This window comes from Drosophila innubila (assembly GCF_004354385.1).
Source record: "Drosophila innubila isolate TH190305 chromosome 2L unlocalized genomic scaffold, UK_Dinn_1.0 4_B_2L, whole genome shotgun sequence".
In the NCBI taxonomy this organism is placed as follows: Eukaryota; Metazoa; Arthropoda; class Insecta; order Diptera; family Drosophilidae; genus Drosophila; species Drosophila innubila.
In genome coordinates, this window is record NW_022995372.1 from 1,172,472 (window position 1) to 1,244,560 (window position 72,089).

At 35.3% G+C, this 72,089-nt stretch overlaps 5 protein-coding genes across 5 annotated transcripts; 4 read left to right on the forward strand and 1 right to left on the reverse strand.

Moving 5' to 3' along the window:
- Positions 1-13,939: 13,939 nt before the first annotated feature.
- On the forward strand, positions 13,940-15,265 carry LOC117781889 (techylectin-5A-like). Its single transcript, XM_034618771.1, has 3 exons — positions 13,940-14,092; positions 14,141-15,043; positions 15,105-15,265. The coding sequence occupies exons 1-3, from the start codon at positions 13,962-13,964 to the stop codon at positions 15,172-15,174; spliced, it is 1,104 nt and encodes a 367-aa protein (XP_034474662.1). The 5' UTR covers positions 13,940-13,961; the 3' UTR covers positions 15,175-15,265.
- A 10,778-nt stretch (positions 15,266-26,043) lies between these two features.
- On the forward strand, positions 26,044-27,801 carry LOC117781888 (damage-control phosphatase ARMT1). Its single transcript, XM_034618770.1, has one exon. The coding sequence runs from the start codon at positions 26,142-26,144 to the stop codon at positions 27,567-27,569; it is 1,428 nt and encodes a 475-aa protein (XP_034474661.1). The 5' UTR covers positions 26,044-26,141; the 3' UTR covers positions 27,570-27,801.
- An 8,581-nt stretch (positions 27,802-36,382) lies between these two features.
- On the forward strand, positions 36,383-37,679 carry LOC117780571 (ficolin-1-like). The gene is made up of 2 exons (XM_034617148.1): positions 36,383-37,406; positions 37,464-37,679. Exons 1-2 carry the CDS (start codon positions 36,409-36,411, stop codon positions 37,585-37,587), a joined length of 1,122 nt encoding a protein of 373 aa, XP_034473039.1. The 5' UTR covers positions 36,383-36,408; the 3' UTR covers positions 37,588-37,679.
- Positions 37,680-46,672: 8,993 nt separating this feature from the next.
- Positions 46,673-48,812, forward strand: LOC117779579 (zinc finger and BTB domain-containing protein 17). The gene is made up of 2 exons (XM_034615808.1): positions 46,673-46,760; positions 47,209-48,812. The coding sequence occupies exons 1-2, from the start codon at positions 46,673-46,675 to the stop codon at positions 48,810-48,812; spliced, it is 1,692 nt and encodes a 563-aa protein (XP_034471699.1).
- A 4,079-nt stretch (positions 48,813-52,891) lies between these two features.
- Positions 52,892-54,108, reverse strand: LOC117780782 (ficolin-1-like). The gene is made up of 3 exons (XM_034617438.1): positions 53,952-54,108; positions 53,183-53,878; positions 52,892-53,125 (listed from the first exon to the last, which is right to left on the reverse strand). The coding sequence occupies exons 1-3, from the start codon at positions 54,080-54,082 to the stop codon at positions 53,002-53,004; spliced, it is 951 nt and encodes a 316-aa protein (XP_034473329.1). The 5' UTR covers positions 54,083-54,108; the 3' UTR covers positions 52,892-53,001.
- Between the last annotated feature and the right edge of the window lie 17,981 nt (positions 54,109-72,089).

The window sequence follows — 72,089 nt, forward strand, 5'->3', positions numbered from 1 at the left end:
TCTCTCCGTTCGTCAGTCGGTCGCCCAGTTGCAGTTGCTGTTGTTGTTGCTGTTGCTGTTGCTGTGGCAGGACATGTGCAATGTGCCGTTTGTCAGTGGCGCATAAAAGAAAGGAGTTTTGCTTGGGTTTATCAAGACTGCTGGTGGTGCTGTTGTTGTTGTTGTTGATGTTGGTGGTGGTGTTGCTGTTGCTGCTGCTGCTGCTGGTGCCGCTGGTGCCTTCTACAGAAATCTGATACCTTCGAGCGCTGCTCGTAATTGTGCAGATGCATTGGTTAAAGGTGTCACTTGAGTTGTTATTGCTTTTGTTGCTGTTGTTGTTCTCCTTGTTGTTGTTGTTGTTGCTGTCTTGTCGCCTATGCTATTTTTGACTAACGACAAACGGCACAAGTTGGACACGCGTTTGAGATTTGAGCTGGCGTTTTCAGGAATTCATAGAGACCGAGTGAGAAAGAGCGAGAGAGAAATAGTGAGAGAAAGAGAGAAGTAGAGACTCTTCGCTCAACTCACACCTGTTTTTGGAACAGTGGAGAGGAAGTGTTTAGAGACTTAAAGGAAGGAAGGAAGCAAAGCAAAGGAGGAAAGGGATTCAAGCAGCTGTAAAACTGATTTCTGTAAATATAAAGAAATAATTATTAAGTGTGGTAGTGAATTATATGAGACACTAAATAGTTTCAGACGTATTGATAAAAGAAAGCAATAAGAAGTTTAAAAAAAGTAAAGTAAAAAAATGGAACACTATTTGAAAAGATAAAAAGCTTACTCAGAGAACTCATTTTAAAACTTAAACTTCTAAAGCCCGAAAAAAACAACATTTTATTGAGTGTCTTTTGAGCTGACAATATTCCTAAGCGTAAATTAAAATATATAAAATATATAATAATATAAAAAATATTTTAAAAATACAAATATTTTTAAGCTGAATGTTTTCTTAAAACCAAAAAAATTGTTCGAAGCTGGTTAAATAACAATTCTTTAGAAAGTTTGTTTTGAAATCTTAATTAATTTAAATAAGAATTAACTAAACTAAACTAAACTAGCCTCTTCATATAACTGTATGATCTGATCCGTTTTGCCTTTCAGTAAACTAACAAACAAAAAAAAAAAACAAAGTCAAATCGATTCTCACGTTGGCCAAGGCAAAGAGGGCAATTAAAATGAACGAATCAAATCGGAATAATCAATAATCGATTGCATTTAGTAGCAGCCACAAAACGTGCATTTAATTGAGGCTAGAAGCAACAGCAGCCACCACAGCCAGCCCCACTTCATGATTACATAAAATTATAATTTAAATCAAATAGCGCAAATAGCAAACAGCAAATAATAAATAAGAAAACCAGCCAAAAATCAGAGGGAAAACAACAAAAAATTAAACTAAGCAGCCACCCACTCGATGCGAAGGACGTGGCTGCAACTGCGGCGCCTCCAGCCAAGTTATAACGATCTCTTTGGAGTCTCAATGTTCCCCCAGTTCCATTCAGACAGTTGGCATACAGAGGAAAAAACAAAACAAGACAATGCCCAAATGATCGCGAGCCGATCAAAAGCCAGGCAAGCAACCCGACAACTGCCTCACTGCGACAATCGACAATCGATAGTCGACAGTCGACAGTCGACATAACCCGCGGGCGCCTCAATATTAAATGAAATTGAAATGGCCTCACAATTAAAAACAAAAACTTGCGAGAACCACTAAATTCAGTTATGCTATAGATTTAATACTCTAGCAGTCATAATCGATTAAATAATGATTAAATCTGTCGAAAAAGGTTTCTTAAATAAGATTTATGAGATACAAAATTATGAAAATAAATTTTCTGAGTGACTGAAAAAAACTTAGACAAAGTTGTATCCTAAAAACAGAAAAAAATGTATCCTACATTTTCAAGTTTTAATACTATTTTTTTTTTTAACTTACATATTTAAATTACAGTAAAAAAATTATGAATTATATTATTTTATAAATTACTTGAACTTATAGTACTTATATAGTAGTTAATTTCAATTATTATTAAGAAAATTTAAAACAATAGTTTTCTTTTTGGGCTTATAATAAAGATGAATTATTTATTTATTTGTAATATATTTTTTATTCAGATTAAAAATTTAGACTTTATAATTATATATATTTTTTTAAAGGAAAACAAATTATGTTAGTTTTATTTATTTTAGTTTTTGAAAATTATAATCGTTAGGATCTTTGCTCATCATTAATTCACTTTCGAAATTTTTTCTACTTTTGTAAAAGTAGACTAAATTGCAGTTTTTATTCTTTATGAAATTCCCTGTGTTTATATTATCGAATTTGTCCATAATCAACTCCATTAATTAATTTTTGAATAAAACAAATCTGTATAAAATTTCTGCAGCAAAGCCTTCAATTTGAATGAGTTCACATGGACAGCATATAAGGAAATCAATTTAAATATCAGTCTTAACACTCTAATCTGTAAGACATCTCTTAAGAAACGGCGATAACCATTTTTAGGGTATTTATTATATTACATTAATACATAAGTTTATCTAGAATATTGAAATCAAAGAGTTATCTCTCTAAAAGATGGAGGTTGTTGTATTTGCAAATGTTTTGGCACATTAGAATTTCCTCAAACTCCTTGATTTTGATTTGATTTGTCGCCCCATTGAGGCAAATGTCGGATTATGCAACCGCAACTGCAACTGCAGAGTACACAATGGAACCGCAACTTGAAGCACGTGCAGACCTTGCCACAGAGAAGCAAAATTATAAGATACTATTAAAAATGAAAATAAAAAACTATCGATGAACGCTTGGAAACTCTTTGAAACGCTTTTCATATCTCGTCTGCAGCATCTGCGTTAAATTTTAAGCTTTTTATTTGTGATTATTATTATTATTATTTTTATGCAGTTTACAGTTTACAGTTTTCGAGACGTGGTCAGACATTTAGCCGACTGTCGGCCTGTCGTTTGGGGTCAAAGTTCAATCAAATGAATGGCACCCACAACGTTTAATGTCTTTGATGGTTTTATTAGTCGAATGCCGACAGACACAGACCAATAGATTCGTATCCGACTATTTGAATACCTATTCGAATATGGTATGAATAAGTGAGTACTCGTACTCGTATCTCTTCTCCACTGACTCATTAGCCATTGTTGTGTTTGCTGATGAAGTTGTTTTGTTTCGATTTGGCTTTTTCTTCTCGGCCTGGCCAACAACCAGCTGGTTGCTGATTTCGGCCGCTGATTACAGATATTTGCAACGAGACTTTATTTTTTATTACGAGTATTTTTGATTATTTTTATTGGTATGCAATTTTGCAATGCAAAAGGAAAAGAAACCAAAAAAAAAATTCAAGGTTTCGAAATTAAAAAGTAGCGCAACCAGAGAAACAACTCAATATCGACGTTGCTGATGCAGATGATGATCATGATAATGATAATGATAATGACAGAGTGCTCTGGTCAAGGCTAGAAAACATCCTGAGGCCTATACTAAAGTTAGTGGGTGGAAATTAAATTGGAAAATTGCAGTGTGCAAAAGTTGTCTTATTATCTTGTGGAATTCCAAATGAATAGCATCTTTTAACACTATTAAAGTGTTTGAACTGACTTCCGTTTCTTTTTAAATTAATTACTATTTTATTATTCATTAGAAATTTTCATTTTGTGACTTAACTGTCTAAAAAATTAACAGAATTCTGGTAAATGGTTACTTTTCAACACTATAAAATCATGGTTGTTTCTGGGATTTGTCGAATACTGAAATCAGAATTTATTTATTTAATTAATTTACTGGTAGGTTCTTAAATTTCATGCATCCCAAAGTTAGCATATTAATTATTTGTAAACTTCTCAGATTTATGCAATTATTAACACTGTAAAATCAAAGTTGTAGCGGTGGTCTATCGAAATATATGAATTAAAATGACATATCGTTTACTTTCGAAAAAGTTCTTATATATTCTTGAGATATCCTAACTTTCATATTCCCTTTCATTTGGGCATATTTTTTAATTTCTTTCAGCTATCATTAGAATAGTTTTCAGTTCTCTCTCCTTTCTTAATTTCCCATCTCTCGCATCTGTTTTGGCTGCACTCTAGAAAAAAAAGAAAAAGAAACGAAAAACACTGACAGGCTCATTTGTAGCTGGTGAGCCTTGTCTTCAGACTCCCCAACAAATTCTGGAGCATAACTAGCCCCATCAGTGTTGTTTATTCTCCAGTTCTCCCCTCTCTCTTTTCAGACCATATATCATTAGCTTGGCCCTGGCAATGATCGCTGGCAACAAGTGTTACGCCCAGCCAGATGACAATAGCTTTCAAATGTTTTTAATTAAAAAACCAAGAAAAGACAAAAGGTACAAAAACTAAAAAAAAATATGCTGAGGTCTCAACTATATTTAGATGACATTGTCTCTTCTCAAATACTAGACATTTCCACAGCTGCCTCTTAACTCGCTGTGCAGTGTAATGTGACCGACAACAACACAACAACGAGAGGAACGACTACAACAACTACAACAACAACAGCTGAACCCGCATAAAGTGAGCGTGTCGAGGCAATGGAACATAAGCTATAGTAATCATATTGTAAGCATTTGCCGATGATTTAGTGTCGCCAGCCTGAGACACGTGTGTGTTCCTGTCTCTCTCTCTCTCTCTCTCCTGCTCCTAAGCTCCCTCTTTCTCTCACCCTCTCTCTCTCTCTCAGTCTGTAACACCCTCTCTATCTGGAACGTCGGCATCCTTTTAAGCTGATTTTTCACACGCCGCACTCCGTTTTATACCACGTGAAATATTCCAATGAGCCGCACACAACTCACAAAAAGTGATTACAAGCCCCCCCCGCCCCACATAACTTACCCCTACTTCTAAATGGGGGTTGTCAGTTTTTATTTAACGCTACCGCTCAACTTGCAGTTAACAGGCGCGTCATTAATTAACGTCCTGTTGTCTGAGCCGAGTTGAGCATTTAATGCTATTTGCTTTTGACGGCGCCGCTCCACAATTGTGCAACCAGACAACCACCCACTCCACCCACCACCCTGTAGAGTAAATAGATATACCCCTTTTTTAGTGCAACTCATTTTTTGGCTTTTCTCTTTTACTCTGTTTCTCTCTTGGCATTTTGGTTTTCAATATTCCCAATTTCCATTACTTGCACTCTTAATTACCATTGCACTTTCAATTTACACAATTTAGTTGCACCCCTCACCCCACCCCTTATATTTAGCTCTACTCCCTCCTTTGCTTCTGGCAAGGGTTATGTACTCTCAACTATTTATTGTTTCCATTTGGCTGCAAGCGGGCTTATTACTAAATTGCCTCCTACTCGCTCCTCTCTCCACTCACCCCCACTTCCCTTTGCTGTTGCTGTTGTTGTTGATTTTGGCAACTTTAATGACGTTTAACACGTTCGCTAAAGGGTTGAAGTTGACAAAGTCGTCAGACCTCAACAGTTGCCAGTTCCATAAATAAGTTAACAACAGATGTTTACATCATTATTTTATGATGATGTTTATCAATGTGCTGAACCCGTAGAAACTAACTGTTTATAAAAATACATGTCTATTAAAATTTCAATTTTAAATTTTAATAACAAATGAACAAAGCCATAAATCCTTTTGATATTTTTTATTAGTTATTTTAATTAGTTAGTTGATTTAATTAATTAAGTGAGTAAAAAAAAAATAGAAAATTAAAAAAATATGAATTCAATTTAAAAATTAAGAGTTAAAAGTTATTAAGTTAAGTTACCAAGCAAGAAATTTGTTTAAAATAAAATTTTGTTTAAATTAAATAAATCGTAAGTTTGATATAATCTATATAAACTTGGCAGACCATTTTATAATTCTATTGATAAGCCTTATACAACTTATAATTTTAAACGGCATCTATGGAATTTATTGTCTGTCTCTCTTTAGTTATGCTTCCTTTTATTTCTGTTTCTTTTAATCGCTCTTTTCTCTTTCAAAGCGTTTTTACACAGACTGCATTTACATTTATCCGTAAGTTAATGTCATATTTGTCGGTTCTTGCGTAGCTTAAATCTACATATAAGCCAAGCTGTCATTAGACAGACTCTTATTTCTCCCGACCTGTGTTTGATTGTCTATCTGTAATGTTTTGTTGGCTGCAAACACACCGATGATGGCTCGTAATCGCCGAAATTGGCTTAGTTTCACATTAAACATGACACTCAGTCAATATGCTCATTCAATTCCCTCAGTCGATTCAATTCTCTGGCTCCCCAAGTCGGTGCACATACATAATAAAACAATAAAAACAACTTTTACGATAGCCGACGGATTCTTTCCTCGTATTCAAGTGCAATAAATGTTGCAGTAGACAATTCGTCACTGCAACCTTCCTGCTTTCATCTCTCTTTCACCTACAAATTGACAATGCCCCAAATGAAAAAAGTATAAAAATCAATGTGGCATTTTAGAGGAATCAATTTAATCGCATTTAATGCCTTGAGATAATACCCAATGGCTTGTGCATACGATCTTAAGTTTAGATCTTCTTTCAGCGTTCATATAAAAATTTCAATAATTTTCTATGACCAGCCCAAAAATACTCTATATGGCTTGTAATGTGTGTCAAAGTGGGGAGCGAGTTAAGTGCGACGCCAGGGAATTGATTTAACATTGTTCATCTGCCTTGATATAATACACATTGTTGTTGTTGCTGTTGCTGCTGTCAATGGGGCGACACCTTGCCCGGCAGCAACATCAGCAACGTCAGCCACATCAGCAACATCAGCAATAGCAGCAGCATCATCTGCAGATACATTTGTATCTTTACCCCATTCAGTTTGTATCTTTACCCCATTCGGTTGCCAGTTGAGATATTCACTAATTAGTTGTTGCCTGCCAGATATTTATGCGTCGTTGGTGTCACTTGGCACATAAAACTTGAGGAGAGGTAACCGCGGTGTGGAGGGGAGGAGTCTTTAGAAGGGGGGAAGCCGCTGCAGCTGCGTGTGATAAAAAGGCCCAAAATTAGGCAAAAGGCGTGTAAAGTGCAACGTGGAACGATTAACTGCCTGCATTAGCTGGGCGGCCTGACTAATACCAAGAATTAAACTGCAGTATATTCTATAAGAGATCTAGAGATGAGCACGTGTCGTGAAACACATGTGTGTGTAAAATTTACGATGGACATAACACAGAAAAGCCTTATCTCCCTCTTTCTTAGATTTAAGCTCTTAACAGAGCACCAGATTTATCAATTCTGCTTTTATTATTTATATTATTTCGGAAACATTTTCATTTAATTATTTTAATCTTTAAAATAAAGCAGGTTTCTTGCCTTTTCCCATCGTTGTCAATACGATTTCTTAACATTCAGGTGTCTATGCCTCAACTAACTTACGCTTGGCACAGCGAAAACAAATTCTTTTACGTATTTCATCAAATTAGAATGCATAATACTTTTAAATGCCAAACCATGATCAAAATGACATTCCGCTTAAAAATCGGCGGAGTTTTGACAATTTTGTGAATTTTTGAAACTGGGCAAGCTAATGATCTAGCCACTTAACAAGACAAAATTTTTGTTAAATTTTACATGATTTTTTACAAAAAAATGAAAGGTCTCAGAATCAAGTTTAAAGTGTTGTTTTATACTAATTACGATATTAGGAGTTGATTAAAAGCGAAAACTTGAGATTTAAAATTTTGAATTTTGAAAATTTCAAAGGGGGGAGTCTATGCTCTGAAATCGAATCCGAGGGCAAATATATTTTTTTTACAAAGTTATTTCATTTTGAATGCAGAATGAATTTAGAAGCCAAACCATGATCAAAATGATATTCCGTTTGAAAATCGGCTAAGTTTTGACAAAATTATGAAAGTTCGAAGTTGGTCAAACCCCTGACCTAGCCACTTTACAAGTCAAAATTTTTGTCCAATTTTGGTTGATTTTTTACAGAAAAATAAAAGGTCTCAGAATCAAGTTTAAAGTGTTGTTTTATACTAACTACGATACAAGGGGTTGATTAAAAGCGAAAACTTGAGATTTAAAATTTTGAATTTTGAAAATTTCAAAGGGGGGACCCTTTGCATTGAAAATCGCAGCCAAGATTTTGAAGGGAAATATTTTTTTTTACCAATTTAATTAAATTTGAATGCAGAACAAATCTAGAGGCCAAACAATGATCAAAATGATGTTCCGCTTATAAATCGGTTCAGTTTTGATAAAGTTATGACAGATTGAAGTTGATCAAACCTTTGATAAAGCGACTTTACGAGACAAAATTTTTGTTGAATTTCACATGATTTTTTACAAAAAATGAAAGGTCTCAGAATCAAGTTTAAAGTGTTGTTTTATACTAAATACGATATTAGGAGTTGATTAAAAGTCAAAACTTGAGAATTTAATCAAATTTAAATGCAGAACGAATTTAGAGGCCAAACAAAAAAAAAACAAAATGACATTCCACTAAACCAAGATCAAAATGGCATATGCCAACATTCCTTCGGAACTAGTTCTATAGTTAGTATTGACAGTGGGAAAATCTTCTGGTAGTATAAAGATCATTGGACTTAGACTTCTGCTTGATTCTAATTGTGCCAAAAAATAGAAGATTCACGCCCATTTCAAGACTCTTTGTATGCACTGCTAATATGAAAATGAGACTCCGCTGGCGACGGAACTGAGAAAATCTGTTGCAAATGCAAAATAAAAAAAATAAAACAACGAATAGGTAAACGCGAACGCGATGTTTGCGACGTAGCCTCGCCTGATCGCCCCAATGTATCACGATGGATTTATAGTTTAGTATGCACGATCAATCAAAAATCGTGAAGAAAAAGAAAGAGAGAGAGAGAGAGTGCGAGAGAAGAACTAACAGTAAACGATGTGCGGGGCATATTAAAAGAAAGTCGACGTCTCGACTTCCACTTGGAGTTGCAACTAAGTTTGAAGCGTTGCCAATAAGAATTATTACACCTGATTGGAATCTGCAGCCGCAGAAATGAACTTGACCACAACAACAACAACAGCAACAAGGAGAACAAAATATAGAAAAGGAAAAACGCCCACGTACTTGTGGGTGGGTCGACTCTTAAGAAAATTCCGAATCCAGAAAATCTGCGCCAAGAAGCGTTACAGCCGACTGCATTTATTAACATTTTGACTTTGTGACCAATATACCGAGAGAAGACTGAAGACAGTAGACCGAAGACCGAAGACAGAAGACTGTAGACTGAAGAGCTGTTGGCCTGGTAGGCGTACTTAATCGATCGCTTGTTGATAGGCAAATTGGCAAAATGCAAAATGCAAAAAGGCAACAACATTCGAGGAAAACCTGTTTCCACCTGAGAATGGGGAATGGGAGATGATGAAAGGGGGCTGGTGGTGGGTGGCTTTTCCTTTGAACCAACTTCCTTGGCTGCAACTGCTGGAAAATTCGTGATGCGCAGCATTCATTTGACTTTAGTTTGGTTTAGTTCTTGTGGTCCTCAATCCTAGTCGTCCACTGTGTGATCTTTATCTGGTCTCAGAAATTTTTAGGGCTCCATCGATGTCCGCTACACTAAAAAAAATTACCAACTTCTAAAACTCCATTCTAAAAATTTTGTTCAAAAAATAAGATCATTTTAGGACAAATTACTAAAATAATACTAAGAATATTAATCCAAACATTGCAGTTTACAAATTTGAAAGCACGGGTTCGAGCTCCACTCTGACCAAGTAAAAAGAAATATTTATTAAGACTCCAAGCCGGAAAAAATTCATATACTATATCGAAATAAAACAGCTTTAAAAATATTATAAATTTTAAAACCTGCTTTATAATTTTTAATTATTCATTGTCTTGAGTATTTAATAACAATTATAATACTTATTGTGGTCTTAAGAATTTAAGAGTTTTGTATATTATTATTAAGAGCTTGGTCTTATTTGAAATGTTACCAAAATCAGGACGTGTTTTCTAACTTTAAGAATTTTATGTTCTCCACACGTTTTTTCGACCAAAATTCTTAGCTCTGAGAACAAAACCTCGATTTTGTTAGTACCTCTTTAATTTTAGTGTAGTCATTTACATTTGGCTAAAATGCGAATTTTGAGTCTCGAACTTTGTAGTTTTTTTTTTTTGCCTTTTCTTATTTTTGGGGGGATTTGGCGACCGCCGTCGTAGTCGTCGTCGTCGTCGTCGTCTGACAGTTGGAGCATTGCAAAGTGATCGTTAAATCACGAATATTTAATTGTCTTCATCACCTGAGGGTGGTTGAAATTAGTTTGGACTTGGCTTTAAACATTTCTTCCTCTTCTTTTACTGCTTTAAGCCCATTGCCTTGTTTCTTAGTTGCTCCATTTGCAGTTGTTGTTGTTGCTGTTGTTGTAGTTGTACTCTGCTCGTAATGGGCTTGTAATGGTTTCAACTTTCAGATGGACCCATTTAGCTTGGACAGGCTTTTAAGGTTTTCCCGTTGCCAATTGCATGCAAAGATTTGGCCTCTAATGAGTCCTCAACCCTGTGACATTAAGTGCTAATCTTATGCCGATTTATTTTAAGTCCATCTAAGGTCAAGGAATGCTAAATAAAATAAAACGAGGCGTGAAAAATCTAATGGCAGCACTTAGAGATTAATGCATCGATAAATTCAATTGAGTGAACACCTTAGAAGAAACAGATTTTCTATTTTAAATTTTCTAACTGTTTTTAAATTATCTATTTCTGGCAGATCACGAAAAATATGTGTGCAAGAGAAAGAATTTGTGTGCTTTTTTAATAAGTTTTTAATCTGATATTAAAAGAAATTAAATCAATGGTTTTTTAGTTAAAGATTTTTAATTATTTTTATTTTTTAACTTGTCCTATAAATTTTGCAAACATTATTAACATTCACTTTATCTACCAAAAAGTGTCTTTTGCTTTTTTCGGCTTGACTTATTAATATTTCGGCTTGAGTAAATATTAAAAATTTCCCATGTTTTGATCACACCTTTCAAAGTTCTCATCCATAACTCATAATTGATAAACTGTTATGGAAGAACAATTCAATAAACTTCCCACGATCGGAAGCAAAATGATTTGTTCTAGTTGCTGTGCATTAACCATAAAAACACTTCACTAACAAAACAGATTAAATACAGACAGGAAGAAAGATAGAGGAGAGAGAGAGAGAAAGAGGACTGTAAAACAATTAACGATACTGGAGTGCCATTAGGAATGACCCCTCATTCTCTCTTGGTGGGTGGGTCGAGAATCAGACAGTGACTAAACAGTTATCAATAATTGTGAGTCGTCAATAGTTGAATGTCAACAATTGAGAAATGTTGCGGGTTGACTGCCAAATGCAAACAGAGAGATAGAGAGCCAGATAGATAGTTAGTATTAGAGAAAGAGGGAGAAAGATTGATAGACCTTTTCTTTCCCAAGGCAACGCATCATTGCACATGTTTCACATGACCAAAAGGGAGGTGTTCAGAATGGGATGGGATAAATGGATGACATCAAGCATATTGCAACAACAAAGATTCCCACAATTGTCTAATCACAATACTGCTCGTGAATTTGCCAACACTCGAGAGAGGGAAACAGAAAGAGAGAGAGAAAGAGCTACCAGTCGATGAAATTAAATTAGACCAAATTTAATGGTAACATTGAGTCATTGGCAATTTGCAGAAGCTCTAAGGGTGCTTCCAGATCAGTGCTCGACTTTTAAAAGCCCAGCAAATAAATTCGATTCAGTTAGTCATTTAGTCATTGAATTAAATTTCTATAAAATTGATAGCAGAAATAAAAAAAATTAAAAACACAAAAAGAATTAATAATTATAGTATAAAATGAACAAAAAAAAAAAAGAAAGGAGTCAATTATTATGGCAGGAATAATTATTATTTGAATTGTTCAAATTAAATTTAACTTCCTTTTTTGCTAAAATTAAGTAATAAAAATTAAGTTCCAATGTGCACTAAAAATCATATAATAACTTTTATTTTAAATTTTTAATAAAAATCCAAAATAAAAATTATCTTTCAATTTGTGTATGAAAACATATTAAAATTTTTGTTATTATTATTAATTATTAAACTTGATGAATATTTTAAATAAAAATTTTGTCAATATGTATAAAATTAAATTATAAAAATGAAAACTAAATGTATTCGTAAAGAGATAGTAAGATACAAATTATTTTAGCCAGCTTTGTCTGCAGTCAAGTAATTCTTCAGCCTTTGATAGTTTTTATAGTCTCTATTCACAGTCGGACATTATGAGAATTGCATAAGTCTGTGTTTCCTTTAGATACTGGGCTCAATAGAACGCCGATCCATTAATGAGCGACAAACGCTGATGATATTATTTACTTTGCTCGAACTTGTCCCAAGTCGCGTAATTTGCTGCCTGGCCACACTGGTCGAAAGTCAATGAGACTGGAGTTTGTGGCATGGGGTGAGACTGCCACGAGAGAGGGTTGCATGTGGAAAGCAGCGTCACGGCTGTCTGCACACCCTCATCCTCATCCTCGCCCTAGTCCTGGTCTTATTCCTATTCCTGACCCTTCTCTGCTGCCATTTGACATACGTTTTGAGCAGCATTCAATGCTTAATATGTGACACGTGACCCACACTTTGCAAGTTGCACGTTGCACGTTCCCTTCCTGCCACCTTCCTGCTTCAGAGTGTGCACTGTACAGTGCACTCCTGTTTAGATGCAGGTCCTTCCCGCTGGTTTGTTAACTCCTCTTCTTTCCGCCTTTTGACTTGTTGTTCTCTGACACGCGTTTCCTATCGCATTTCCCGAATCTCTTGGCTTCCATTCTTCATTCCTCTTTTTTGTGGGCTGACCAACGCCACGCGACATGCGATTGCGATTGGAATAGGAACAGGGAAAGGAATAGGAATAGGAATTGGGATTGGGATTAAAATGTGGGTGAGGGTGAAGGGTGGAGCGTAGTGTGTGAGCTTAAATGTGTATGTGTGCGTGTGTGTGTGTGACGTCATGTGGCCAACTGGTGGTGATCTTTCATCTGAATATTGTGGTGCTAACCAAGATATTTTCTATGCTTTTATTTAACAGTTTTTTAATACGTCAATGTTTTCTTTGTGTTGTGGGTACATTGACCATAAGTCTTTCATAAATAAATTTTAGCAGAATAATTATTTGTAAGATTTTAATTTAAATAATACAAAATGCAATTGGTTTTTAAGTATTTATTTTATCCTATCTAACCCATTTAATTTTTAGACTAAGTTTCCAGATCAGTGGTGTCCAGAAGCACTCACAAAAATAATTTTTCTATCTCTTGATATCTTAATTTATCGTGATACAAGCATTTACTTATTTAAAAAATATATTTTTTAAAAACTTTACTAAGCGAGTTCTTGAATTTAATTGAATAAAAAAAATTTCTTTATAAATTTTAGCACAATTTCAAAAAATATTGTTACTGAATATTTTATTAATAATCTAATTGGTTCTAAATTTTAATTTAATGTAAAGAAAAATAAGACCTGTGACAACAACCGAGACAATTTCCGTGACATCTATAATATCTAATAATCATGTTGTTAGCACGAATATAAATAAGCAGTATCTATGTATATAAGCTAATTATAGAATTTGGCACGCTCTCATCCGAGGCAGCAAATATCCATGAACTTGGCACACTTAATGAGTATCGCATCTGGATGTGTGGCAAAGATTTATTTCGATCGGATAATGAACTCAAAATATATATAGAAAAAAATATTTTACTTAGGAAGAAAAATAAAAAAAATCGTTTTTATTCGCTTATGTATAAGTGAGACTATACAATGTGTGAAAAGTAAAAGCAGATATAATTCATGAATTCTCAATTCTCATACGGCTGCCAAGTTTTAAGTATTTATAGAGATAAACACGAGCATAAATACAAGTATGTCTGGATACGATCAGTTTTTAGAATTCACTTCTTCGCCTCTTGTCAGTTTTCGACGTAGTCAGTCTTCTCTGGCATTTAAAAAAGATTGGATGCAAAATGTTGTTCAAAATATTTGGCCTTTTCTTTATAATAAATACATTATTTTCTTTATCTGAGGCAATTCACCTATCCGAACATAATGAAACGAATTTATTTGTTTCAATTAGTTCCCAATTATCGAAGCTGAGGTAAAATCCTTAAGACTAAAATCTTTTAAAACTAATTAAATTTCTTAGGACGGAGCTGGAACATCAGGGAAACTTTATGGATGGACTTGTTAAGGCGATGGATCTTGCACTTCTCAAGGCGGAGCAGGACAGACAGGGGAAGTTGATAGATGAACTTGTTAAGGATCGCCAAGGAAAGTTAATAGATGGATTAGTTAAGGCGACAGACATTCAGTTTATTAGGGAGGAGCTGGAACAACTGAAAAAAGATACAGCTGTTAAAGATTCGGATATGAAATCCCTTAGAGCAGAGCTAGAACGACAAAATAATGATCTACTTAAGAAAGAATTGGATTTTCAGTCGCTTAGAACTGAAATTCAATCACTCAGAGTGGAGCTAGAAGATCAGAAGAAAGGAGGCATTGATAAGGAATCAGATAAATACAATTTAAGCCCTATACCACGCATTTGTTCCGAGGCCAAGACAAGTGGGATCTACAACATACTTCTCTCAAATATAAACAGTCAACCATTTAAAGTTGCCTGCGATGCGGAAACTCGGGGAGGGGGATGGACTATCATCTTGAGAAGAATGGACGGGACTGTGGAGTTCAATCGCAACTGGACTGAATACCAAAAGGGATTTGGGGAAGTGAGTGGAGAATTCTTTTTGGGGTTAGACAAAATCCATGAGTTGACGGCGGAGAGAAAACAAGAGTTGCTTGTGATTCTCGAGGACTTCGAAGGAGTTGAGAAATTTGAGACATACGATGAATTTGCAATTGGCGACGAGAATCAGCAATATATCTTACACACTTTGGGTGTAGCCAATGGAACTGCTGGAGATTCCTTTTCAAAACATATGGGCAAGAAGTTCAGCACATTTGATCGGGATAATGATCTCCACCCAGAGGTACACTGTGCCAACTTACTCACTGGCGGATGGTGGTACCACGATGGCTGTCACTGGAGGTAGAAATAAATGTTAATTGATTTCTTACATTTTTTTTTTCAAAAATTTAAATTTTTTCAGCAAGTTGACGGGAATTTACAAGGACTACATATGGCAAAGGCATCAATTGGTACGATTTTCATGGTTTTAGTTATTCCCTTAAGAGAGCGGTTATGATGATACGGCCAAAAAAGTGAATACTGAACATTCACTACATGGAAAACTATTCCATTCTTTAATTTGCTAAGATGACTTTATCATTACTTAAATCTGCATATTCATAGAGATTTTAAATAAAAACAATTATCATTCTTTATATATATCTCTCATGTTCACTTTATCCTCTCTCTATTTTTCTTTACCTCTATCCTCATTTCAATGAACTTGTCTTTTTCTTTGCCTTATTTATCATTAATTTAATTTCCGATACTATTTTTAATACATTTAAAAATGATATTTCCTTTCAATGATCCTAATAAAATTAGTAACTCAATGACTTTCTTTATATCCTCTCCTATTAACATTTATATCAAGCAGAAACTATATAATTTTATTGATTTATTTCCTCAGTATATCCGTAATTAATTCACTAAGTGCAGGTCATTTCTCACTCGCCTCGAGTATGTGCCTTTCTATGTGCTTCTCATAAATCTGTGCGGTTTGAAGCTTGCAGCAATTGCAGCACTTTATTGACCCGATTGACCCAAAGCACGAAGCATTCGTCCCCGCGGGCAATCAACAAAATAATCACAGCCAAAAGTACAAGTACAAGTACGAATACCGACTAAGGATAATGTTTCTACATTATTTGACCAAATTTGCCCAAGTGAAGTCCAAGTTGAAGGCATCGTGATCGCTTTTTTCTTATTTCTTCTTCTTCTCTAACAACTACACTTTTCTACACGTTTCTTGAATTGCTGCTTATGTTTTTTTGTTGTTGTTTCTCTAGAGATCTGTTTGGGGCGAAAATTGCCATACAAATTAAGTGATTTGCTATTGACATTTCCGCGAGCCTTGAACGAAGCACGCGCGTGAATAATGAAGTGCCAAGATCGCTTATACTCCAGGGACCCAAGAGACAGAGAGAGACAGAGAAAAAAGACCATGGATAAGTTCATAGAGAGACCACAGGCTGGTGGAGTCGTCAAGTCGTGGTCAATTGATCTTCTACTGACCGCGGTCATTTTCACACAATTCACATTGACCCCGCGCACTGGAACTGACCCTGGTTAAGGCTGGGTCTCACTGATCTTTACACTCAGAGAAAAGACAAGGTTTCCATTCTTCAACATGGAATAGTCAAGTACAAATGATCTCAAAAACTGACTAGTTTTGCTGTTCGCAATGCTGTACATCCTAAAATGATATTTTTTTTTTTATTGTATTGTGTAATTAAAGATCAAAACATACTAGTTTATGTACACCAAATTTATTAACTAATCCCAAAAATTTACTCTTTTCAAGTACAAGACATTCTTACATTTAATTTCATATAAAATTTGATAGAATCTTTTTTAGGTGCGAAACAAAACTTAAATAGTTTTGTATAAAGAACTCGGTTCTTTCCGGAGTTATCTCAACAAAACTCAAAAATTTTATATTGCACATGTTCTTATATATTCCGACTATGTTTTTTTGAAATCCGATTATAATATCAAATGGCTGTCATAGAAATCAGTTCAGTCAGAATTTTTAACTTCCGATCGGTTCATATTTAGTTTAAGAACTTTAGTACAGAGCAATCTTCATATTTTCAGAGCAAAAAGGTATAACTTTAGGTATTTTAAAATGACATATTTTTCAGAGTGTACTTTTCTCTCTTTCTTATTCTCCTTGTCTCTGTTTGTCTCAGGTTCACAGTTATGGTCGAGTGTTGTTTGAGCCGACAATCGATTTTAATTTGTTTAACTTGTGCATCAATTTCTGCGCTTGTTTGTTGCGGTCATCCCCCCTTTTCCCCCTGCCCCTGCTCACTGTTCCATCCCCCTCTTACGACGTCACTGAGCAACCCCTCTTGTTGGTAACTCAGCTGCCTTTGTGCATAAATTACTGACACTTGTCTCCATTAAAAATGAAGGTGATTCAACTGTCATTCGCAGCATCAGAAACTCAGCTCTGACTTTGACTCCAACATGGACTTGGACAGTTGTTGTTGTTCTGGTTGTAACTATTGTTGTTGTTGTTGTTGTTGCTGAGGCAGTCACGGCTTGCATTTCACTTGGAATTCGACTTGGATGTGGATGTGGATACAAACTGAAATGATGACGGCCTATTGCGAATGCCAATGAACATCAATCGCTGGCAATTTTCATGTAATTGTTTGTAGTTGTTGTGGTTGTTGTGGCTGTTGTTGTTGCTATTGAAGAGCAATTGACAAGCGATCCTCTGCCTGGCTGCCTGTGAGTACATTTTAATGGCCATCTGCCTGCCCTGTTGCTGAATCATGTTCAAAATTAATGTAAACACATTGTCACATACAAAGAAAAACTAAGCGAACTACAGCCACAACATTTTGCTTCGCATAAACATTTATCAGATTATTAAAATACTGAATGTTAAAGTTAATATCAATAGTTTAAGCTTAAGAATATTTTAATGGCTCAGTGTATAAATTTAGGATGTGTAGTAAAAATAGATTCAGAAAGACCTCAGAGAGTTAATGACTAAAAATGATTAACAAATCGGAGATGAAGAGAAGTTTTCTATTTAAATAGTTAAAAGTTACAGTGCATTATGTGTGGTAGTTTTTTCATAACCCTTTCCCTAATCTTTAAACTGTCATTACTTTGTCAAAACTTAACCGATTTCCGAATATTTTTCCAGCACTCTTAATTTTATTAAATTCCCATCTCTCACTTTTTATGCAAATAATTACCTACTTATGAACACATTTGATAGTCTGGCACTTCTAGTTGATAATTATAATCGATAGATCAACTTTCGTTTTAGTCAACTGCCTGATCAAGTCAGCAGACATCGACACACACACACACACACATGCAGCTCGTGGTGGTCCAATTCGCTTTAAAATGTGTCCTATAAATTAACTTTGACGCGTTTTAAAATATTTTAGCACTTTTTTGTTATCGCAGCGACAAAATCTATTACTTAATTTTTTATTTGCAGCCCCAATCGCACATGTTTTGCAAATAACACTTGAAATGAAATATGAAATGCAACCTGGCCAACAGTTTTGACCACATCCACAAAGCGTTAAGAGCTCGAGAGGTCTCCAGCATTTAACTGGCCATTTATGTGCGTGATTATTACGTGATATCGCGCACATTGGGCTCATAAATAATATTAAGCCAGTTTCAGGCAGGGGGAATCCAGTCACATATAAATGCAGTCACAGTTCCATTTCGAATATGAATTTCGGTGCCCAATTGCCTACACCCTCTCTATAAAGACAGACAGTCATATATTTAAATGGTCGACTGCGGATTTGGATTTGGATTTGGCTTAAGATTTAGCTTTGACTCTGGCTTTTGCTTGCTTCAATTGATTTCTGTTTGTGTTGGCGCATTGGCAAGCTTTTAAATCATTTAATATACCAATTATAACAAGTCAAGTAGTTAACATAAATCTGCAATGGACTCAAAGCAAACTTAAGTGATTTTTTGCACTTTACTTTGGCTCGTATACCCAGTAAGTTGACTGGAAAAAGGTTATATGGACTATAATTATATAGCAGCAATAGATGTGTCGATTGTAGTAACATTTGATGAAAATACTTATTATAATAAAATTTTCCCTGAGCTGGCATACATTTTTTAAAATGATATAAAGGTATTTATTTTGAAAATAAAATACAAAATAATTAATATATGCAGTTTTTAAAATATCTTCAACATATTCTGAAAGTTTCAGAACAATCTGTTGTTATTCTTAAATGTATGATCGAAATTGTGATAAGTTAGAAAAGCACGTATCATCGAAAATTCGGATACCCTGAAAATGTAGTACAAAAAGCTAAATAGCAGCGACAGCTGTGTCAATTGTAGTAAATTTTTTTTGAAAATTATTATTATTGTTTAATTTTTCTCTGAGCTGGCAAGCATTTTTTAAAATTATATAAAATTAAATTTTAAATAAATAATAAACGTAAATGATAGAATAACTACTAGGTATTCTAAAAATTTGAGAATAATCTGTTAAAATTCTTTAAAGTTATGCAAGAAAATGTTATGAGCTAAAGCACGATACATCATTTTTTTTTCGTTTTGAAGAATGTGATAGGTTTTATTTTTAAACACCTTTTTTGAAATTTATATATATATATATACAGAGTATCGTCCAGTTTAATCCATAGCCTATTCTTAGCTATATTTTCTTTTTTGTTAACTTTTGACGTCGCTAAGAAATCAAAACTCATGCATTATGAATGCCAAAATTTTCTGACGTAGTCAATTTCAATTTTTATTTATTTTATTGCCTTTAATGCATTGAGCGCGGCACTCGCAAATAAATAAATATTGAGACCAGCAACAACAACAACAACAAATTCATGACATTTTGCCAGTCTTCGCAAAAGGAACCCACATATCTATCTATGTATTTGTTATATCTGCATATGAGTCTTGTTGCCGGCTAAATCGAAGGCTTTTCATATGTTGGGCTGACAGGTAGGTTAGTTGCCTCATTCGTACCGCTAGGTGGCGTCTCGGCGGTGGCTGCCTGTCATTGGTAATGCAGTAATAACCAACAACAACAACAACAACAGCAACAACAGCCTCCTGAGCGTCAGAGTCTGGTCAGTTATATACGAGTCTCTCAATGTATTTCCTCTTTTTATTTTCATACTTTTTGTTGGCTAGTTTTCCACTGAATCATGGCAAAATCCCCCTTCAAGCCTTCAAGCCACCCTCTGTCCATTTGACTGTCTGCCCCAGTGTCTCATATTTTATCAGTCGGCAGTCGGCGTCTCGAGTGGCCAAGTGTCGCTTTTTGGCCAAGAGGTTTCGGTTTTCGGTTTTGGGCCTGGTCTATGGCACATGCTGCACAGTCGCTTTTGTTGTTAAGCAGCCGAGTTGAGACTTGACTTGGCCGAAATGGTTTTTTTTTGGCACAGATTTACGACTTTTAATGCTGTTTTGATTTGTTTTGCATAAGGGTGTTCACGTGGCCAAAAATGAAAAGGAAAACAACAACAACGACCGCAACTGTTTGGCCGTTTGTCTTGTTGGCCATTGTAATTGGGCTTTCAGAATATGACTGAAAGAGTGTTGCTAATCAGCAAATCGCACTCTGGCGTTGAGTAGACGAATTACATCGCACTTTTGTCTTTGGCACGAGTTTGTATCTGTCTCATTTAAAAAGAAAAAAAAAACAATTACTATATGAGATTATTCATAGGACAAATAAAGGAAAGATTTTGTTTTTAAATAGAAGCCTTGTCTCAAAATTCAATAGTTTATCACTTGCTGAAACAGGTTTATTATTCAGTTGCACTCACTTTTAATAATCTTGCGATGAAAGTCAAATTTAAACAAATGGCCTAAACAAATTCACAACTTGTGCACTTAATCTGACCAAATAGGTGTCGATTTGTTTATTAGTTTTTATTGCACATCGAATATTTATTTGTGTTCATTTATTAGCAATCCAAACATCAATTAAAAGTCCATAAATGCTCTTCGTTTTTAGGTATATGACTAATAAACCTCAATCTATTGCATTTCCTTTTGCACTTTTATTGCACTTTGCAACTCCTTGGTATAATGTTTATCCACAAGATCATAGACCCATATTTCATATCTTTATGGCGTTATTTAATAACTAGCAAAATTAAAAACCACTCAAGTGTATTTCATGGGACTCGCGAAGCACTTGCCACATCACAGTGCAGACACAACAGCATAAACAACTAAAATTAACTGCAAATATAAAATAAGTTTTATATCCTTAGAAGTGGAGGCTATTGAAAGCTTTCGTTTTAAGGTGAGCCAATGAACAAGTTAATAAATATACAGAAAATATTTAAGAATACATTAGTTATAATTTTTAGAAGATTGTTAGATTTATAAATGATAAAATGCGCAATGTAAGTTAGGGTTTAACAATTCTAAATATTGAGAACAAGCCGGAATAATCAAATAAATAAATAAATAATATTGATAATGATATATAATTTATTGAAATAAAACATATAGATTTCAAAAAGAATATTCGTTTCAAATGTTATATAAATCTAAGAATTAAAATGCATACAGAACTGTTCTAGTATTCACTTTCGGCTAGATTTATAGTGACAAAGTGATAAAATATAATTTGTAAATACTGTCTGCACCTTGAAGTAGCATGAAACATACTAATGATAATAATTTTGTGTACATAGGTTAAAATTAAAAAAATAAAGAATGTAAATATAAATTTAAAAATAATTTAATGGAAAATTGCATTTATTTGGTCAGTGCTGTCACGTTTATATTTATGTTAAATCTAACCAGATTTTCATAATGAATGTAATTTTAATCATTATTTGGTCTCATTATAGATTCTGCATATAAAGATTATTAGCTTAACAAATTTACACTCCTAGCGCCAAAAATAGAAAAAACAACACTTTAAATAATTCGATTCTATGAATGTAATGTTTTCGGAAAACAAAAATTGAACTTGTTAAGGTCAAAACTTTACCGAATTTAAAACTCTCCATATAAAAGTTATTAGCCTTTGACATTTCGAAAAAAAATATGCATCGAAATAAATTGTGTACCTAAAAAACTAAATTACACATAAGTTTCAGTATTTAAAAACGTTTAAATACATTTTAGTTAAAAGATAAGATATTAGAAAGCAAATTGTAAAAATAAATATTAAATATATTTAAGCTAAATGATGTGCAACGAACGCATTTTCACTAAGAACAAATATGTAAGTGCGACTGGGATTGGGATGGGGACTGGGATTGTACAGGGTAGGGCAGGAACAGGGACAGAGACAGAGACAGGACAGGCAGCTGGTTGGGCAGGGGCAATACTTGGTTGCTGTTGTTGTTTAGTTGCAAGTCGTAAGTTGGGCAGTTGGCCAGGTGCGGGTGCCACAAACTGGTTGGTCAGCGATGGCCAAACGACCGTCTATCTGTCTGTCTGTCTCTTGGTCCGACTGTGCCCAAGCTGACCAGACGGTGCCTAGGTCTATAGTGTTGACTGTGGTGTGGTGTGGTGTGGCATGGACTGTGTCTGTGTCTGGGCTGGGGCAGGCTGCGTTTTGTGGAACACACCCGCATCGTGGCAGCGGTTGCCTGGTCGCAGTTTAAAACCAGATTAGCGCCCAAGTCGATGGCTAATTTTTGTGGTCGTTCAGTGGTTCAGTGGTTCGATGGTGTGGGGTTTTAAGCAAATTTGAATTTGAATTTTAGCGGGTGATAGTCGTTTGAATATACATATCTAATACAACTGCTATAACTACTACTTCTCCTTGTTGTTGTTGTTGCTGTTGCTTGTTGTTGGCCACTTGGTCAGTTGGCGAATGTGTTGCATTGTTGTTGCTGTTGTTGTGCCACAAATGTGGCTGGCCAGTTGACAGTGCCATTCGCCTGCCTCACCCAGCCTCAGCCTTCCAGTCTTCCAGTCTCCTGGTGTCTTGCTGAAGTATAGGATGACATGCTTATGGTTACGTGTGCACACTTACACACACACACACACACTCGCACAACATAAACTGATTACGAAATGTTGACCTTTTTGCCGTTAGCTCTTGGCCACTTGTCAGCGCCTTTGGCGGCATTTTCAGCGAAAGGTTTATGTCAACTGCCAATTGGCAAATTCACCCAAAGTTACTCAGTTACTTAGATACTCCTACTACAAACTCGATACTCAGCTCATTTAATTTGTACCATAATTTAGACACTACTTTTGCCTAATGCCTGATCAACTCTTTAAGTACCTGATTGTTGCCAAGTGCTTTCTAAATACATATGCTTATACTATAAACTTTATAGCATATACCACAGCTATTTACAGCCATCCCATCGAAGCTTTTATGTCTGTATAATCTATTAGAAATGTACTCGTGTCGTGCTTTATATCAGAAAAAACTCCTTGATTGAAAACAAAATTCGCTGTGCTTTTCCATTGCCTTTAAATTAAGTTAAGTTTATATGAATGTGATACATCACTACGAATTTCAACTCGGGTAATTGATCATTTATTGACAGAAGTAAATTCGTCATATTAAGATCGGAGATTCGAGTGGCTTGAGAGTACGAAGATAATGTACTCTTTATAATGAATAGACAAATTGATTTCCACAACATTGTGACTGACTATACAATCTATTTCTATAATATATTTAAACTATGCAGACACAGTGCCCTCTATTTCTCCTTGTTCATATAATCAAAGCATAAGCATATAATATCTATGAGTTGGTTAAACAGTGCCAGAACTGATGAAGTAATATAGCATATTATTAGACATTAAATAAAAAACAACAAGTGGGACGGGACTAGTCTACAATGCACTACTATCAGATACCCTGCCTCTACAAATTTACCAACTTGCAGACACATAACGGACAGTAACGAGAAAACTAATATAAAAGACATTTTAAATCTTATGTTCACAACTCCAGAATGTCAAGCTTTGGGTAATCTTGGTCTATATTGGGTAAGCTTACGTTTTTGTTAGTGCCCAAAATGTAATTGTATTGGCTGTATTGTATTAATTTAAACCGTAAGAATTGTAATGTAAGATTTAATTTGGGAAAATTAAGAGTAAAATATTTTCTTAGATATCATCTGAGTTCATCATCTGATCGTGATTAATTTTTTGGCACACATTTTCTTATCAAGTGTGCCAAGACTCAAGGCTGTTTTCTGGATTGGAAGGCAGCGTGCCAAAATTATATAAAAACTTGAACTGCTTATATGTATGGGATCTATAGATACTATTGAAATGACTGCGAAAGAATAAAAAATAATAAATTTAATTTTAGTACTAAAGTAATTTCTGTCATAAATATTAAATTATACTAACATTATTAGAGAAATTGAAATGAAAAAGTTGCCTGCTAAATTATATCGATTTCAATTATATATGTATCTACATAGTATGTATATTAAACTTAATAATATAAAAATCAAAAAAGTGTTTTAAATAATTAAATCAATTCTAATTACTTCAGTAATGGTTCTTTTATTAAGAATTGAATATTATTTCGAAAATATGTGGAATGTAAATTGACAAAGAAAATAATTGTGCTGTAACTACGCAATATACTGGGCAGCTTCTGGACCTGCTTTGGGATTTTGGGCTCTTTGGGGAAACTACCCCCAACCCGCAGCTCCAAAGGAAAAGTGAACTTATTCCGCATTGTTGGGCACATGCCAAAAGTTGCCACAAATATTGCGCAGCTGCTTTTGAGTTTCAGAAAGCAACGCAATTGAAAACATGACAAACCTGCCTCCCCTCTTTCCTCTCCCCGCTTTACAAATCCCTACAGTTGTTCAAAAAGTAACGACTCACTATTGAGGTTGAAGCGAGCACCTTGAGAAGAAGCAGAAGAAGACATGTGTAGCTAGAAGATAGTCAGTCTGGTGGTGCAGTCGACAAAAGTTGAGCAGATACAACCGGTATAACACGGGGGGAAGTTTTCGATTTCTATGGAACACCTGGACGCAGTGGAAGGCATCTAAGGTGCACGGTCTTAATGAGCTCAGCTAAAGGCGCAACTTTTTCTGTTTTGACGCAGTTATGTCTGATAGGCATTGAAAAGGGGACAAAATACTCCTAAATCCATGTGTGTGTCATGAGTAAACAACATAAAAATAAAAAAAAATCATATCAGTACGTATCGAGTTTGATTCGGTTACCTTTCCTCTTTCTTGCCAAATCTATAAAGAACACTTGCGTCATCCGCAGTTCATGATATGGAATAAAAAAAAAAATGATAATAATAATTAAGTGTGTAGAGTTGTAGATGTGTGTGTGGAAGTAAAGGGTTGTCAGAGGAAGTGCACACCTTGCCACATTAGCATAGCATTAACCTGAGGTACCTTGAACCATTTTCAGACATTTCCCATCGCAGTCTTCTTATTCTTCTTCTGGAACTTGTTTATTAACATGTGACAATTATGGTAAACGAATGCAAATTACAAACATCAAATGCAATGCAATGCGATCCACTTCCTTAACCCGAATTCAACCCTTTTGCTATGATTTTCCCCAACCGGATGACAACACGCAAGTGTTATCCCATCTATTCGAGAATTATGCAAATCTCATTTGGCATTGAGAATGGTGTAAACTAACCTCGGACATGTCCGAACACCTGGGCAACGGAAGGAAGGAAGGAAGGAAGAAAACAACGATGTATCCCTTAAGTTGAGATCGTTCCCACAGTTGTAAAGATCACATTCTATTTACTAATCACTATTAATATCACTGGAAAAAATGGGAATAAAATGAGATGTAGATAAAGTGAAGAAGATCTAACTTACAAAATGGACATTCAATACATGTGAAAAGAAAGTGATTGAAATTCAAAAAAATAAAATATACTACTTACTAAAATGGCACAAAAAGAATAGATTGATATAAAAAGAAAATGAAAGCAGCAAAAGATTTTTTCTTTCACCAAATAAAAAAATTAATACAAATTACAGATTTTATTTAATTCACTTATAATATAATATAATATTACTTATAATACAATATAAATATTCAATCATGTTTTTTTATAGAAACTAAATACTAAAACAACTGTTGCTCACACATTTTTTTAGAACCATAAAATGAATTTAAAAATCAACGTATTATTTTGAATAATTATCTATTTCTTTAAAAAATATTCATGAAATTATATGATACATAGAAGCTTTAAAATTTATTACATTTTAATTACCGAAAATTGTAGACTTTTTATTGTAAGATCAATAAATCTCTGATTAAAATTTATTCTCTAGCTCAACTGTTGAGACAATTTTCTTATCCTTTGTAGCATAATTTCATAAAATCAAAGCTTAACAACTTTGCTTTAATAATCAAAATTTATAGAGTATTAAACCAGAATCGAAGAAATTGGGGTTCCTTGGCCTTAGCCACCAAATTCAAGCTGAAAGCCAGAGGAGTCTCAGATGTGCAATACCGTCAATCTCTTCCAAAAGGTCGCAGGATGAGGACAAGTAGAGGATCGGAGAACTCGGAACTTTTGGATGTGGCAACTCCACGTCACTCACTGCTCTCGGGAAGATTTAAGCAGAGTTTCGCCTACGTGGCACTACAATCCCGAATGCCAGGAATAATGCAGCAAGTTGTGAATACGTTGCACAGTAATGAGCAGGATTTGGTTAAATTGTACGGCCCGGAAGTGTGGAAGGATATTCACATGATCACACATTCGATTGAACGATTGAAGAGGGAATTAAGTCGTGATCGTCAATTTGCACTGTTCTATGGCAATGAGCCGGATAAAGCCGAATGGAATGCATTTCTATCGGAGCTTCCGCATCCAAAAAAGTCCTATTTTCGCGCCTGTTGGTTGCATGCCGAGTGTTATTTGTACAGACGTCTCTTTTCCTTCTTTGAGAGCAGCAAACACTTGACAAACTTTGATTACTTCATGGATCTGAAGCAGGAGCATCTGAAAATCAGCGAACGTGCGATCATTAGTCTAACTGAGGCCACCAGAAACCTGAGCAAGGATTTTGCATCCTTTAGCAAACTGATGCACATCAATTTGTGGAGCAATCACTTTGAGTTGCAGTTGAGTGCGTATCCCTTCAGTGTCCATGAAGATAGTTGCAACATCGATGTATTAACCCATGTCGCCAATTTGGATAAACGTATTCTCGTTGACGATTCCATCTTAGTGTGGAATTGCCTGATGAAGGTCAAGGGACAAAAGGAAATCATTGTGGATTACATTTGCGATAATGCCGGATTTGAACTGTTTACCGATCTGTTGCTCATGGAATATATGATCGATCATCGACTGGCGACTCAGGTGCGAATGCATGTCAAGGCAATACCCTGGTATATATCGGATGTGATGCAGAGTGATGTCGAATGGACTGTACAATATTTAATGGATCATGCCAACGAGCTGATCTCCCACATGGGCCACAAAATCAATCGTCTGATGATGGAGAATCGCATTGTCATATCCCCAAAGTCATATTTCTGGACGGGACCGCAGTCCTACTTTGTCATGGTCGATTCCAGTCTCAGTTTGTATAAACTGTTATCACACGGGGAGGTGGCGATCTTCAAGGGGGATCTCAACTATCGCAAGCTGCTTGGCGATTACATCTGGGACTCCACGGAGGAGTTTATCACCTGTTTACGCGGATTTCGACCCACAAATATCTGTGCCATGCGTACTGTCAAATGCGAGGTCATCTGTGGTCTGCCCGAGGGCACAGCTGATCATCTGCTGAGGATCGATCCCACCTGGATGATCTCGGGCAACTATGGGGTCATCCAATACACAGATAGCTTAAAATGCAAATGCGATTGCTGGCAACATCCGGGCACCTCAATGGAGAGGACACTAACTGCCTCCTCCAGGGAGGTAACCGAGCTTGGAATGTGTAAGAAATAAAGTTACATTTCAAACTTCCTCCTTCTGCTCATTTCGTAATCAGCTGTGAAATTATTTTGAATATATTTCTGTAAGTTTTATTTAATACACAAAATGCTACTGGCCAAAAGAGATGGCGTGAGGCAGCAATGAGAGAGGGCGGGGGGATTTGGCAATGTCTTAATTTGCATTACGCTGCCAGCGTAGAAAACTCACAATGACCAAAATAAATGACTCCAAATTTGTCAGCGCATTTTGTTCAAATCAAACCGCATCGTTACGCCCACAAGCTGCTGCGAAAGAGGAGTTTATTTGGGTTGTGCCTTAAGGTGTGTTGTGTACGTGTGTGTGTTGTGTGTGTGTTTGCCACCTGCATTTCTTCTTTAAGTTGAGCTCACACTGGTCTAATCTGAACCTGACATGGCCTGCAGCTCCATCTGCAGCTCCATCTGGCCAATTGCCGAGTGACTAATGCTGTTGGTTTTATTGATGTGGCGCACATGCGCCTCGATTTGTCAGCGAGAGTAACTGCCCTCCGGCCTCGTGGTCAATTGAAAATGGAAAGTTCAGAAAATCAACAGAGAGCTGCATTAAATGTCCAGCAAAATATGCAGATGATCTCAGAGCATCGTATGTGTGCAAAATATTAAGTTAATCCAAAGAAAGTAAAAATTTATGAAAATATAATATTAAGCAAGAATTTAAAATGAATAGTAAAATGGAAAAAATAGTGTAGCTGAGTATAGCAATTACATGTAGAAAAGAAAACAATTTTCTAAACAAACTAAATTATTACTTAATTTCAATTTTAAACTCTGTAGTTAGACTATAAAACTCCGGCGCTTTTCAACTTTTAACTTTAAAAAGCTAATAGTTTAAGCTACTCTCATCACTGCGGACGGCAGTTCGCGTTAGTGACGAAAGCAGCACGAAGGGTGCGAAAGGCGACTAACTATATATACAGCTAAGTTGGAAAATTTGCTACGACTGTCCGATCAGATCGAGTTATATACCGATCGACAGGTTTAGTTCTAACTTACAAAATGGCGTACTAAAACTTTTCTAACCAACCTGGGTCATGAGATACGGGGTGTAAGTGGGAGGAAAAAATTTTGATAATTGCAGCTTATGGGGCCGTTGGGGCTTTTTGGTAAAATTTTTTATTTTTTAAAAATTCTACTTAAAAATACGCGTCGATTGATACCTCAATCACCCAAATCCGATAACTGGTTCAAAAGATAATTAAATTTGAAAATTTTAGTGGACTTCTCAAAATGAAATGAAAAGTCAGTTTGTTTGTCTGTTTGTCTGTTTGTCTGTTTGTCTGTTTGTCTGTTTGTCTGTTTGTCTGTTTGCATCAAAGCGCTAAAGAAGCTTAAATGTAATGATGGGGATTGATTCCTTTTCAAAAATCTAGAAATGTTTGTTCTACGACTTTTCAATTTCCGCTAGTTTAGCGGGAAAACGCTAAATCCCGCAAAAATTTAAACCTCAACAGTTTCCAAACCATAGAAGCTACAGATATGTTCTATATATCATTAGAAAGGTGTGTTTGAGGGCTTTTAGGCGTACCTTTAAACTTTTTTTCTAAAGTACTCAGGTAGCATTTTACAGGTGAAATCAAGTTTTTTAGCTTACATTTTGGCGATTTCTGACAAAACGGCTCTAACGATTTTTGTTAAATTTTAATATGTTGTAATACGTACAATTTCGCGTTTTTTAATATATATAACATAAATTTTGGTTGAGGGGTTCGGAAGATATTACCTGTTAAGTGAATAAATACATTTATCAATCGGTCGAAAATCACGTTTTAGTACGAAAAACTTTTTGGTTTTATGAGATATCTCAACCAAAATGATACAATATGCATTTAACTTGGTTTTATATATTCTGACCAAAGTTGGTTAAAATCGGACCACTATATCATATAGCTGTCATAGGACCGATCGGGTAAAAATTAGGTTTTAGTATGAAAAACTTTTTTGTTTAATGAAATCTTAACCAAACTAATACAATATGCATTTAACTTGGTTTTATATCCTGACCAAAGTTGGTTCAAATCGGACCACTATATCATATAGCTGTCATAGAACCGATCGGTCCAATATTAAGTCTTAGTATGAAAAACTTTTTTATTTTACTAGATATCGTAACCAAACTAATAGAATATGCATTTATTTAAGACTTATATATCCTGAACAAAGTTGGTTCTAATCGGAACCACTATATCATATAGTTGTCATAGGACCGATCGGGTGAAATCCAAGTCTTAGTATGAAAAACTTTTTTTTTCATAGTAAGTACGAGGTCTCCGACAGTATAGTATGCTCAGCTGCAGCAACGCGAGCAAGGCGAGCAGGGGGCGGGGCCCCCTAGTTTTTCTTTATAATTCAAGAAAAAAAATTTTTTAAATATGAAATACGTTCAACAACTAAATTTTTTTATTTTACTATTTGCCTGCATTAATGATAAAGTTACAATGTCAAAAGCGAAAGCAATTGCAAAAATTTCTGATATCCACAAAAAAACCTCTAAACGAGGTAAAGTCTAGTGACAAAGCAATTTCTAGACCCAAAATTTATGATATCCAATTTTGTGACGAACAAAATTCAGTTTAATCTAAAAATTTTAAATAAAAATATAAATTAATATAAAAAAACGAAAATTGGCATTCGGCACTGCGCAAAAAGTTATTTTTATGTACAAAGAAGATCACCCTTTTTACTCACAGTGCCGAATGCCAATTTTGTTTTTTATATTAATTTATATTTTATTTAAAATTTTTAGATTAAATAATTTTATTCGTCACAAAATTGATATCAGAAATTTGGGTCTAGAAATTTTCGTCCTAGACACCTCGTTTAGAGGTTTTTTTTATTAAAATTCACAGCTGTATCTCAAAATCACCTAGAGATATTCATAGAGGGTCTGAAATATGTTTTGATATTTATATTAAAATTAATTTCGAGTTTTATTTTTGCTATTTTTAATAATAAATAAGAGTACTCTTATCTAGCGATCGAAAATAAGCTCGAATTAAATAAAGTTTAGTTAAAGTATTTCTATAATGATGATTAAATATTAAGGCAATTCATCTTACTATAACATATTTCCTTCACATTTTCAGGTTTTCAGTAACTAGTCAATTTCTCTTCTGGGAACTTTTCCAATTTCCCATACTTGCAGTCGAATGGACATCAAAGCAATAACTAAGCCATAGGTGTTCTTCATTCAAGACATGCAGCTATTTCTCAGTAATACAGAAACCATATCAATAAGTATCAAGAAATTATTGAAATCTTACTTCATAGCAAATTTTCTTAGATGATTGAACTTGAATCAAAAGAAATCATTTTAAGTGAAATCAAATTAAAATCAAAATTGAAATGCATTCCCACAACTATTAAGATTTGGCAAATTGAAAGAGCATCATGAGGCCAATATTCAAAAAGGAAATAAAGAAATAAATTCCGATGCACATAAATCTCAGGTACAGTTCTCATTCCCAAATTTGAGCAATTAATCAGCAACATTGCAATGTTGTTGTCGGGATACGAACTGGGAAATGGAACACAGGAAACGGGCCAAGCAAAAACTTGAGTTCACTTTTGTTCCCACCGATAAAAAGCCACCCCAAAGTTAGACGATCAACTGCGCAGCTGCAGAATAAGTAAAAATAAAAATAAAAACAAAAACAAATATCTAACAAAGGCTGAATCAGAACCAGAAGCAGCTTCTCGAATGAAAGAAAGCAACTGGCTGTTGTCCACTTGGTTGTGTTTTTGGGGTGGGGTTGAATGTTTCCCACTGCAGATGCGCCCTTGAAAATAAAATTCCACCCCGACTCCGGATTTCACCAGTAAAAATCACCAGTTCGCAGTTCACCAGTTACCAGGTTGTTGCCGGTGCTTTTGTCTGATTTACAGCAACTGGGGAGGGTTGAAAACTTTATCAGCAGCAGAGAACAGGAGGAAAGAGGAGTTGAGTGAAGGGGACAGGCCAGGTGATGGTGATGATTATGGCTTTGATTTCCACCACCCAATTTCAATGGCTTTAAGCTGTGCGCAGGTATGCAACATTGAACCAGCTGGCAAATGGGAATCAACAACAACAATTTGTTCACTTTTGAGTTGTTTGAGCTTAGTTTACCCCATCTTCTTCTACATACACGTATATAAAACTCCTTGTAATGACTCACTGAATGATTCACTGGTCATTACATAGGCCAAACCGTAAGACCTAGGGGTCAAATTCGGGGTCAAAGTTCACACATTGTATAATTGCTTAGTATAAAAACTTTGTTAGTTTTAGACTCAGCTATATCTTTAAATCCATATGGTTAAAACGGGATGACAACGTTATATAGCTTCCATAGAATAAATCGGTCGAAAATTTAATACAGAGCTCTGAAAGGGTATCAAATTTTCGGCAAAGGGTATCCTACAGTCAAGTGCACTCGACTAGCCCGTTGGTTTTTTTTATTGAGTGGCAGCTCCAGCTATAAGCAAGGTGTGAATATTGAATCAATGAATATATTTATATTTATATCCATCACATTGCTTATCAAAATGTTACACCCCAAAAATATAAAATGAACTCAAACATTGAATAATTATCGAAAGGGGGATAACTATTTCAACTATCATGTGAGTCATACAGATAGTTTTGAACTGAGACAAAATAGAGATGACAACGATAGGAAACATTTCCTACAAAAAATAATAAAATAATTGAAAATAGGATTAAAAGTGACCATGGAGAACATCTTATGTGTAAGTGTCGAGAATGAAGTTTAATTTAATTACTTTAAAATTGGTTTTACAATTTTAATAAACCTTGTTAGGAAATATTTAAATTTCAAGCTAATTGGCATTAAGCTATAATTTAAATATTTAATAATGATGCCAATTATTTGAGTAACTAAAGTTTAATTTTAATTAATTATTTCGCCAACCCAACACATTTTTGATGAGTAAAACTGTCAAGTTCAATCAGCCTGTCCGTTCGTATAAACGCTCCTATCTAAGTGATATCTATAATATCTACAGACACCACACATTTACATACAGATATGTATAAGCATAAGCATTATGGATATATGCAGCTCAAGCTTTTTAAAGAATTTTGGCACGCTGCCCACCGACCCAGAAAATAGTCTTGAGTTTTGGCACACTTGAAAAGAAATTTCAGTCTCGTTGTATACTGAAAATAAATTACGCTCTGATGATGAACCCAGTAGATATCCAGGAAAATATTTGTCTCTTGTAGAAAAAAATAATATATTAAATGGCTTGCGTCTAAATTCCGTTTATCTTAGTTCTTACAAATAAAATCATTCATTACATTACACTAACAAAAAAATTAAATATATAGAATTAATATTATAGAACTCTGTCCATAAGTGTTAAAATGTCTTTTCCGTTTCTCTTCTCACACTGTTTGTTTGTACATAAGTGTCTGTAAGTACATAATTTTCCAAATGCAGGTTATCTGATAGTCGTGCATTTTAGACTAGTTTATTCGCACTTTATGTTTTTTATGTCTATATAAAAAATTCATAAATATACGTATAATTTATATTTTTTATACGTTTACTTCTGAATTCTTGGAAAGCTTTCATAAATTGCATAGTTCAAAGATGTTATGAATATAGAATGTATATGTATTTGGCTATATAAACATATGACAATTTGGACTCAGTCAGTATTCTCGGGAATTTTGGAAACATCGGTCACACATCGGTCACACAATGCCAATTTTTGTTTTTTTATATTAATTTATATTTTTATTTAAAATTTTTAGATTAAATTGAATTTTGTTCGTCACAAAATTGGATATCAGAAATTTTGGGTCTAGAAATTGCTTTCGTCACTAGACTTTTACCTCGTTTAGAGGTTTTTTTTGTTATTAAATTTCACAGCTGTATCTCAAAATCACCTAGAGATATTCATAGAGGGTCTGAAATATGTTTGATATTTATATTAAAATTAATTTCGAGTTTTATTTTTGCTATTTTTAATAATAAATAAGAGGTACTCTTATCTAGCGATCGAAAATAAGCTCGAATTAAAATAAAGTTTAGTTAAAGTATTTCTATAATGATGATTAAATATTAAGGCAATTCATCTTACTATAACATATTTCCTTCACATTTTCAGTTTTCAGTAACTAGTCAATTTCTCTTCTGGGAACTTTTTCCAATTTCCCATACTTGCAGTCGAATGGACATCAAAGCAATAACTAAGCCATAGGTGTTCTTCATTCAAGACATGCAGCTATTTCTCAGTAATACGAAACCATATCAATAAGTATCAAGAAATTATTGAAATCTTACTTCATAGCAAATTTTCTTAGATGATTGAACTTGAATCAAAAGAAATCATTTTAAGTGAAATCAAATTGGAAATCAAAATTGAAATGCGCATTCCCACAACTATTAAGATTTGGCAAATTGAAAAGAGCATCATGAGGCCAATATTCAAAAAAGGAAATAAAGAAATAAATTCCGATGCACATAAATCTCAGGTACAGTTCTCATTCCCAAATTTGAGCAATTAATCAGCAACATTGCAATGTTGTTGTCGGGATACGAACTGGGAAATGGAACACAGGAAACGGGCCAAGCAAAAACTTGAGTTCACTTTTGTTCCCACCGATAAAAAGCCACCCCAAAGTTAGACGATCAACTGCGCAGCTGCAGAATAAGTAAAAATAAAAATAAAAACAAAAACAAATATCTAACAAAGGCTGAATCAGAACCAGAAGCAGCTTCTCGAATGAAAGAAAGCAACTGGCTGTTGTCCACTTGGTTGTGTTTTTGGGGTGGGGTTGAATGTTTCCCACTGCAGATGCGCCCTTGAAAATAAAATTCCACCCCGACTCCGGATTTCACCAGTAAAAATCACCAGTTCGCAGTTCACCAGTTACCAGGTTGTTGCCGGTGCTTTTGTCTGATTTACAGCAACTGGGGAGGGTTGAAAACTTTATCAGCAGCAGAGAACAGGAGGAAAGAGGAGTTGAGTGAAGGGGACAGGCCAGGTGATGGTGATGATTATGGCTTTGATTTCCACCACCCAATTTCAATGGCTTTAAGCTGTGCGCAGGTATGCAACATTGAACCAGCTGGCAAATGGGAATCAACAACAACAATTTGTTCACTTTTGAGTTGTTTGAGCTTAGTTTACCCCATCTTCTTCTACATACACGTATATAAAACTCCTTGTAATGACTCACTGAATGATTCACTGGTCATTACATAGGCCAAACCGTAAGACCTAGGGGTCAAATTCGGGGTCAAAGTTCACACATTGTATAATTGCTTAGTATAAAAACTTTGTTAGTTTTAGACTCAGCTATATCTTTAAATCCATATGGTTAAAACGGGATGACAACGTTATATAGCTTCCATAGAATAAATCGGTCGAAAATTTAATACAGAGCTCTGAAAGGGTATCAAATTTTCGGCAAAGGGTATCCTACAGTCAAGTGCACTCGACTAGCCCGTTGGTTTTTTTTATTGAGTGGCAGCTCCAGCTATAAGCAAGGTGTGAATATTGAATCAATGAATATATTTATATTTATATCCATCACATTGCTTATCAAAATGTTACACCCCAAAAATATAAAATGAACTCAAACATTGAATAATTATCGAAAGGGGGATAACTATTTCAACTATCATGTGAGTCATACAGATAGTTTTGAACTGAGACAAAATAGAGATGACAACGATAGGAAACATTTCCTACAAAAAATAATAAAATAATTGAAAATAGGATTAAAAGTGACCATGGAGAACATCTTATGTGTAAGTGTCGAGAATGAAGTTTAATTTAATTACTTTAAAATTGGTTTTACAATTTTAATAAACCTTGTTAGGAAATATTTAAATTTCAAGCTAATTGGCATTAAGCTATAATTTAAATATTTAATAATGATGCCAATTATTTGAGTAACTAAAGTTTAATTTTAATTAATTATTTCGCCAACCCAACACATTTTTGATGAGTAAAACTGTCAAGTTCAATCAGCCTGTCCGTTCGTATAAACGCTCCTATCTAAGTGATATCTATAATATCTACAGACACCACACATTTACATACAGATATGTATAAGCATAAGCATTATGGATATATGCAGCTCAAGCTTTTTAAAGAATTTTGGCACGCTGCCCACCGACCCAGAAAATAGTCTTGAGTTTTGGCACACTTGAAAAGAAATTTCAGTCTCGTTGTATACTGAAAATAAATTACGCTCTGATGATGAACCCAGTAGATATCCAGGAAAATATTTGTCTCTTGTAGAAAAAAATAATATATTAAATGGCTTGCGTCTAAATTCCGTTTATCTTAGTTCTTACAAATAAAATCATTCATTACATTACACTAACAAAAAAATTAAATATATAGAATTAATATTATAGAACTCTGTCCATAAGTGTTAAAATGTCTTTTCCGTTTCTCTTCTCACACTGTTTGTTTGTACATAAGTGTCTGTAAGTACATAATTTTCCAAATGCAGGTTATCTGATAGTCGTGCATTTTAGACTAGTTTATTCGCACTTTATGTTTTTTATGTCTATATAAAAAATTCATAAATATACGTATAATTTATATTTTTTATACGTTTACTTCTGAATTCTTGGAAAGCTTTCATAAATTGCATAGTTCAAAGATGTTATGAATATAGAATGTATATGTATTTGGCTATATAAACATATGACAATTTGGACTCAGTCAGTATTCTCGGGAATTTTGGAAACATCGGTCACACAATGTTGTGGAAAACAATATGTATATTCATTATAATGAGTACATTTTCTTCGTATTCTCAAGCCACTCGAATCTCCGATCTTAATATGACGAACTTACTTCTGTCAATAAATGATCAATTATCCGTGCTGAGAGTGGAACATGGAAAGCTAATGGATCGAGTTATTAACGAATCAGATATAAAAGCAATTAGAGTGGAGATAGAAGGTCAGAAAATAGATAAACTTGATAAGGAGTCAAGTATTGAACTTCTCAGAGTGGAGGTAGAACGGTTAGGAAAGCTAATTGGTGGACTTGCTAAGAAATCGGATATGCAATCGATTAGAGAGGAGCTTGACAGACTGAAGAAAGATGGAGTTGAGAAGGAGTCTGATCTTAGAGCGAAAATCTCTCAGAAAGAATCGGAAATTCAGTCGCTTAAAACTGACATTCAATCTCTTAGAGTGTTGCTAGAAGGACAAAAGAAAACTCAACTTGATATGGAATCGCGTTATCAATCCATTAGAATGGAGCAGGTAAAGTTGACAGAAGGACTTGTTAAAAAAACGGATAAACAAGACTCCAGATTTAAGCTACACAATTGTACTGAGGTCAAGACAAGTGGGATCTACAACATACTTCTCTCAAATATAAACAGTCAACCATTTAAAGTTGCCTGCGATGCGGAAACTCGGGGAGGGGGATGGACTATCATCTTGAGAAGAATGGACGGGACTGTGGAGTTTAATCGCAACTGGACTGAATACCAAAAGGGATTTGGGGAAGTGAGTGGAGAATTCTTTTTGGGGCTAGACAAAATCCATGAGTTGACGGCGGAGAGAAAACAAGAGTTGCTTGTGATTCTCGAGGACTTCGAAGGAGTTGAGGAATTTGAGACATACGATGAATTTGGAATTGGCGACGAGAATCAAGAATATGTATTACACACTCTGGGAAAAGCCAATGGAACTGCTGGTGATAGCTTTTCAAGACATAAAGACTCGAAATTTTCAACATTTGATCGGGATAATGATCCGATGACATCGCAACACTGTGCGGAAGAATACACTGGCGGCTGGTGGTACTGTAACGGTTGTTACTCTAAGTATGAATAAGTGTTATTTGATTGCTTAAGATTTGTTTTAAGCTTCTCTTTTTATAGCAAGTTGACTGGCCAATATACAGAAGACACTGAAAACAAAGGCATCCATTGGAAAGAATTTCGGGGTTTGGAGTACTCCCTTAAAAAAGCAGTTTTGATGATACGACCAAAAAGTAAAAACTAAGTCTTCATATTGGATAAAATGTCACGATCTTTATTCGAACATGAATATTAGTATTTTTTTTAAATAAAAGCAATTGTAATTATTTTAATATATATTCATTTCTCCCAATGGTTAATTCATAATCGGTATGTAAGAGCGTATGGAACAGGCGATCAAAGCTATCAAAATGATAATTTATTTATATATATATATATATATATATATATATATATATATATATATATATATATATATATATTTAGTGCTATATATATATATATATATATATATATATATTCATATATTCTTTATTTCTGGAAAAAGTGTATAAATGCGACATTAGACTTACTTTCTCGCCAACCTGATGTATCCAAATAAATTCTACTACAATTCCTTAGCACTTTTTAGGGACTCCATCTCGGGACTCTATACATGGATATCGCTCAGTGTATCCAGAGTTATGGGCAGTCATAAAAACGCCTCAACTTTCACCCGGAGTAAAGCGAAATGTGACAAAATATGGCTCACCCGATAATTGCTCCCGCCAGATCAGCGGATATATTTATGTTATTGCAGTTCGCCGCTTCCAACTAAAGAAATTGCATTATCAGAGCCATAAACAAATTAGAGGGGAGACCTGAACAACAAATAAAGACCATGCAGCTGCACTCAAAAAAAAAAAAAAAAAAAATCTGGGCTCAAGTGTCGGTCCCATTAGGTGACACCGAGTGGAGCATACAATATTTTAGAAACAATGCTGCTCCCAACTAAGCTCGATAAGATTAATAACTCTCTGGCGCACGTTCAATTAATCTTTCGCTAGATGAGCAGAGAGGAGAGCGGAGGGCGGAGAGAGGAGAGCGCAGAATTGACAGGGTCCAAAATGTTCTTCGTATCTTGTGTCTCGTATCTCGCACTGACAACTTAACGGCACGTCTTCTCTCATGTACCTGCCGCATCGTCAGTGTCAATTGTGACAGACGAAAGATTCCCTATACCCAATCCCAATCCCAATCCCACTGCCATTCCCATTTCCATTTCCCTCTTTAGCTGCACTGACACAACAAAAACAAACAAACGGACACGTTCAACACTGACAGTAGCTATCACAAAGGAGAGACAGAGAGAATGAAGAGAGAGAGACAGAGCGATCATGCCCATGAACGTGACAAAAGTAAAGAACATGAAACTTTTCAGCTCACATCTCTCACTAAATTAGTTGTTTTAGTTGTTCGCTACAGTCTAAATTTAGTCAACCCAACAATCCATTGGCCATAAATCAATTATATGGTTTCTCGATGCCTGACTGTAGACATTTATCTAGCAGCTACTGTAACTTGGGGCTGCTTCAGGTGCATGTCTATAGAATTATTTATACCCTGTATTCAGGCATGTGAATAGGTAAGGTATGCACGCCTATGTCTGCATCAATAGATAAGTGATTATTGAAAAAATCTTGATGTTCTAAATAAATTTTTATACCATAAATCTTTATTCATGAATTTTTTTTTACAAATTACAAATTTATTTAATTGATAATACCCATTTTTCACTTTAAAAATATATAACATTCATGATAATTCAGAATTAAATTGAGACTTTTTGTTTTTCAAAAAAAAAGTTTTTTTTCTAACTTGACAATATCATAATTAAATTTTTTTGGCCGATTATTTTGAACAGAATAGAACCATAGTCAATATCTTGCAAACCTTATCAGAGTTTTTATAAAAACTTAAAAAATAAATATATTTCATACAAAATATTAATAATTATAAAAGAGTTTTTACTGCCTATTAATAAATATAAATAATACTAGCGCCTTTTAATTAAAATTAATAATTAAATATATTTTATTTAAAATTGTTTCTGAAATATAAATTTAAAATGCATTTTATCGGCTGCTGACAATAAATAAAATAAAATAAAAAAATAAAAATAAATAAAATAAAGTAATGGATAACTCAAATTCGTTACCTCTCCCAAACATAATTATTATTCAACATATTTTTGGAAAATAAGGTATTTCTGGTATTTGCATAGTTCAAAAATATCTATAAAAAAACAACGCTGACAACAAAAATTAACATACAACACAAATAAAAATATGAAAAATGAAATAATTTGTAATAATTAGCGAGACATTTGCAGCTATTTTTACGGCAAAAAATTGTTAGATTTAAAATCGGGGTATTTGGACTCTTGAAGGGGAGAGTGTTGCTTAATTTGTTTAATTACAAATCCCTTGGGCATGGGAAATACAAATGGTTTTCACTGACTTTATTAATGCCAACAGGCGCAAGCTGTCACTGAAATTGATGCACCCCAAAAAAGGCGTAGGTTAAGTTCGGAGAACAACAACAAGAGCAAATGTTTTGTAATGAGGTTGAAATTGCAGCACCAACAACAACAAAAACAACAAAAAGAGTAACTGGTGGAAGTGGAAAGAGAAGTTGCTCTACCAGCTCAGCTTACCACAGGAAAAACAACAACAACAACAATGGGTAGGTGTATCTGAGTCAGAGTTGAATTTTATTTGAATTAGCAATGCGCAATCAAAAACATTCAAACACGCATAAATTGAATCCCGTGGGATGATTTCTGTGCCGAGTTCCCAGCAGGCAGCAACTTGTCACGTGATTCAAATAACAAATAATGCATCAAGGATCATCCCTTAGCTCCTGTCCATTTCCCTCCCTTTTCCCCCTTCTGTAATACGAATCCAAATCCAAATCCGCACCCGCATTCGAAATTCCACATTCGACATTCGACTTGCTATCGTGGGTACCTTTTATTTATTGGTCAACGAATCATCCTGCTGACTCTGTGACCAGCAACCAACCACCCTTCGAAGCTTCGCCTCGTTCTCGTGCTCCTTCCTCCTTCTTCCTTCCTCCTCCACACTCCATTTTCCTCCCTCTTTCTCACGCACTTGGCAAGTGTAAATCTGCCTGGTCATGGGAACATTTGCACACAATTGAATTGTTCTATTAGGCACTCAATTGATGGCTTTTAATTGATTATTTCAAGTGCCTCAGCTATCACTTTCGGTTCGATTATGACCTAAATTTATTACAATACGAGTACTTATGTATGTTACTCAGAGGGTTGCGTGTTTTTTATTTTTCTTTACTAAAATTTCTTATATAAAATATATTGTTTTCTCATATTTAATGAAAATTATAAAGTAACTTATGTGAATTTGAGCATAAGTTTTTATTTTATTATTACAGAGCTTTTTTTAATCATATAATTTTCTTACATTCTTCTTTATATTTAAAATACAAAAATAACAAATATTTAACTGAAAAGTTTCCTACAATTGTTAATGATGAAATATTAAAAAAAAAATGTAACAAACATTAAAAAAAAATATTGGTATCATACATTGATATAAAAATTTGTTATAACTCATTGCGTTTCTTTCTCTATCTATCTATATCTGTTTTATTTTTAACCCCAACCGAACTTGAACTTCAACGCGCCCTTCAACTTGATGTAAGCAAACAGTCAAAATGATCATGAGGATGTTTGTCATTGATAAGAAAATTGAAGCACAAGCAAAGAGTTTGCTTAACATTTGGCCGAAATACTCATAAAGATACTCACAAATTCGCATATTAATATTTGCAAGTGAATCAGCAAAAGCAGCGAAAAAAAAATAAAGCTGAAAATATATATAATTTTTATGATATTTCAACACATAATACTATATGCATTAACATAAATGCTGATGCTAATCTCCTTTTCCCATGAAGTGAAGAGACTCGCCGCAGCATAAACAATTCATTATCATGATTCATTTATTAAAAGACCAACAAAGCAAAAAGAAGAAGAAAAAGAAATATTAAAATTAAATCAAATCAGCAGCTGATAATTATAATTCATATTAGTCAAGATGAGAGCTACCGATGTTGATGTTGTATATGTCGCTGACTGAGCGGGTGGTCTCTCTATTTCTATCTCTTTCTCTTTCCATCTATTACCAAGCATGTGAAGCTATTCTTCTGACAGTAAGCTTCCCAAGCAGATTAATATCTCAAGAGTCAAGAGTCTTCAGACTCTAGAAGCGCATTTTAATTAGTTGGCTGACCAACAAATTTAATTTATTGTCACTTTGGACCCCCCTAATGAAACACGTCTGAGTTTAAAAAAAAACCGTCTTGGCTTTGCTTCATTATTGACCAATTTGTGTGTGCGTGTGTGTGTGTGTGTGTGTTAGCCATATCGACTAAAGCGCACACGCTGTCAATAAAACAAATTAGTTTGAATTATAGACGTAGCTTCTAACTTGGCTAATTTATGCGGCGTCGGAAGAGAGTCTTCCCCCCTCCCCACCACCATACCTTTTTTGTGTTCTCTTGTGTGTTCTTTACGTTTTGTTCTTGTGCTTTTATTTGTTTATAATTACCGTTAGCTTTGATAACAATATCAGATTTCAATAGTCGGCGGCATTTATGTTCACTGACCTGGACATTCAGTCCATTGGTCTCCATCTCCAACTTCGTCTCCGTCTCTATCTCTGTCTCATTTTCTATCTGAATCTCTTCTCTCTTGTCTCCAGTGTCTCTCTCTCTCTCTTTCTCTGTCTTTCTTTGTCTGCAGATCAGGCGCCAATAGTTCTAAGATCTTGTTTTGATTGCCGTCCCGTCCAGAGTCGGCGCATTCTTTTGCTCAGTGTCTGCTCAGTGGCTTGAGAAATCTGTAACTCGTGACAACAACAACATCTATAACAACAACAACAACAACAACAACAACGGCAACGGCGTGTGGCATGCAACCAACCTCGCACTATGGGACAAAAATCTCATCTTTTAGCATAAAGACAATTTTTCTATTTTTCACGTTCTTAGAAAAATTTATATATAAATCCAAATATTCAAAATTGAATGAACAATTTTCCATTTTCATCGTGACTAGCACCAGAGAATCAAACCGAAACAAATATAGGTTACGGTTTCGGTTCCGGTACGTCCCGAAATAACTATTTCGGTAAAAGGTTCTATATCAGTTTTCTTCTTTCGGTTCCGATATCAGTAACGGTTCGTAAAAATACAACAAATCAATTTTGCAACATTTTAAAATGTTAAAATGTCGTTTTATAATAAATATGACATCAAAATAAATAGCTAGACCTAGAGCAAGAAAAATTCTTTCAACGAAAATTTTGTTTTTAAGAATTTAATAAAATATATATATGTATAGATTTTTGGTAATACAGATTTTTGGTATATATATATATATATATATATATATATATATTTCAAAAATCTGTATTACCAATTTATTTCATATATTTTGTTTAACTTTTATATATATATATATATATATATATATATATATATATACACATATCTTATTGTGCAGTCATCAAATGTACTTTCCATGTATGTATATTGCAACTTAAGCTAACAAATGAAATTACTTAACTTACTAAATTACTTTATATCCCAACTCAAGTTCAAGTTTCTAACATTATAGTTAGATAACATCGCTTATTCTCCCCATAGTGCTGTGTAATGCTCTGGGGGTATTGGGTTTTGCATTTCTGCATACTTTTCCTACACTTTTTCCTAACATCCAGTGCGACTTTCTTTTGTTGTCAGTTTTGCTGTGCAGCTGCAGAGCAATGGCAAATTAATGACATTTTGCACTTCATTATGCGACTTTGGCGGCTCTTTGACACTTTGAAGTGAGGCACTCAGCTGTATCACAGTCTCTCTCTCCCTCTCTCTCTCTCTCTCTCTCTCTTTGCTCTGGGCATGCCACATATTGTTGCAGTTTGCGGTTTAGCCGCCAGGTGATGTGCAGTTAGCCATTGAAAGCTGCGTTCTCTGGTGTCCGCTGTCAGCAGGCAATTGGAGCTTCACTTGGTCAAAGATGACACAGTAATGTTATCATACATACAAAAGCAGTATATTTAGAGAGTTAAAAAAAGAGTTTTCAAATTTAAGGAATATTTACAATGTATAATGTACTTAATTATAGGTGATTTATTTAGTCAAAGACGTCGAAAAGGAGATTAAGAAAACAGGTCAAAATTTCAATATTATAGAAAGATGATTAAAAGACTGAAAGATAAAATAAATAAATATTTTATTTATTGAATCGAATATTTTTCTAAACTTATGTGATTTAATAAACCTACCAACTTTATTTAAAAACACTGTGATCTATAGAGGCATGGAAATAATATGAAGCAAACTATATATTACAACTGTCTTTGATTTGTTATTGTGACTGAGCGATCAGCAGGACACACCGGTTCATTACAAAACATTTGGCGCCAATTTCTGAAGAATAATAGTAAGTAGTTGGAAATCAGTTGCATGGTACGTGTCAAGAGGCAGCTGCGAGGCAGTGAGGGGCACGGGACAACCCTGGGTTGTTGTGCGGAGATTTGTGCCAAGATCAAGAACAAGACGCTGCCCAAGGGTTGGCCCTCCAGAAAGTAACGTACAAATGCAGTTACCATCCAAAAACATCAACCACCAAGAACACCATCAACCACCAGGCGGCTGGTGATGCTGATGATTCCGAGTGCGCTTCAATTTGGGGTGGGATAACTGCAACACGGGGCATGTGGCACGTTGACTGTGTTGACTGTGTTGAATGTGTTGTTGCCGCCAGGTAGTTTTGCACATACCTTTTTGGCGCATTCCAAGGCATTCAACTTCAGGTAAAATGCGGCGGCGCAACCACCCCATAAAATCCGTCCACATCCAACTCGAAACTGGCAGCTGGCAGCCAAAATGTTCAATATCAATTTTAAACATTTCATGGTCGTTAGGGATTGCACCTAGATGAAGGAGCGAGGGACCAGCCATCACATACAATAGATGTTGATTTATACTGCAGATCTTCTAGTTGTTTGTTTCACTGATTATTATAATGCCCAACAGAATTGGCTAGAATTTCTATTTCATTGCCAGGCATGTCACGTGCTAGCTTCTTATAACACAGCTGTCTGACTTATGGAAGAATAAGCTTTAATAACTGATCTCTAATGAAGATCACTGAGGGCAGACTTGATCTATACCTAGAAGCAAATCTTGAAACTTGAAAGATTTTCTTCACAATTACTTTTTTCTTACTAATGTCTATAGGAATTTCCCTTCATGCTGATCGCTAATAAAGATCATTGAAAAACAAATTTTACTGTCACTGCACTGAAAGCAGAAATAATAAATTTACTGATAAACTAACAGAAATCTTAGATTTGATAGCTGATCGCTAATGAAGATAATTTAATGGAAGAATACAAAAATAGTTGAACTCAAAATATATCTAAAACGAAAGTGACAATCAAAGTATACATGGTAAATCTTTTAGCTAGTCGCCTATGAAGATCACTTTGTAGAAAGCTAAAGAAAGTCTACCTAGCATTTCACAGTAAAGCATTTTAGTCGTCCTACCTCTTTAATTATAAATAAATCAATTTAGATCATGAAGAAACGAAATTAAGTGTTAATTCGTAGCTTTAAACTGATCGTCGATAAGGATCCGCGAATAAAAAGTAAAGATTTTAGTTTTAATTCTACCTTGAAGAACTCCTTATATTATAATCCAATAGATATAGATCGCTGAGCTTTTTTTATTATTATCGGAAAAGTAGCTTTTACTTAAAACTTAAAATATTTTTTTTTAAATAAGTAGAAAAAGTTTAACCTTGAATTATTGATAGCTGGTATTCTCTTTATTTATACTCACGAAGTTCATTTAAAATCCTGGTTACTGATCACAGTCGATTACAATTTAATAAATTTTTTTTTATAGGAACGATCTTCTTATAAAGTACAGATTTTCTTTGTACCAAAAGTCTGTCTACCTCTCAACATATAGCTTTGATCTTAAGAAGCTAAGTGCAATTGAGTGTAAAATACTTAAGTTTAAGCTGATCGTTAATGAAGATCATTGGAAGCTAAGCTAAGCCACGCTTAACTGACTGAGAACCGTTGATATAAGCAGCTTAACGAAAGAAACTTGAAAGAGACTTGTAAATATCAGTTGCCAGTCTTTATTTTCCGCTCTTTAAATTGACCCCAAAGTTGCAGCGATACAAATGAAATTTGGAACATGAAGAGAGTTGAACGATCGACAGAGCGCCAATTGGCTACTCGCTCCCGCTCTCTCAGCAGCTTAAAGCTGCTCTTAGTCACAACTAAAGAGCAACTGACGCGAAGCTCACCTGCTCACAGAGAGACAGATACAGAGAGAGATAAAGAGAGAGGGAGAGCGGACTTCGTGTCGTGTACATAAGAAAAGCCGATCGTCGTCTACTGAAAGAGACAACAAGAGTGGGGTTAAAAATAAACTTGCGTTGCAAGTTGTATATAAGCTCGACAGCTGCCACACACACACACTCACACACACACACACCTATACGCATACGCACAGTGAATTGAGGGAAATTTGAGCGTGTAAAATTAAATCTCAGTGGCAGCTGGTGGCGATCGTTGGCTGCGCTGCTCTGCCAGAGCGAGAGAGAGAGAGAGAGAACGACACGCCGGTAAACGATTCGTGTGTGTGTGTGAGTGTGTGTGTTGTGTGTGGCACGTGCTCGCTTTTTGAACAGAGATTTGTTGGCGGTGCCTCTTGTGACTCTCGAGTCTCGAGTCTCGGATCTGCAGCTGGAGCAACGTTCAATGAACGTCACAGCTGTTGAGGCAGGCGACAATCAGAGTACAAGAGTACAAGAGAATGGAGGGAATGGAGGGGTGCGAGGAATGCGATGACGAAGATCATTGAATTGCTTTTGGCTCGTGGTGGTTGATTTCCGTACAGAATCCCCTAGCGCATGTAGGGAATGAATCGGAAGTAGGTAGCTGATCCTTTATACTTATTGCTGCCAGCTATAAGGGGGTTGCTCGGGCTACATTTTTGAGACTGGGGGTTGCTTCATCCTGTCCACATTCATATAAAATTAAACTGATCCTCGGCGGTTGCATCATTCGTAAACGAAACTGCAAGCGATCGAGACGCGTGCGAGCTGCAAATGATCAGCATCTGTGTAAAGCTATTTTCAGTGTAAAGATCGGTAAATAGTGCCAAAAACCAAGTGATCCTCCGTAGTGTGATCTACAGCAAAAGTTGCATACCAATTGTGATTATGGATAAACTCAAGTACAGCAAATGTCCGCTCAAAAAGCGACCGATACACGTCGAAGAGCCGCCACAGGAGGATCAGTTGTGTCATGGTAGGTTTGATGATCCTCAGTAACACAGGAGTACAGATCAGGCAAATTTTACTAATTTTTAATCAGTAAAGCAATGGATAGGAAGTTTCTGAAATAAAGTTGGTTTGCTTTCAAAATTAAATGTTTTTAAGATATTTGATTGAAGTTAAAATTTATGAAACTAAATTAAAATCATATTGTAATTAAAAGAGTCGTCAAATAAACATTAAATTTATTTATTTATTGATTAAAAAGAGACATTTTGCAGGATAATTGTTTAACGTACTAGAATTGTTTCAAATAGAAATTGGCATTGATGTTAATAGACATTTATTAAGTATAATATTTGTATTTGCTTTGAAATTAGAAGTTTTAGGAGTTAAAATTAGTCTTTTGTCAATAAATGAATTTATCATGGAAGAATTTACTATATAATAATATAAAAACATTTTTCTTCCGCCTCTTTTAGATGAAGGACCCGTTGATCTTAGCGTGGCTGCAGCTTCAGTGCCACTTGATCCACCACATTGGAGTATTAAGGAGGAGCCAGAAGCTCAGCCAGTGACCACTGAGCTGAGACAACGCTTCGATGCGGCGATGACACAAACCAAGGAGCAACTGGCTCGACGCATTTGGGAGGAGACACGGGAAATAGCACGCGCCTTTCCCGATGTCTTCACCCGGGAGGAGATTGCCAAGAGTTTGGCTCGCTTGGGTTACGGCGACTTTGAGCTGCCACCCGAGGATGAGGTCATGGAGCCGGAGCACGAAAGGGAGACTGAAATGGCGGCCAGTTATGCCAGTATTTCGACAGCCCTGGTGCCTGGCACAATGCTCAAGGTGGAGCCACACACTGAGGAGTCTTTCGGACTGCGCAACTACAACAATAATCTGCTGAAAAGCATTGCTGACTATGAGGATTGCATGAAGATGCCACATGAGGCAGCAGCAACAACAGAAGTCAGCTATCAGCTGCCTGCTGAGCCAGAGGATTTGAGTTTGAGAGCAGAGTTGGGACAAAGTCGTCGAGTGCTCAGCGAGAATGTCAATCTGCACAATGTGGCACGTGCCTTGTTAAGCATGCAACACATGACACCACAGCAGCAACAGTTGCCACAGCAACAACTGCCACAAGAGCAAGCCGAACAGCAGGAGCAGTTTGAGGATCAGGAGAATCAGGAGAATGTGAATCTAAATCTGAATCTGAAGATCAAGAGCAGCAACGATCTGTACTATCAGTGTCAGCAGTGCAACAAGTGTTATGCCACCTATGCGGGTCTCGTCAAGCATCAACAGAGCCACGCCTACGAGAGCACCGAGTACAAGATCATACGCAGTAATCCAGCCACTGGAGCGCCACCTATTGTCGATCAGACGGAGTTCTGCACGGATCAGGCGTCGGCTCTGATCCAAGCGGCGAATGTTGCCTCGGCTCAGTCGATGCAGAAACCGGTGGGCGTGCCCCGTTATCACTGCAAGGACTGTGGCAAGTCCTATTCGACCTACTCCGGCCTCAGCAAGCATCAGCAGTTCCACTGCCCCTCCGCGGAGGGTAACCAGGTGAAGAAGGTCTTCAGCTGCAAGAACTGTGACAAGACCTACGTCTCGTTGGGGGCACTCAAGATGCACATACGCACACACACCCTGCCCTGCAAGTGCCCCATCTGCGGCAAGGCCTTCTCCCGTCCCTGGTTGCTGCAGGGACACATACGCACCCACACCGGAGAGAAGCCCTTCAGTTGCCAGCACTGCAATCGCGCCTTTGCCGATCGCTCCAATCTTCGGGCTCACATGCAGACGCATTCGGATGTGAAGAAGTACTCGTGTCCCAGTTGCACCAAGTCCTTCTCCCGCATGTCCCTGCTGGCCAAGCACCTGCAGTCCGGCTGTCAATCGGAGCAGGGCTGTCAATCGGCCGGCTTCAATCAGCAGCAGTTGCAGCACCATCTTCAGGGCTACGAGGAGGCGCCACATCAGCTCTACTATGCGGGCAGCGTCGGCAGCAGCGGGGCAGAGGAAGAGGAAGCACACGACTTTCAAATGCCCGCCCAGGTCAGACAGGGTATCTATTAAAGTCTATCAGCCTATCAAAAATAAATTATCTATTAGTCAGTTTATCACATCAGGAATTCAGTGCCAAAAATTAGTCAAGGCAATTTTATTGCTCGTTAGGATCATCATTAATTTATGAACTTATATATTTATTATAACTATTACATTCTGTATATTCATCTAAACAATTTGTAGGGCCAAGTCAAGGATTAGGTTTAGTTAAGTCGCCATTTGTTGTTATTTCCTGTTTGTTTAAATTTTTGCTTGTTGAAACTCGTCGTGTACAAATCAAAATGGTGCGATATTTAAGCCGAGTTATTTTAGTTTAATTAATTTATTTATGTATGTCTATTTTAATTTATAATTATATTTCATTAAATTATTGTATATATATTTTAGCTAGAATGATATCACGTATTTATTTTTATATTTAGTACTTAAATTAATGAGAAATAATTATTCATTATAATAAAGAAACAGCAGAACAAAAGCTGAAAAACTGTTGGAATTTATTTTAGGAAACAAAGGAAGTTCTAAAAGCTAAATTAATATTTAAAGTTTTGGTAAGTTTTTAATAAATTTACTTGCTTTACTTTACTATTTTTTTTTAAGCTCTAATAAACATTTAGTTTTAAGAGCAGATATTTTGGTTACTTAAAGCTTTTCTATGCTGCTTTATAATTCTTAAGCTCAATTCGCTTTCTAATAAATATGGAAAAGGAATCCTAGAAAATGTTGTATATCTTCAAAAAGCTTTTCAGCTTTAAATTGTGCTCAATTAATGACTTAAATATTATCCAAGAGCTTCATTTACTTTCGATTGAATTTGAATTCAAACTTTTAAAATATCTTATAATTTTTAATTTAATTTTCCAAAAAAGTATTGAGTTTTTACTGCCGTTCCCCTCTCGTCGTGACTTGTCTACGTTTGAAGACTTGTTGCCTTTGTGGATGTTCATTTGTTGAGCATTGAATGCGATGGCATCGTTTGGAAATCATCGTAGGTGTCTCTTTATTTATCTATCGCATAAAAAGTTGCAGCTGATTCGCAAATTTAGCGAATCACAAAGCGCCGGCAACAAAAAAAAAATAAAATAAAAAAATGATTGTTGATGCTAACAGCGGGTGGTGGGTGGTGCAGTGGTGCAGTGGTTGTGTGGTGCTGGCGAGTGGAGCAAAATATCAAATCGCTGCTTAAATCAAAATTAATTGCCAGAATAATAATTGTTTTGAACGTAAAGCGCCAAACGAAGGAGAATTGGCGCAGCTGCAACTGCAACTGCAATTGCAACTGCGTCACCAGCAACAGCAACAGCAACGGCAACAGCAGGCGGCAAGCGCCAACAACAACAACAACAACAACAAAGTACGACAAACGTCTAGCGATTTTTTTGGAGCACTCAAAACAACAAAACAAGGCGATGAATCATCGATTTTGGGTCTACCACCGCAACCACAGCAACAGCAACAAGTTAACAGCAACAGCAACAACAACAACACGTTTTGGGCCCCAAGCCGGCTTAGTTCAGCCGCACGCAGCTAGATGGCGCTAGTGGGCAGTCATCGGGCTTTGGTTCAATTAAACGCGTTTTCCAGTGCATTTTCATTATTATTGTTGTTGCCGTGGCTGTTGCTGCTGCGATTTTTCAGCTTTCCGCACTGCAGAAGCCGCACCTTACTTTGTTGCCCCAAAGTCAATGCGCTGCTGCCACAAGCTGCATTTTTATAAATGCCGTCCACGCAGTTTCTTACGCTCCACAACTTCCAGTTTCGTTTTCGGCATTGTCTTTGCTTTTGAACCCCAAGCAAATGTAATACCCTAACCATTGGAGCATAGCTAATACGCCATGTGGCCTATGCAATTTAAAATTTGGTAGTTTTACTAGAAATTACTCAAATGCAGTTATTATATATAATAAATTTATTTTTATTTTTAATTGATACCTTATTTATTATTATGAGCATTTTCAATGTTATAGCATTATTTTAAAAAATTTGAGATTTGGCCGTGTAGGAATCGAACCCAGCTATTTTAAAAGCTAAAGTTTTTATTACCTGACAAATCGGCGATGCTTATTAGGGAGCCAAGAGACCAACGTAAGATATATAGTTGAATACAATTTTTATTTTTTGAAAAAAAAAAAACTATTGAAAATCATAAAGATAATATCGATAATATCGGTAAATGCTTAGTTGGGAAGACCAGTTTTTCATATATTTTAATTTATTTATAACTTTTCAATTAAATAAAATGACATGATCTTTTTTTTTATAAATATTTTAGAAAAACACTTATTTTATTAACTCAATGATTAATAGTTATATCAAATCATTTTGTTTTTACAACTCTTTATTTATTTTATATTATTTATTTTATCTGTTTATTAACATAAATTTTTTATTAATCACTAATTTCAAAGCACAGACTGTCATCAAAACTCATTTTTTAGAGTATTGCAAATTCGTTGTGCTGACTTTAATGCTTCGTTTTCCGTTGCGAATTGTAACTTGTCAGGCGGTAGCTTTGGTCTATTAGGAAACACACCAGAGGCCCCAAAACTACGACTAGGAAAGTCATATTGCATTTGCCAAGAACCTAGGACAATGTTGCCCCCCTTCTCCCCCTTTCGACCCACCGGCACACGTTTTTACGCTTTACTGTCACCATGGAAGTTTGTTGTCTTTGTAGTTGCATTAGAAGTTGAAGTTGACTTGCTGCGCGTGCTGAAGTTGCAATTGCTGCTGTTGCCACGCCCTAAATCAAATGGGCAACGCACATGTGGCACAAGCAATTTAGTGGTAGCGGCTTTTGGTCAAAGGTTAAATTAGACGAGCGTTCCCCTCACCACAAACTCAACTCGTTGACTGTTGACAAGTGCCACAACGCGATTGCCTACAAAATCGTTTAGAGCCTTAATTTATGGCACCAAAAAATATACAAAAATACAACAACAAAAAAACCGGAAAAAACCAAAAAAAATATTTGAACGTTGTTGCTGCTCGAATTTTGTTTCATTTATTGCAGCTACGTGCAATGTGCGCTTAATTGGCATTTCGTTGTTGGCACTAAAAAATATAAAAAATACCAAAAAAAAAAAAGCACGCCTTTATTCTTTTGGTCTATTTAGTTGTGGGCCAAACCCCATCAAGTCATTCAAGTCTAAACTTCCTCGCTTTGGCAATTAAAATTAATCTTTTATCGCCAAAATGTATTTATAAATAAATAGTATTCATTTTACAAAATTAATTTTTTCGTGTTTAATTTAAATATTTTCAATTTGAAATTCAAGCCACGTTTTTTCACGTTGTTGTTATTAATATTTAATAAGTTTTAAATGCGCATGAAACAAGACAGAATGTAAAAGTTTAAATTGCTAGACTTGAAAGATATCCTGCATAAATTGTTGTATTTTATATGTAAATAGAATAAATATATAACTGAAATGAACACATTTAGATATTGTACATTTTGTATTTTTTTTGTTTGCTTTGCATGTCCATTTAAGCTACCCTTTTATGCAAGTTTTACTTAGTACAGGGTATACAATTATGGAAGTATGATATATGCCAGGCGCCGTCGTTTCAGTTGTCGCAGCTGCTGATTGACTCGAGACCTGATGCAGATACCAATTGTTGTAGTCACCTTTGTTGTTCTTATATTCATTATTATTATTTTTGTTGTTGTTGTTGTTGTTGGCAATACGTGTTGTTTGCTTAACGCGCTGGGTGTAAATTAATATTTAATTATGGTTGTTTCGCAGCGCTTGTTTCGGCATTTTCCGATCTAATCGAACTTTAATATGGGCTACAAAATGTGCAGTCAGTGGAAAAGTTGTGCAAGAGATTTACCAGCTTAAGTTTAATCTCAATTTAAGCAATCTTATGTGAGTTTTCGTAAATGCGAAAATTGTTCAAAGAATTGCACAAATTATATTTATACACCATTGGTATTAGTTAAATGTTGCAATCAGGGATATAGTAAATAGAGTTGTCAATTCAATGGAAATTTGCTATTGTTAAGTCGATTAGATGTAAAGATAAAGAATGAGATGATGAATGGGAAGGAAAGTGATAACCGTAGGGAGAAAGAGAAAAGTATATATATGGCAATTCTTTTTATTAAAAATCACTACGAATATTTATTTTCGAATGAAGAACAAGACATCTTATCAAATCTGAATATTGGAACAGTTTTAAATAACGTGCAGGCTTAGTTTTCACTTTTTGGTCGTATCATCAAAACAGCTTTTTTAAGGGAGTACTCCATGCCCCGAAATTCTTTCCAATGGATGCCTGTGTTTGCAGTGTCTCCTGTATATTGGCCAGTCAACTTGCTATAAGAAGAGAAGTTTAAAAATAATCTTAAGCAATCAAATAACACTTATTCATACTTAGTGTTATAACCGTAATGGTACCACCAGCCGCCAGTGTATTTTATCACAAAGTGTGACCATTGTATCGGATCATTATCTTGATCAAATGTGGAAAATTTCATGCCTTTATGTTGTGAAAAGCTATCACCAGCAGTTCCATTGGCTTTTCCCAGAGTGTGTAATACATATTGTTCATCCTCGTCGCCAATTGCAAATTCATCGTATGTCTCATATTTCTCAACTCCTTCGAAGTCCTCGAGAATCACAAGCAACTCTTGTTTTCTCTCCGTCGTCAACTCATGGATTTTATCTAACCCCAAAAAGAATTCACCACCCAGATCTCCGAATCCGTTCTTGTATTCAGTCCATTTGCGATTAAAATCCACAGTCCCGTCCATTCTCCTCAAGATGATAGTCCATCCCCCTCCCCGAGTTTCTGCATCGCAGACAACTTTAAATGGTTGACTGTTTATATTTGAGAGAAGTATGTTGTAGATCCCACTTGCCTGGACCTCAGTACAATTGTGTGGCTTAAATCTGAAGTCTTGTATATCCGACTTATGAACAAGTTCTTCTATCAACTTTCCCTGACGCTCCTGCTCCCTTATTAAAGATTGAAAATGCGATTCTATATCTTTCTTCTGTTCTTGCAGCAGGATCTTAATATCTGACTCCTTATCCACTTCATCTTCCTTAAGTCGTTCCATCTCCGTTCTAATAAATATAAAATTATTTATAAGAAATTCACTTTATTAGTTCGGAAAGATTTCGGTTGTAAGTATCTCACTTTAACTCGGATAATTGGGATTTTATTGACATAATCAAATTCGTTGTATTGTGCTCGGATATGTCAATTCCATCACAGAACGAATATAATGTATTTATAATAAGAAATATACAAATTGTTCTCAGCAACATCTTGCGACTGATCTTTTCAAATTACCCGAGAAGACTGACTGAGCCGCAATCTAAAATGTGATGAAGAAGTGAATTCTAAAAAGATATTCACATTCAAATATATATTTAGTACATATTCAACTATACTCACACTCGTGCCTATATCTACATAACCTTCTCTTGACTTTCATTTTCATTATATATAACATACGTATATCAAATATATGTGACATCGCTTAAGTTTTCCAAGAATTCAAAAAATATGCCTAAAATATATTCAAAAGTATATGCAATAATAAAAAATAAAAATCTAATTTTAACATGATTTGCGCAACATTCACAAATATACATATCTAGATATTTTAGTCCCTCAGATCGACGCGTGCTAGATCAGGAATTTATGCATATATATTGAGTTGGCAAGAGGCCATGTCAGATTTTCTATATGAAATTTCAAAACGATTTCTTTTTTCTAAAGAATACATTTTAAAGCATTACGTATTCACCGTTTTAAGTGATCAGTTTTATTTCATTATTATTGGCTTAAATTGGTTGATTATAAGCATGTAATTAAATCATTTAGTCTGGAAGAATCGGTCGAAAATGGAATACAGTGCAATAAAATAGAATATTGTGATATATTTTTACATATTCTTTTTAAAATCAGTTGAAATCTTGACGGAATAAATACATTTATACATTTTTTAGCAGTTTAAAGCTTTGATCCGATTGCCAGGAGTTTTGTGTTGATCCAGAATTTCAGTTGGTGTCATTGTTGCATGGATTAGGCACTTTCCGACACTACCCATAAATTCGTGCAAAATTTTCAACAGCAATACCTATTAGACGCCATAAATCCATTGCCATGCACTCGTTGACGTCAAATTAATCAAAAGCCAACAACCAAATGCAACGCAGGTAAATTAGCCAAAAATACAAAAATACAACAAAGGAAAAAAAGAGTAATCGTTAAAAAATCGTAGAAAAAATAAACTAAGATTAGTGAGAATTCTAAGCTCAAGTGGCAACTGAGAAGTTGTAGTAGATTTTCCCACACTGGCGATCAAAGCGAACCGAAAACGAACAAAAACATAAACACAAATACGAAGAGAACCTTTATACAAATCACAGGCAACGCCCCTGAATGAAATCGATATAATTATTTGCATTATTAATAATTACCATTGTGTCTTGGCTTGGATTTGGACTCGGATTTGTATTCAGAAACAGAATCAGAGATTCAGTTGGAACTGCGTTGGCGTTTTGTATGTTTTTATTCTTATTTGTATTTTTGTTTGGGGCCACACAAAGACACAATGCTTTGTTGCTCTTTTTAATATGCAAAAGAACAAAATGCAGGCTAATTAATTCAAAACCGCAAAGCAAAGAGCTGACTGAAAATATCAATACGGAAGTAAGCTTAACGGTCGCAACAAAAACCAATTTCAAAAATTTAATACGCAGTCTAAAAGCTGGACTCGAATTTGAAGTTGAAATCCGAATCGGACTCTAGACACTTTGGTAACTGAGGCGCCGGCGGCACAACAATTGCACCAGGTATATGTGTGTGTGTGTGTGTGTGTGTGCCACCCACACCAGCGACTTGGCCATGGCTAAAACCAAAGCGGCCCGTCAACCAGCTTCAAATGGGCGACAGCACATATCAGAAATGAAATGTGTCTGCAACAACAACAGCAATCATAACAACAACAGCAACAATAATAAGGTACCAAGTCTATTTTGCAAGAGGTCCAAGTCCGTTTATATTTCTTATGAGCCACCTGACTGACTGACGGGCCACGCAAAAGCTTCAACTTGTCAGCACGCTAAGTGCTTAAAAAATAGTCTGAAAAAAAACAAAGAAAATAAGAAAAAAATAGTTTTTAAATATTATACGTATATAGACATATACAGATTTGTTTGCTTATATATTTTATTATAATATGGCAAAACTGTGAGCATTGTTCTCTAGCGCCTGTCGGTTGGGCGTTCAACCCGCACAACAGTGGAGAGCTGAGAGCAACAAAGAACATAACACACAACACAATACAACAGAACACGAGAGACAAAGGTGTTGGACTCGTGAGCAACCTGTTCACCGGCTAAAACGGATTTATCTTATTATTACAACACACACAACAAATAGCATACACACAAAATGTGACAGTCAAAAGATTTAATTATTGCCGTGCCGAGTATTCAGTTTTAAAGAGCTGAATATATTGTGCCATTATTTGCAATAGCAAAACTTGGACACACTGTCAATGTGAGAGGATCAATCTTAATTACAAAATAAATTAATTTATAATAAACACTATAATTCCCATAATTTACCCTTAAGTTAAGAAATATATCCAAATTAATAAAACCATTTTTTTTGCTAGTTATAATCCACTTTCCTAAAGTTTAATGTATATACAATAATATTAATAATAAAATATATAATACAATAATATATAATATTTTTAATACCTGTTTATACTTTATATTTATGTTCTGTAATATATAACGATTCTGGAACTTATAAGACTCAATTTAAAATAATTTCAAATAGCTTTCCCTATTATAATGTAGCAAACTGATGATTTAATACACAGACAAATATTTTTTTTGTAATTTATATCGACTTGTGACTTATTAGACTCACTTCAAAGTCATTTATCGCCACAGAAGTCAACTGCATATCATATTTTTGACTTTAAGCAATTTCAACATCAACATTAATACTCGACTTTTCGGTGAGTTAGTGTATTTAGGGAGGCGTGTCGTGTGTGGGCGCTGATGCCGCAAATTGAGGGCGTTAAAAGACAAAAGCAATCCCGTCTCAAAAATTGACATTTCGCTTTCAGCAGCAGTTACAGCCACAAAAGCAGCCAGAAACGATGCAAAACGACATGAAAAAATCATAATTTGCACGTTTTTTGTGTTGTAGAAAACAAAAGACTTAGGCAACCAGCTTGCTGTTAAGGGCCTACATGCAAAGTGTCAAGTTGCGCAACTTGTCAGCAGTTTAAAGGCTCAGCTCAGCTTGGATCAACTCAGAAAACTGAAGCTTTAGAGCCTGAGGTACACAACGCGGTGTTCACTGTACTTTTGTGGTAGATTTTTAATTAAACAGACGACGACGACGACGACGACAGCCACTAAACATGCCCCATTATCATGTCCCCCATGTCATATCTATGTTGGATTATCTGCATAAAGTCCATGTGCCTATCTGCCTGCTACGGTGGTGCTGTGGTGGTTGTGCTGTGGTGGTGCTGTGGTGGTGCTGCTTTGGGTGATGCCGCTGACATAAACGCTGACATTAATTGAGTAATTTATAACGATGGCGGCGTCGGTGCTGCCAGGCAACCAGCGAGACGGACACGAACGACAGATACGACGAGCGGACAGTCGGACGGTCGGACGGACGGACTACATCAAAAGCTCGCAGCGCACGTCGTCGTCGTCGTCGTTGTCTTGAGGCACTTCAGCTCACTGGCACAACATGATATTGTTATTATTATTATGATTACCAGAGACATGAATTCAATTAACACTTGTCAGCGTTGTCAGCTGCGACGGCGACGGCGACGGCGGCGGCGACGGCGGCGACGACGACGACGGCAACGCTTCAATCTATGCCAAAAACAAAAAAATCAGCCAATAAACAAGAGTGCTCTAGTCAGTGACAGCTCGACTTGAAGTTACCATATGTGGTTCACTCAAAATAATCATTTATTAATATGATAAATTGTATTTTATTTTTATTATTGCGCTTCAAGGATTTCTTTTAAAAACTTATGTATCTTTTTTAAGAAATTCGAACCATCCTTGCTGACCCGTTTGTACATGTACAGGGTATTTAAAAACAAGCGCACGATTCGCGTACTCAGGTAACATTGTAAATTTATGTCTGCATACAAGATTTTGGCATGTTTATATCAGTTTAAGTTTAAATCTTGCCACAGTTTCTTCTGTTTGTCTTAAGACATTGTACTTAGTTTTTATGTTTGGTCCCTTTTAGATTTTGGTAGTGCTAACGATAATTGCAAGACGAGGCAAATTAGCCAGATAAAGAGAGAGAAATGTCTGAAGAAGAAGCCAGCACCAAAAGCCGCTAATGAGCCAAACAACCAGGTAAATGGAAACCTTTTGCATTTAGGCCTAATAACTGCCAATTGGGAGAGGGACAAAGCCAAAGCCAAAGCCGAGAGACGGCAGCCCAAAAAGGCGCACAAGTCAAAGCAAATTAAAACAAGAATCACGACAGGTTACCATGCGAGCCCAATACCCAATACCCAATGCCAGGAGAAACACACGATTTGCCGCCAGCAGCAGCCAAAATGAAAAACAACAGCAACAACAACAAAAATACAAGAGAGAAATGTTATCTTTGCACGCAGACAATTAAATACCCTAGCAGAGCACTAAATTCCATTTTGACAGACTATAAGAATCACATTTATTTATTAAACATGGACTTAAAACAAACAGCAAAGGGAATAAATATTTAAACAAAGCTTGAATGAAGTAAAAAAATTGGAATGTTAAATAAACAAATAAATTATATTGTAGTTCATTTAAATTCATAACAAAGAATATATTATATTTTAATTTTTTGGGCAAGCTAAAAACTATAATATTATTTATTCGAAAATGTTTACATTTTTTGACTACCTGTATATATACTATATTATGGGGACATTTTTAACACAAAATGTTTAATTATTTTGGGATTTTATTTTATCTCATTTGGTTTTGATTCATAGAACCAAATTTAAAACAAGCAAATATTTCGTTTAATTGGATTTAAATATTTTTAAAAATATAAAACAAATATGAGAATTTTTAATTTTGTCAAAACCATTTGTGCACATATTTATAAAGTCAATATATTTTATTAATATATATATTTTATATCTTGCAAGGGTATTAAAAAATGTATTCAATCCGCGGCCTTTCCATAAATGCGACGTTGCTGGCCAAGAAATTTACAAGTGTTAAATGTCGAATTGGGGGAAATGCGTGCAGCGGCTTTGACACAAACGAACACGGAAATGGCCAACACAGAAAGTGGACAAATGAACCCACAAGCTCCCCACCTCCACCTCCCACACCCCCTGGCAACCCCTTCACCAATACCCGACAAATGGCGTACGTGTTAATGGCATTTGAATTTGGCCAAATATGGCAGAGAGTCTTCGTCGTTGTGGTTGTTGTTGTTGTCACTTTGCATGTTTCGCTTGCCTCCAAATGGAGACTGAGGCTGAGGCAAGTGAAGCTCAGCTGGACAATTCCCCGCCGCCAACAAAGTCGTGTCTCTGCGACTCCAGTCCGAATCAGAGGCAGAAGCTCAACGGACTCGACACGCATCCAGCCAACAAGCAACAACCAATAACAACATCGACATCAACAACAACAACAACAACGCAACTTTGGGCCACACAACAAACGATCGATGGGCGATCAGCTTCTTTTTGAGTGTATCGGCAGGGCAGAGGGGTTTTCAATTCAGTTATTTTTGGGCACACCGCTTTCTATTGGAGCGTGACTTAGTGCCAAGCATATGGATGAGAGCATGACGATCGATAGCCAAGTTGACACACAGTTGACACATTTCCATTGGCAGCAAATTAGTTAAATGCCAATGGCATTTGGTCAGCAACCAACTCAAATTAACTGCAAGTTGACAGGTTTCGTTCAACTTCAGATCCAATTAGGGAAGCTACCGTTACGCTTTGATCTTTCTTCGAAAACTCTTTTTTTCTACCTGAGCAATATTATTCTTTTCGTCTAATGAAAAAAATGACATTCTTATGTTAAATTTTATGCTATGTTTAATATTATTGTTACGATTTACTGCTTATTTTAATTATTATTATGTATTTTTCGTAAATACAAATTTATAATTACAAATGCAATTTTATTTACCTGCTTAGAAATCTTTTAAAACGTCTTTCATAAAAATAAGTTAAAGTAACACAATAGCTAAAAATAAAGCTATCTTATTTTTGACCAATTTTTGAATTCAATTAAATTTATTTATATAAAAAATATTTTTATAGATACTAGACACGATTTAGAGCTTTCCATTGTATTTGCTAATGGATGAGTTGAAAAATTATTCGAGTTTGAAGCTTTTTTATGCCAGTAATAGAATTAATTGTAAGCTTACTTAATTTGCATTCCTTTACAACACTGTTTGCTTTCTAGATTTTCGCCTGAAGCATTCGTTAGACGACCTGCGCTGATCTCTGATCTCGATTATTCGCACTAAACACATTATGAGAGGGCTAATCAACTCAGAGCATCTGACAGGCCCCAAAGCAATTTCCTGATTATTTATACACATTGGTAACATCACTTGCCAACGGCTCTAAATATATATTTTTTTTTTTTCAGCTCTGTGCCCACACTCGCTGCTTGGTTGGTTCAATTGAAGACAGTTCAATAAACCAGACCGTAACTGAGACCTGAACCTGGACCTGGAATAGACATAGAGGAGATGCAGAGATAAAGATGAAGATGGAGATGGAGACAGTGACGTGTACAGTGAACACGTCAAATGACAGGCAACAACAAACAAGTTTAATTATAGCTCATGTAAATAATTTCTCAATTGTAAGCTGTTATCAACGAAAACTTCAATCAATCATTGGCAAACGCATGAACCTGAGCCAATGAGCCAAAAAGCTAAAAAGCCAGACAATAGCAGAGCCGATCTTAGTTCGCTTCAGGCGTGGGCCGTACAGTTTGAACTAGCCAAATCTAAGCTAATTAATCAAAATAATAATCAAGCAATCAGTGAATCAGAGAGAGGGCACAAAGGGAGATAGAAGGGGGGACTCTTAGGTGAGCCACGACGCACGCCAAACCAAATGGAATGGAAGCAAAGTGTAACCCAAGATCTCTCAAGCACTCAAATCTACAGAAAAAGTATAAAAAAATAAAAATAAAAAAAAATACATGACTTCAACTGCTGTCATTGCGCACGAGATTTGTTGTTGTTATTGTATTTGTTTTGTTGTCGTGTTGGATTTTTGTTTTGTTTTGAATTTCAGGTGCTTGTATCATTCAGTCATTTGGCCAACTATTCAACTATTCAGCTATTCATTCATGCAACTTGTTTTGTTCTCTCCCTCGACTCGACACTTGCGACTGACTACAAAACATATACTATACCACATACAGTTAGTCAAGAAAATGTTTTGACAAAATATCTAGTTAAAAATATTATAGTATTTTTTATGGGTTTTTATATTATTTCTTATTTTATTATAATTTTCATTGAATTTCAATAATTTAAAAAAAAAACAGAAGGTATGTGAAGTATAATTTTGTCAACAGCAAGGATTAAGCTGTAATCAAAAATGTAAATGGTTGAAATTGGTAATCGTAATTACCTATACAAAACCTTTTTTATTATACAAAAAATAAAAAATCTAGTATTATTCAAGCCGAACAACCGTTTATTAACCGGTTCAGGTATAAGGGTTAGTTTCGATTCAATAAAGCTTTAATATTTATATTCAATTAGGTTGCTAATGTGTAATCATTGTTTTCAAAAAGATTTTCAATTTAAATTTGAATATTCAACCTATTAGATAGATCTGTATTGAAACCAAAGATCTTGTTGTTTATTTAGAAATCGTTCTGATGTTTCAAAACCGAAATACTCAAAAATTCGAAAAATAAAATGCTTACCGAAATTCGATTTTGGTTTGATACCCTGGTCAAAACACTTTCTGGCTTAACTGTGTATATGCCCATATATGGACACTTACACTCACATCACAGATATTAACATCACGAGTCTCCGAGTCAGATTCAGATTCAGAAACAGAGTCAAAGACTGAGCGTTAAGTAACGTCTACGCGCTTGGAACAATTAATCACCTGTCGTCGTCATCGTCATCGTCAATTGGGTTTTTGTTTCAGATACTGAACGACTTGGACAGTTATGCGGTTTAGTGGCCTTTTCTGGTATGTGACCAAGTGACTGGAGACCCACATCCACATCCACATCCACATAGAGTGGGGAGTGCCAATGTTAAAGGGGCTGCACTTGTACATATTATATATTTACTCCATATGAATCCATGATCTGTTTCTGTCTCTGTTTCTGTTAAGCTTTTGTACTCGCTGTTTGATTACTTTATGCTTTTGATGATAAATCATTTGGCTGCTGATTCGTGTTGAACTTCGTGTTGCTTCAACTACAATTATGTTCAATGTCTTGTACCAGAAACTTATTCATGAAATATTTCACAGAGATTTATGTCGATCAGTCGACAATTGACATGATTCAAAATTGCAAAACTCTTCATCTTTTGCAGCTTTTGCATATTTATTGACGCTATCTATTTTTTCAAGATAAAATGTATTAAAATATGATCTTCTGTTTAATTAAATTTTGGAACAAGACTTAGCGTTAAAATCAGAATCCAGATCAATGGTAAATTTAACTATTTTAAATATATTGGAAACAGAATTATTAACAAGATGACGCTCATCTTGCAAATCGGTTCTGTTCTGCTCAAGCTATGACGGTTTGAAGTTGTCCTGACTTTGGATCTATCAACTTAACAAGTCAAAATTTTTGAAAGATTTCACATGATTTTTTACAAAAAAATGAAAGGTCTCAGAATTAAGTTTAAAGTTTTTTTTTATACTAATTACGATATTGGGAGTTGATTAAAAGTGAAAACTTGAGATTTAAAATTTTCAAATTTTAAAATTTCAAAGGGGGGACCCTTAGCATTGAAAATCGCAACCAAGATTTTGGGGAAAATATTTTTATTTACCAATTTAATAAAATTTGAATGCAGAACAAATCTAGATACCAAACAATGATCAAAATGATGTTTCGCTTTAAAATCGGTTCAATTTTGATTAAGTTATGACAGATTGAAGTTGGTCAAACCTTTGATTAAGCGACTTTACAAGACAACATTTTTGTTGAGTTTTTCATGATATATTACATGATATATAAAGGTCTCAGAATCAAGTTTAAAGTTTTGTTTCATACTAATTACGACATTAGGAGTAGATTGTCCGTGAAAACATGAGATTTACAATTTTCAAAATTTCAAAGGGGGGACCATTAGCATCGGAACTCATAACTGGAAATAATTTCAATCATGTCAAATCTATGTCTATTTTTCTACCCATTATCACAAGAATTTTCCCACATTAGGCCGTCTCTCACCTGAAGCCTTTTGGCATTTGCATGCGATCTTTTTCCACTCTAAACGATTTCTCTTTGGCAAGATGTGGCTCCTCCCCAAAAGCCAGTCAAGTGAAAAGCGCATAAATTCACGCCCAACACCTCACACCAAGACTTTGCCTTGACATGCAAGTGAAATTTAACAAGCCACTCCTAAGATCAGCCAACAACAACAATGCGATCAGGCACAAATAAAATAATACTCAAGAAAAAAAAGAAATGATCATCACACACAATAATACTTAATATAAAAGTTGAAAGCGGTGATTTTTCAAGCGCACACCGAACCCAAAAAAACCCGTCACATTTGGGAGGTGGAAATATTGTGGCAGCGAAAAGTGGGCACAGTCTCAATAGACACGCCTCCTGAAGACAGGATGGGCGGGAAAGGGAAGGGAAAGAGGAAGGGCAGAGAGTTTGCACTGCCCGCGCATATAATTAAATCAAATTAAGAGAACTAACAAAATAAATATTTAAAAGAGCACGTGCATCCTGCGATCTTTAAGATGCAACGTCAATGGTGAAAGATGGCTAACACAATAAAGAAAAAAAAAGAAAAAATAAAAATAAATAAATAAAACAAAGACAGAAAGAGTACAGTAAAGCACACACGACGTTTAGAGACCCTGTACAGGTATTTCAATTTGTTTAAATATGTATATTATTATATAATAACAATGCCATGGTTTGATGAAATAGTAAACTAAATTTCGATAAATATGACTCATTTCGTCAATATAAATGTTAAGTTTAAGATTCAGAGCTATGGGAGTTCATTGAGTTCATCAAGTTTATTGGACCAAGAGCATACACAGATCCAAAAATAAATACCAACAACTAAGGACAAAAACACAAAGCATATAAAAAAAAAAACAATACTTACTGAGATTAACGAGATGACTTACAGCAACTAAAATCAAAGAATTTGTAAAACCAAATATGACTCTAAAAAGAGCATACGGTTAGCGAATAAATGAAGAATAAAAATAAAATAAAGTTGGTTCACTTCTTTTCTATGGAATGAAAAAATAATAGTTTATAATTTATTTGAATTTGAGGCAGTTTGAAGCTTACCACACATATTGAAACTACTAAAAGTATGCATGAAATAAAATGAAATGATGGAATTATAAATGACCAAATTCGCTGGGTCTTACTCTTCTTAATATCTAAGAGTAATTTCTAACATTATCAAAAGAAATAAATTACCAATATTTAAATAAATATACAATAATATACTGATAAACATGCAAGAACTTCTAGTATTATATCGATAATGGAAATAAAAAGTGTTCCCCATTTCAGCGGAATTACGGAACAACATTTCTTCATGGTAAACGATGTAACTATATAAATTTAAAAATATTCTGCAACAAATTTTGAAAAGTTTTTTTTTTTTAATTTTTAATGGTATAATTTGTCTAGATGCGCAAAGCTAACTTGATAAAAATAAAGCATACAACTTTTTGTGTATTATATTCAAATTATAATAATTAAAATTGCTAAAATCTAAAATATTTTTTAAAACTTTTTTTTTTTAGCTAAAAACATTTTCACAAATCTAATAGACTCTTCTGCATTCAATTTCCAATGGGTGTAGGATATAAAAATTGCAAAAAGAAGAAGAGAAGTGAAAAAAAGAGTTCCACTTGTCTCAATCGACGCGACGCCTCCTCAAAAGATCTGCGTGAAGTCGTTGGAGCCGCACCCGCTGCTTGGACTCGCCCTCAGCTCAGCTCAGATCCGTCCCGATCAGCTCCGCTCCGCTCCACTCCACTCAACTTAGCTCAGCGCCAACGCAAATTCAACGAACCAACTTCGGATCCGACTCCAGCTTGAACTTCCCCTGCAGCTGCTGTCTCTGTGTCTGTCTCTGTCCTTCCTCCCTTGTCCCTTTCTGTGGCTTGGATTAGCGCGCAAAAACCAAGTCACTGTCTCTAATTGAATTCGTCGGTTTAAATAATTCAGCTGCAGGGCATCAAAATAAATTTCGATAGCCGACTTTGTCTTGAATCTAGTTGCATGCCACATCGTCTAGGCGGCCACTTGTAGCGCGTTGTGAGTTCGTCGCCATGCCAGGAACTCATTGGCAGCACACTTGGCCAAATAATTTGTGATTATTGCCAGCAATACAATATCAATATCATTTGTCCCTAGAATTCGTCAAGTCAATATTGGAATAGAATCTTTAAATTTAACTTGAACTTTAACTTAATATTAAATTTATCAATTTTAATTTTCCTGTGAAAGTCCTCTTTGATTACTTACGGTGATCTTCTCAACAATTATTTGTCTAAGAAAGTCTCTTTAGTATTTCAATTAAATTAAAAAAATTATAATTATCAAAAATATTGCATTTTTTTAACAATTGAATTCATTACAAATTTGAATACCACAACAAATGGAATTGTAGGTGCTGTTTACAAAAAAAATCTTTAGAAATGTAATAAAATTTTTATTTGTGAAAATAAATAAAATTTTCTTTGAAAAAACTTTACAAATTTTAGATTTTGTGAAATCACTTTCTTGACTAACTATACACATATGTGTTTAATTTCTAATTATTATTTCTCTGAGTGTAGTTTTTAATGCCGTGTGATGGCTGATGGACTCACACTAAATGCCTTTTTTTGTTCACAATTGATTTCTGCTTTTCGGCCTGTATCTGAGTCTGAGTCTGAGTTCGAGTCCGAGTCTGTGGCAAGTGTTTGGCTTGGGGTATCTTCGGGGTATCTGCAGGCGCAGCAAATCAATCTGCAAACATGCCGCCGTCCAAGTGCCGACTCTTCGACTCTTCAACCAAAAAAAAAGACACTGCAAGAGATGGAGATGGAGACGGACACTGAGACGGAGACGGGGACGGAGACTGAGACTCAGTCTTTGGGTGAATTTCACAGTCCTGGCCAAAAGATTTTGTATGTGGGCTGCGGTTGCAGCAACGCATCAGTTGTTATTGTTGTTACTGCTGTTGTTGCTTTTTGGTGCCGTAATAAATACATTTGGTGAATTTTAATGTCCTCCTCCCATTTTTCAGGCAATTTGAGCGCAGCTTCGCTTGCCTCTGTCCCTGTCTCTCTCTCTCTCTCTCTCTCTCTGTCTCTGTTTTTGTCTGGGTAGTCACAGTCAACACTTGGACTGCTGCCCTTTTTTGGGGCAAGTTGCAAGTTGCTTTGGGTTTGGCAATAAATATTTTGAATCAGAAAACATATAAATTTAGTGATTTGCCAAGTGAGTGCAAGTCTTGTGCCAGTGCCTTGGCATCGGGAAACGCGAATCGCGAATCGGGAATCGGGATAAAGATGAGGATGCACACAAGAAGAAGAATCGTTGTTGTTCTTGCAACCGCAGCAGTTCAACATAAATTGGTAAATTGTTTTTGGCGGCTTTTGTAGTACATTGCATTTTTAGCTCATCTCCAACTGTCTGGGCCACGAATGTAGGTCAAAGCGTGTGGCAGCAACTCAACTCATGCGGTAGCCAACATTCAAAGTAGGTGATGAAGCCTCCAATGCTGCCTGATTTGTGATAAGCTTCATATTTTTAGGGTTTAATTCAATGAAAGTTGCGTGCGTGCTTCCAACGATGGCGACGACAATGCTTCCAAAGATTCGTTTGTTCGTTGTTTCACTGAGAAAAAAGACCAATTTCTTAAATCGTTAAATAAGACCATTCAAAGACCTACTAGTATCAGTAAGATTAATCTAAAATATCGCAGTTCTTAATATACAAATAAAAATCTTACGTTTTTAGAAATATATTTTATTAAATATTATATTTTCATGTGAATTTAAATTTGTTATATTTTCATGGTTAGAGACGCCGTTTCAAGTTCACAAAGTGCGGGTTCGAGTCCCACTCTTGTAAATAAAATATTTTAAGTTCAAAACCAGTCCTATAATTTTTTGTTTTCAATAATTGTCTTGAGTATTTAAGAACATTTCTTTTTATACTTATATTTATAACCTACAAAAAATATAAATTTGTCATTTAATTAATAATAACTTCGTCTTACTAGAAATGTTCTTAAAGTCAAGCTGTGATTTCTAACTTTAAGTACTGAGTTCAAAATCAGATTTTGTAGAACATGTTTTTTTATCAGTGTTCGGTTGGTGAAATTATGCAGTGCCTCAATTGGATGTGGCACAGTCCACAAGTCTACAGTCCACAGTCTACAGTCTACAGTCCACAAGCTGTGGCACCGGCGTGAAAATCTTGCCAGGCCAGAGTTCAGCAGGCCGTGCAAGAGAACTTCTTTCCCTTTCTCCCTCCCATCTCTTTCTTTTCGATTTTTTTTTGCCCCTTTCTTGGCAAAGTCATAAAATTGATTTTAGGCGATGGGTAACAGTGAAAGCGACTACAGATCACTGAGCAACATGCTGCTGCCACAAAATGTGGCAAATAAGAGAATATGCTAAAGAATTAGCCAGCTGAGATGGAGATGATTCTCTGTCTCACTCGCTCACTCTCTCTGCAACAAGAATGTTTGATAATACAGATGAAGAGTTGCCAGAAATACTCTTATCAAAGCGATACCTCGATCCTCCCAGTCCAACAACTGGTTCCAAAGATAATTAAATTTGAAATTAAATTTAATACATGACTTATTTTTTAAAAGAAAAGAAGCTTCCGGCACGTTGCACTAAATGGTTCCGATTCCTTATACTCCTTATACTGGTGGTATGAATAACTGTTAATTGTTTATTAAAGATTCGATCTAAAACTTGAATACTTACAGCAAGATTACGGGCACATTTAAAGACAACTCATGGCTTAAAGGCATCAATTGAAACGATTACTCCCTTAAGAAAGTGGTTATGATGATACGCACAAAAAAATGATAGGTTAGCCTCAAGTAAATTTTTGTAATTCTTTTCCATTATTTAAATTTGTGTCATGTGAAATGCGTTAATCTTTATTCGAATAAGCGAAAATGTATAGAATTCAAACAAAAGCAATTGACATTCTTGCAATTTATCTTCCTGCCTTAAGCTACAAATTAATACATTCTTATCTATATAAGTATTTTTAAAATTGTTCCTAATTGTGAAAGATTTCTTTTCTGAGTTCCGGCTGTTTTCCACAAATAAAACTCCTCCCAATTTTCGATACTTCTCGCCCACTGGGCGTTATTCTGCCCATCAATTGGTTGCACGTTGTGGCCCACAATTACGCCATTTGCCAAAATCAAACTATCAACTTTGACACTCATTAGCGTCAAATTACAGCGCGTGCAAAAGGACAGACACGAGTCGAGGCGAAAGCGGAGTGGAGAGTGGGCGGTAGAGGATGACGGAACACCAGGCAGTCAGGTGGGGGAGGCTGAGAAGTTGGCAAGACGACGGCAACAAAAACCTCGTAAATCCATAAAAGCAATCGTAAATTTTTATTGTCATGCCACTTGCCAGCAATGAGCCACAATGAGGGAAAATGCCGGCCAAGCTGAGAACTTTTCTCGAGGGAAAACTGAACAGTGAACAGTGAGCACCAACCACAGACGACAAAGACGCCAGAGGTTGCCAGTTGCAAGTTGCCAGTTGCAAGTTGTTTAGCTTGGCTTTTCAGCCTGGGAGCTGAACGGATGGCATATTAAACGAGCGCGCACATATTTCATAACAAAATTTATGAAGGGCCGTTAACTTTAAGAATCTTTTGCGCAATTTACTCGTAAGCGGCAATAGCTGGAACCTTATCCAAAAAAAATAACAACAAAAATTATGAAAGAAAAAGATATGAAATACAGTAAGTCAAGAGACTTGTTTGACAAAATCAAAAATCTACTCAATATCTCCTGCAAAAAAAAAAGTTATTTATTCTTATGATTTTATTTGTATATTCCTCAATTTATTATATCTGCCTATGGTTATTAAGAAAAAAATATTTGTTTTTAACTGAGCATTTTTAAAAATAAAATAAAGATATCCGACCTGTTACTAGGTTTTATAAAATATTTTATTTAAATAAATTTTGATGTGTACAGTTCTCAAAATAAATTTAAATAAATTTTCCTTTTTGTAATATAAAATAAAAAAAATGGGTACATTTTTTTGTCAAAACACTTTCTTGACTGACTGTAAATATTTTGTATTAATTTTTTTTATATTATACTTGTAAATTGATATTGGGACCATTATTTACAAAATTTTCTTTGAGTTTAACTGTTTTTAGAAATAAAAAAAAACATTACCTGAATTTTAATATGGTCAAAATACCTTCTTGACTCACTGTTCTTTGGCAAGCCGTGCGGAAAACATCTCGCCAAACTAGCGCCAATTTTTCGTCTAACAATTGGCGACGACCTAATGCCCCGTTTGCCAATCGAAGCTGCAGCTCAAGTCGCCACCAGGTTGCATTTAATTCAATGGTAAGACAACTCCCTTCGCCTCCTTCTTCTCTTTCTCTTTCCCTTCTTCCTCCCGCAGACAAGCAGCCGACACAGCTCATGAAGTTCACATGAATGCCATGAAACAATAAATTATGTTATTAATAAATAATAAATGTAATGGGAGACTGCAATTGCTGGTGAGATGCAGCTACCTGTTTTTTTCCGTTTTGGCCACATGGACGTAGCCCGGCACGAAGTGCTCCATTATTATTATGTGCCTGGTTAACTACTGTGTCAAAAGCCGCTTGGCAAATAAACTAAGCCAACAACAAGCTCTTCGACTAATAATAGCAATAGAAAAACGAATACTAAATGCTCTAAAACATTGGATTGAAGTGAAAAGATTTTTTAAATAGTGTTTTCCAGCAAGTATGATAATTATCGTCTAGTAATATAAGAATATTTTCTCAAGAAACAATCAAAAGGAATAAAAGTCAAGAAAACAGATTAAAGAAAATTATGATATTTTGTAAAACATTTTTTTATTTCTTGCAGAAAAACTTATAAAAATTTTATAAAATTGTAATGACGAAATTTAACATTAAAAGAGGATTATTTTCTTTTATATTTAAAACAAAACTCACATTATTTTCAAGCTAAATATACAACAAATCCTAGTACTTTGGTATCCACTCTAAATTTTTATTACGTTCTTTCATGTGTTTCGAAACACATGAATTAGTTTATAGACTCTAAAGTCCCTTTGCCAAAATGAAAACTATTGCAATTTGGTCTAGGCAACTGCTTTTGTAGTAGGATCATCATCACGCGATGCACCAGAAAGAAGTGTATGAGAATTGGATGCTTGAGCTGGTTATTAATCATCCATAGATCTGAGAGTTGAGAGCATAGAGCAGAAAAGGCGACGATCTTCGAACCGAGCTGTTGATTGCGCGTGATGTTCGAGTAATTGAAATTTCAGATCGAGCAGTACACGAAATTGGCCAAAAGACATGAAACAAGAGACGATTTGCAATTAAAGATCCTGAGTCATAATTTGAGCACACTTGTCGCCGCCAGGGTTGAATTAAATGACAGGCAATTGTAGCCATTGAAATTAGTTGCAAATACATTTGCACTTAGGTACACTCAGAGAAATTAGACAGGCTTCCTTACTTAAACAGGAGCTACACTTAGAAAATAAATATACAGATTTTCGATCTTAAACAGGAGATATTCAAACGGAGTACAAATTACATACTAGTAATTAAAATGTTAAGCTAATTTTTTCTAATATCTAGTACAAAACACTCTCATATTTAATTTTTAAAATATTTAAAATTTAAAATAAACTTTTTTAAATTTCATATTCAGTAACTGAATACAATAAAAAAGGACTCTGTAGGTATCTTAGCCAAACTTGCAGATCTTATGTTTGGCATGTTTTTATATATTCAGACTACGTTTTCTTGAAACCCGATTTTAATTGATATAGCTGCCATTGGAACGGAAAATTTAAGATTGAGTCAATCGTAATTAATTAATAATTTAATTTACTAATAATTATTATAATTTTAAGAATTTATCTGAATAAATTCAAGTACAAATATTCTTTATTTTAGAATAGCTTGTTTTTGGGAGTGTACATTTGAGCTACATTTTTTCCATATCTCAAATATATGTATTTATTTGGCATATACAGTAGCCAACGACATCGACTGGCAAAACTCATTGGCACCCCCAAAGGCGGCCCAAAACTAAAGCTACTGCAACTGGCAACTTGCAACTGGCAACTTGCAACTGGCAACTTGCAACAGAGGAAGCAGCTGCCCGCACGCGCATATATTTAAATAAAACGTGACTCCAGAATGGGCTCATATCTCCTGTCGTTTGCCGGACACTTGTGAGTGCCACCGCTACCTGATGCGAGAATCCATTGGCATTGCCATTGCCATTGCCATTGCCATATAGCCCATGGAGAGGCTGCAGTCTCCAGTCTTCATCTCCATCTCCATCTGCAGTCTTCAGTCTTCAGTGCGATATGACTGGCATCCTGCTGCGAGAACTTTTGGCTCGCCTCTGTTGCAGTTGCAGTTGCAGTTGCAGATCGCCAGCTCAATTCATATAGACAATATAAATACTTCATCTAATGCTCGCAATCTGCACTTGCCACTTGGTCAGCCTAAAAAATTTCAAATAAAATATATATATATATGTGTATATACATACATATATAGCAGCCTTGGGCTTGTGTAGTTTAGGTCCAACTAAACCAGGGCGACGCCAGAATAATACACCTGGAAAAATGTCTGATATCAATGTGATAATTAATTAGGTTTAATGTCATTCTTTTAATTTTGAGCTTCTTCAAAGTCCAACTATGCTTTGAAGTCGCCTGCTTAATTCACTATAATAAATTCTGAAATTTATTGGGATTAATTTAAGCCGCAAAATATTCATGAATTTTTTTTTTGTACTACAATTTTATTCAAAATC

What these genes read in the sequence shown, in the direction of transcription:
- LOC117781889 (XM_034618771.1), top strand. Translation starts at nt 13,962, where the DNA reads ATGTTGTTCAAAATATTTGGCCTTTTCTTTATAATAAATACATTATTT. An exon ending in TCCCAATTATCGAAGCTGAG is followed by an intron (nt 14,093 to 14,140) that starts GTAAAATCCTTA and finishes TAAATTTCTTAG; the next exon opens with GACGGAGCTGGAACATCAGG. An exon ending in CACGATGGCTGTCACTGGAG is followed by an intron (nt 15,044 to 15,104) that starts GTAGAAATAAAT and finishes AAATTTTTTCAG; the next exon opens with CAAGTTGACGGGAATTTACA.
- LOC117781888 (XM_034618770.1), top strand. Translation starts at nt 26,142, where the DNA reads ATGAGGACAAGTAGAGGATCGGAGAACTCGGAACTTTTGGATGTGGCA.
- LOC117780571 (XM_034617148.1), top strand. Translation starts at nt 36,409, where the DNA reads ATGACGAACTTACTTCTGTCAATAAATGATCAATTATCCGTGCTGAGA. An exon ending in TGTAACGGTTGTTACTCTAA is followed by an intron (nt 37,407 to 37,463) that starts GTATGAATAAGT and finishes CTCTTTTTATAG; the next exon opens with CAAGTTGACTGGCCAATATA.
- LOC117779579 (XM_034615808.1), top strand. Translation starts at nt 46,673, where the DNA reads ATGGATAAACTCAAGTACAGCAAATGTCCGCTCAAAAAGCGACCGATA. An exon ending in GGAGGATCAGTTGTGTCATG is followed by an intron (nt 46,761 to 47,208) that starts GTAGGTTTGATG and finishes CGCCTCTTTTAG; the next exon opens with ATGAAGGACCCGTTGATCTT.
- LOC117780782 (XM_034617438.1), bottom strand. Translation starts at nt 54,082, where the DNA reads ATGTTGCTGAGAACAATTTGTATATTTCTTATTATAAATACATTATAT. An exon ending in TCCCAATTATCCGAGTTAAA is followed by an intron (nt 53,879 to 53,951) that starts GTGAGATACTTA and finishes TATATTTATTAG; the next exon opens with AACGGAGATGGAACGACTTA. An exon ending in CATTACGGTTATAACACTAA is followed by an intron (nt 53,126 to 53,182) that starts GTATGAATAAGT and finishes CTCTTCTTATAG; the next exon opens with CAAGTTGACTGGCCAATATA.